Genomic DNA, 72,089 nt, shown 5'->3' with positions numbered 1-72,089 from the left:
AAAAAAACTAGCTAAGCCGAAAGAAAAAATTTAAAACCATGAACGCCAAAGAAATGGTAGTCCACATTTGGTTTAAAATAAAACTATGCTTTTAAGTCTGTTGTTAAACACTTGCATACCTGTCTACATTAGAAGCATAGGTGTACTCCAAATTAACACTGTGTACTGAACCTTTCACATACTTGTTCGCTCTCTTTTCCTTCTCCTCTTCTGATCTTTGAACTAAATTGAAGCATCTTTGGTCAAACAGTAATTTTTCACAAAACTTTTGTACCTCAGAACTTATTATACAAGTACAGTCAAACGTCTACTTATGAGTACAGTCAAACCTCTATTTATGAGTGCAGTCAAACCTTTTCTTACAAGTCTTTCAAAATTTACAAGGCTGTACAAGGCTGTTACAATTTGAGCAAGTATTTGCTTTGACAAAAAAGTAACTTTCAGCATGTGATGCCTGAGTTTTCTCAAAGCATCGCAAATCGGCAAGTACAAAATAACAAATGTATAAATAAAATGTGACATTATTAAAAAAACAAGTAGAAAATTTCAGCTATATCTACTGTAAGTTAAAGTAAGTTATGGTAAGTTGCGCTAAATCTTTATATCACTTGCTTTACTTGAAAACTGTTTCTACACTTTAGTTCGCTTCTAAACCAATATTTATTTTTGAACAATGTATTAAGATATAGTATATTTTAATAAATATATCACAATATAATTTTTTGTTCATATGCTGCATTTAAGTACCTGGAGTAATGTATCTATTGAAGCTTTTTCAAATCTGGAATGAATTAAAACAACCAAAACACACTCTTATAATACTACATGTGTGTTCCAATATCTTTGGTTCAAGATAGGACGACTCAAATAACTGAAGCAAATATCTGAACTGTTTAACTTAATAACTATATTATTAAAGCTCAGCTGGAGTTAGAAAGAACTCACTTTCTATGGCCTGTGGCTCGACCTTTGGCGGTGGGTTAACCTCGGGCAATGCAACAGCCATGGCTTGAGAGGCTGACCTTCAAGTAGAGACAACAGGGGTTATAATGTTGCTATGTATCTGCTACTCACTGCTTTATTATATGTCATCTTACTATAGCAACTTACAGAACAGATGTTCTTTTGTATTTCACCAGAATGGCAACTAGAACAATGTTGATGATTAGGAGAGCACCGACAACTGCAATGAAAACTGCTGTTGTTGTCTTTATAGAGGTTGCTGATACTGTTGAATCTAATGAAACAAGGGGAGATGACTCAGAAGGAACAACTATTGTGCTCATTAGCTCTGCAGTGTCTGGTTGTGGAATCACTACAACAGAGACGCATATAGCTTACAAGTATTGCTTAGATAAATAGCTTAAAAATAAGCTAGACTGATAAATAAAACCTTATATATTAGAAGTAAATGAAGATTATTAGCTATAAATAAAATTAGTACACACGCTAAGTTGAATTAACACTCTCTAGGCTACAGTAAACTCTTAGAAGATTATTGTACACTTTCTCTGAGCAATTGTACACTCCATTTGAGCTTCTGTACACCCTATCTGAGCTATTGTACACTCCCATCTGAGCTATTGTACAGTTCATATGGGCTATTTCATAGGCCTCATCTTAACTTGTACCCTCCATCTTAACTATTGTACACTCTTTCCAACACATGTTGCTCTGAAGTCTTCATCATACCATCGATAGCCCGTACTGTCTGCCTCAAAGGTAAAAACTCTACACAGTACTGTACATAATAATGTCTTTTCATATTACAGATCATAAGCACTAGAAAAACCTTTGTTAATTTTTAAGTGTAGGTAGATAATTAAAATCACAAACACGTTTTTTCCTTATACCATCCTATTTTAGGTAGTTTTTTAAAGTATGGGATCAGATTAACTTGTATTTAGTCATTTTGTAAAATAAATGTTGCATTGAGATTCAAAAACATTAAAATACAAGCTCAGTCCTAAAACACATTAAACTCATTTGTCAAACTATATTTGCATTTGCCACTTGTTAAGGTTAGTTTCTCCAAGAAGGTCATAATGTCAATAAGTACTCGGAATTTTTTCAACCCTTTTATATTTCCTAAAGGCATCACACCTACTAGTAAGAAACATGCACTCGGTTTATGTTTGGTAGAGATCTGGTCACTCTCTCTCTCCATCTTTTCATCTCTCCATCTTTCCATCTCTCCCTCCCTTTCCTTCCCTTTCCCTCTCTTTCCCTCTCTTTCCCTCTCTTTCTCTCTCTTTCCCTCACTCTCCCTCCCTTACCCTCCCTTTCCCTCTCTTTATTTTTCTTTCCCTCTATTTCCCTCTCTTTCCCTTTTATTCCCTCTTATTCCCTCTTTTTCCTCTCTCTTTCCCTCTCTTTCCCACTCTCTTTTTCTCTCTTTCCTTCTCTTTCCCACTCTTTTTTCCCTCTCTCCCTCTCTTTTCCTCTCTTTCACTCTCCCTTTCCCTACCCCTCCCTCTCCCCTCTTTCTCTTTTTGCATTCAGTTTTTCTTACATGAATATTCCATGACGAATCCATAGTAGTTGTCTTTGTAATCGGTAATAAAGGTAAAGGTCAGACTCCGGTCTATCGGGTTGAGGTAGAGCATCGATTGAGGAGCCTCAGAACCACAGATCTGTATTGTGTTTCTATCATATCCGCTCACTCCTGTGATGTTGACATAGTCAAGGCACCTGTCCTCTAAGGCTATGTTAGTTTGAGCAGTAAAATCTAGTCTGATTTGAGACTTTGCAGGGATATCAGTCATGGTCACAGAGGCATTGATGCCATCACTGTAAGCGTCTGGGTAGTCTTTGTGAGTTGCGATGTAGCGGAAACCTTGAGATGAGACTCTACGGTTGAAGTTCTTATCCAAATATATGGGGAGCACCGCTGGAAAATTAAAAATAGCTGAAGATTGAAGAACAGCGGTTAGCAAGCGGCACGTCTGTGGTTCAACAACTGTTATCGGAAGTCATGAAAGGCATCAAACAACTCCGCAGTTATGACTCAATATATTATGTACAAAATAATAAAAAATATCAATAACCTTAATTTGTCAGAGGAATGTGGATTAACTTCAGGTTAATTATAAAACCAACAGAAGAAGTTGATAACAACCTTTAAAAGAGAAAGTCATGCAAGCAATAAACATATCTGAATTGAATCCATTTTAGATGTGAAGTTTATCTTGAGCAGTCGCTTTAGCAAATCCTTTACAGGCATTTAAGTGTGAACACTTGATTATTTTGATGATTTAGAGTTTCTTGCTTTTCAAAATCGCTGCTGAAAATTTGAGTTAATCCGTTGAATTTGTAATCTTACAGCTGGTGCGTTTTTAATGAAAAACATTTTCAGATGGCTTCGACAATAAAATAATTACAAATGTAATGATAAAGATGAAAACCAAAGATTTTTAAAGCCTTATATATGCCCACTTAGTGCCTAGGATGCAATTATGCTTGTAAGTCTCATCATTCACAGAACTTTTCTAACACTGTGATACTCTTTTAATTCATTTTGACTTTTTGCTATATATTCTGTCTGCTAGGCACTAATAGAACTCAACTATTACACTTCTAATTTCAAATAGGCATTGTTTAAAAGTTGGTCATAAAAGCTAAACAACTACTAAAAAACAATTTACTTCTATTACAAATCTTTTGACTTTTTGCCCTAAAAGTGTTGAAAAAAGTCTTAAACAAGGTTTTTTTACTTTTGTTTAAGATAGAAAAATATTTGTCATGAAAACACACCTATACTCATTTACACACACCTGCACATATGCTTGAAGCTTGGTTAAAAATGTGTAAACGGTTTGCATTCATGCCACATAGCAGGCACACACATGCACATACAGGCATGCACACTCATGCACACACACATGCCTGCACACACAGTAGATGTGTGCACCATGCACAGGACTCATATGCATGCACAACACACGCAAGCAGGCACACATCAACTGCGCGCAGCACACACATATGTCATATGCAGACACCACACATACACAGGCACATTCTGACACGTCAAATGTGCATGACAATCACACATAGACACACATACCATATATGCACGAAACACACACACCCACATCATATCTGTGCACTACACGTGCACTACACATGCACACACTCTAACTCACATGCACAGACTAACAGACAGATGCAATGGAAAAGTCAGATTTATTAATATAGAGATTTTCATTGGTTAGATTATGTTTAGAATATATATGTTTTGAAAAAAACATGTATGCGAAACAATAAAAACTTTTTTAATAATAAATAGAGAAGTGCACAACACACTTTGCGTTACTTTCACTGCGAACTTTTTCTTTTTTGTGTCACACACCTCAAAAATCTTTACACATGTGCATTAGTAATTATTATGGGTGCCTTGTGGCAGTATTTCATACCTGAGTAAACAAGCAAAACTCCTTGATAGGTTCGTTCTTGGTTTGTAATAAACTGGAAAGACACACTGTCTGTACTTGGAGTTACGTAGTATGTCAAATCTTCCGTAGGTACTCCACAGATTCCAAACTTTCCATTACTGATGACAAATGGCACGGCGAAGTAGGCGCTGCAGTTGCTGCCCAACTCAATGCCTAACCTCGCTGTCAAGTCAATTCTGTAAAGAGGGTAGGCTGATACATCATTCAGTGTGAGGGAACAATTGATGTTGCTGCTATAAGGTAGTGTTGGGTAGCCTTTGTGGGTAACAATGTGCATGAGGTGTCTCGATGGAGCTGTACTTTGGCAGTTGGTACCTCGTTGTATGGGAATCACCTCTGCATAACAAAACTCATTTATTATTTTCACACTGCATTTCAGGGTTACAGTTAACATGCGTATTGTTAACACATATATTATTCGCATATATGTAGTTAACATATATATTTTTAACATACATAGTGTTAACATATGTATTGTTGACATGTGTGACTATTACATGTATCTTGGTAACATATGTATTGTTAACACATACAATTAACATATATGTTGTCAACATTAATTTCGTCAATATTGTCGCCAGATAATTTTTGTTTCTCCAAAGCATATTAAATAGAATAAAGAAATTTTTGTTCCCCTTTTATTGCACCTGCTGTCATCATGTGACCAGAATCGTTACTAGCAAATGACTTGCCACAATGTAGCAAGAAAACGTGCACTTTTAAACTGCAAGTTACTTCTGCCAATGATCCCATGTCATTTTCTTTTTGATAACATAAAGCACTAGTAGGTAGTTGTCAAAATTTAAAAAGATGGCACTATACTAAAAATTAAGATGTACCATCCCACATTACAACAATAGCTCAATATAACCTTTCTGACAAGGTTGAAATTTCGGGACTATCATCATAATGAACTTTGTAACTAGCTGTTCTGACAATTACCAACTACAGTAGATGCTGACTCTAAAAAGTGTAGCATTCCTTTAAACATCAGCGTTTAGGTTCTCTTCGCTTTAGTTTAGAGACCTCATTCTTTACAAAGTTCAATTTATTTGTGCATAATTCAAAGGCATAAGGCTATATTCAAAAGGTAAAAAAGCACATACCAATCTCAGCAGTGGGATCGTACCCATCACTTGGTATCCCTTCAACTTCTGAAATCAAGGAAAAATTTAAAATGGCAAAAATAACCCACATGACATGTTGAAGCACCTTTCTTATGAGCAATAATTCAATAGTTTCAAGTTAATACATATTGAATCATGGCTATTAATATTTAGTAAATCAATGTTATTAATTTGTAGTAAACCAATAATATTAATATATAGTAGATGAATATCATCGATACATAGTAAATCAATATTATTTATTTACAGCAGAAAAACATTATAAATACGTGGTAAATAAAAATTATTAATATGTAGTAATTATTATTAGTATATAGTAAATATTATTAATAAATAGTAAATCAATAATATTAATACATAGTATATCAATATTTATTATTATTTTGAACTTCAGATTTGATACAAATAATTGCCAAGTTAGTTGAACTCAGAAACTTACCGGAATATTCCATGACGAACCCTGCATAACCTTCACTGTAGTCTGTGGCAAGTATGAATGTTAGATTTTCTCTTATTGGCTGAAGGTACATGTAGGGCGTTGGTTGGGAAGCCTCAGTACCACATATCTTTACTGTGTTTCTTTCATATCCACTCACTCCAGTGATGTTCAAATAATCATGACAGTTGTTCTCTAAGGCAATACCATTTCTTGCAGCAAATTTCAATCTGATGAGGCTGTCTTGAGAAATGTTAGTCAAGGTAAGTGCTGAGTTCAGGTTGTCACTGTACTTTTGTGGATAGTTTTTATGGGTTGAGATGTACAAAGGAGTACCTAAAGTTCTTCTATCATAGATCCCACCGACGTCTATGGGGAGAACCGCTGTAGAAAGATATATGTATTAGTGTATATTAGTATGAGTATTTCAATGGTTTATATAGGTAGTTATCAACCGGTCAATCACCGGTACTGCTACCAGTCAGTTTTGGTCTAAACAAAACAGAGGATGATAAAAAATTTTTAACCATAAGTTACTAAAATAAAATGGTAGGTATTGGGAAAAAAACTCTCCTTGCATAATGTTGTTTTATAATGTAAATTGGCAAGGCGTCAATGTTTAATGTGAGATGTAGTAGATTTTCTTGGTAAGTAGAAATGTAATGAATCGTCAAATATACTAGGGATACAAACTGAGTATTGTAAACAAGAAATATCTAACAACATGGATAGCTCATCAGAATTAAGGATTAGTATGTATGTATGCAGGAATGAAATGTATTTAGAATGTATGTATGCAGGTATGAAATGTAATTATAATGCACAGAGGTCATGGCTAAAAATCTGAAAATTACATTCCTTTAGTTCGGTATTTTCTCTGAACTCATTGAATTTTAGGTTGCTAAATATAGCGTCAAAATGTAATGACCATTTATAAATTGTTATAAACCATTTAAAAGGCAGTTTTAATTTATGACACCTAGAAGTCTCCTTATTATCCTTATCTCCAGAGATCAGTGTAACAAAATATCATGAGCCTTAAACTCTGAGAATCTATATACAAACTTCAGTGCTAGTTTTGTACACCCAATGTCCAGTTTTATACACCCAATGTCCAGTTTTATCAGTTTTATGTCCAGTTTTAAAATCTAGCAAGGAAAAATTTGCATCACAAAGAATTTGACCTCCGATCCTCCTTCACAAGATGGCAAGCTAACCAAGTAAACTACCAGACATGCGATGAATTTGCTAAGCAGATTTTCATTATGTGTTAAAATACGCATAGAACTCTGCGTTTCACAACATCACTAAAGCTTGCTCTCACAATTCTTATTAGTAAATTTGTCAATACATTTACTAGGTTATTCAAATTAGCAACAAAAATATCTGTCACTGTTCGTAAGCTGTTTTTAATACGCATGCAATGCAGGGCCCTCGACTAGTAGTTAATTAATATGTACAGGTTATCAAGCTTTAACACTCTCACTAATTGTATACATACAAATGTGTCTACATTAAACATGTACATACACCTATACACAGACCTACATGCACATCAATGCATATATGTTATATATTTTGTGTATATAAATAATACAATATTTATTATCCCTAAAACCATTAATTTTATACAGAATAATAACAAATGAGCACTCAATACTCTAAGTGTAGAGTAAATTATACTATATCCTGAAACGTGAAGAGAAATTTTCTCATAGTCTACTGCTGCAAATATATTTAAAATAAATATAGATCTGTCTAATCAAATAATAAATATAACATAATACTGTCCCAAATTATAAATAATATATTTTTATGTATTTATATATGCTGATGTAAAAGATAGTAATCTGAAAGATAAATTACTGGATTAAAAGTAATACAGTGTACAGTAAAAGCTCCTACAATGTGTATTTCCTATAACCTAAATTTCAGATGACAATAAAAATTATGCAGCTTTTGCTTCAACTTACATGTACGTAAAAATTCCATATACAGTGCATCCTCAGGATAGGATTACCCTTGTATACAAGTTTTTTACCTCATGAATTTGAAAATGCTGCGATTTATACCTCATCATACAAATTTTACTCAACCATACAAATTCAAGAAGATATTCACCCGAGTACAAATTTGGTGGTCGGTCTGCTTATTACCTACATCAAAATAACAAAACTCAAAAATGCAGTTTTCTGAAAACATTTTCACAATGTTTAGGAGAAACATGATGACCAACTTTTCTCAGGTCAGCATTCCATGTGGGAAAATTTGTCAAAAGAACATAAGCAAGAGTGAATATTCATTTTAGAGTTATACTATCTATCATTGAAAACTTTTGTTCAAAATACATGTACAACTATGAATGTCTATATTTGATTAATTAGCTATAAAAACTGAGACCTATACATACGTTACAAAACGAAGAAAAATGATTTCACGACAACAAAGTGGAGGTCGTAAATAACTACGAAAAAGGCGCCCGTATTGTTAATATTGTCAAGGAATATGGTCGCAACCAATCAACAAATGCAATTATTATTAAAAACAAGAAATCCATTGAAGCAAGCACAAGAAGGAGCTTATGACTAACAAGTTTAAAAAGTTGGACGCTATGCACAAGATCAGCATTCAAGGGAACCACCATTTAGAAAAAACCTACATCAGCAAAAAGATTTTAAGTGTTTAATTTACTGATGTTGAGCGGTACATAAAAACGATACTGTACAATGAATGTACGATGTATATCATTTTTCATCTTCTTTGTGTGGCATGTTTTTCAAGCTTTATTACTTTCATTTTATGTTTTTATCATTTTATTTTGATTTTATGTTTCATTTTCTTGTTTAATGGAGTTTTTGCAGGTGGGCCTGTTTTCTACTATGTAAATAAGAATCATTGTATGTAAGTAACTCATATATAACTATCTACTCAAGATAGTTCACGCATCCACATTACTTTCTAGAACTTGCTAAAGCCTTCTAGGGTATAAATACGTAAAAACTTCTTTATGTATAGTTACATTGATACTTGTGCACATTTCAAACAAGACAAACTACTGTACAACTTTCTCTGGATCATTTTCCAAGCGTTAGCTAGCTAACATTTTTTGCATTGCGCCAGCATTTACAGAGCACCAGCAAGCATCATGCTCAATAAGTGATCAAGTAGACTATATTCTACATTGCACAAAGTTTGCTCGTTTTCTTAAAGCACCCTTTGCACCAGCAGAAAAGATGTGTCTCCTTGGCCATTTCTGATTTTCTGGATCCAAAAGTGGTAAAAAAAGTTCAAAATTAGTCAAAAAATTGGAGAGGATTAGACAACTTCTATTAGCGTGCTAAAAAATTTTTATTTCATCATGTATGAAATTTATTTTCAAGTTTACATTAGCATAATTAGCATTAATACGTCTTTGCCTCTTTTCTGCCCTACTAGCTAGATGTACCAGCACAAGGCATGTTCCTCCAAAGGTATGTAAGTCTTGTATAGTAAATAAAATTTCATTTTTTTGGATAAAAAATAAATGGTCAAGTTTTCGCGAGGCCGTTTACGAAAATGGCATTGCTCAGCGTTTCCTGTAGATTAAAGGTAAAAAGGTTTTAACCTGACACGCTAAATGGTATGGAAAACGTGGAGACAGAAACTAATAAAAATGCGTAATAAAAAGTTGAAAATCAGTAAAATAGTTAAAACTACATACTAAAACTTAGTTTTAAGTATGTTTGGTTAGCTAAACATATTTGAAGTGAATTCAAAGTTTATATTATATGTACGCGCTTAAGGTAAGAACTCCTTATCGTGCGTACTGCACTCGGCACACACATTATAAGGTTGCATTTTATTGCAGAGCATAACCATTGAAATGCACTAAATACAATACAGTGATTGTAAGTAACTATAGTTAGTCATGTTAACCTACTATTTTGTTACTAATTTTCAATACAAACACAATTTTATAAAATTTTGACAGATTTTATCAGAGCATGTTTGCATTGTATAATTACAATGGTCTCTATACCCCTACATACAAATTTTTACCATGCAATGGATCAACATCAAATCCTGAGGGTACACTGTAATGAAAAAGGTCAATTAGGAGCAACTTCTTAAATTTGATTTGAATGGTAATATATGAGAAGAACTTGTAAGAAGAAAATGAGTACATATAACTTTATATCTATATATATAAATCTCAAATATTGTGTGCATACTTTGGTTGAATCAGCTATAGCTGTTAAAAAATCGGAATGACAAATCCATTTACCAGAAGAGTTAATTCCGGCACAATCCATTTGCCAAGCAAACTACTAATTAAGCTACGCAATATTGATGTGTTCAATAGGTAATATATGTTGCTCTTTGGGTGAAATACACATATCGCTTTGTGCGGCGGCATGATTTTGTGCTTGCTCTTGCAGCTCATCTTGTTAAGTACTCAAAGTACCATCTTACTTAAATTAGTCATTAGCAGTATTCCAGACTAATGGCGAGTGGCAGGCAACTACATTAACTGTCACTGTTTATAATCTGATTTCTGATTCATGTGTAACGCAGGCAATTCGCTGGTCAATTATACTTACAGCTAGATATATTACAACCATTATATATTGCATAATATAACTATATATATACATGTACCTATTATATATACAACTAGATCACCAGAGGTGTCGAAAAAACAGAAAATAAGTAGCAGTGCAAATATTATTTAACACTTGAAAGCGATTGATTGGTGCAGGTGTTACATCGTCGGTCTACTAATCTGGATGTCTCGAGTTTGGAGTATAGCCGAAAGTTATCTTTTATCTTAACCTAGACCTCTGAATACAGATAGACGACAAACGGGTCGACACTACTTCTTATAGCAAAGTATATTTGTGTTTTACTTTATTGTAGATTTATGAAATATCAGCAATTAGTTTTACTTTGCGAAGTAAACTTTGCCGTCTAGAAAGCATAAACAAATCGCTGTAAATGGACATTGAATATGTGCGTTCTTTATCAACTTATTCACCACAAATATAGTCTATAAAATTATTGATATTGATCAGAAAAAGGAGGAAATTTGTCAATGCAAACTAATTACATTATAGTTACTAGTTATAGTTTTAGTTATAGTTATAACTGTAAATCAAATATACACTAGCTATCTGAAACAAGTCAGGAGTTGTATTAGTACATTCATTTATATTGTACCCTTCGGAGAAAAAAATGGTAATTTATACAATGGATTGTCGAAAATAAGCTTTCAATGTTGTACAATTTAAATCAATATATTTCATACAATTGTTTATATCCTAAAATCTTAGGTTGTTTTTGTTTTCTTTTATTGCCTCAACTGATAAAGTAATCAGTAACTTCTTTCGAAAGGATAGGTTAGACCTTTTGAGTTTTTTCTTGAACATTTTCTTCATGGCTTTAGAGGAAGTAGTGTTCAGTGTTAGTACCTATACAATAGCATGTTATCTTTCCAATGTTAGATCCAACTAAAATTAACAAATTTACAAGATGTTTGTATAATCTGATACTTTGATGTATCATCTAATTTTTATTTTTCATGTATCAATTCATACAAACAAATGCTAAATCCTTACCTTTCTATATGTTATGATGCTAATGATTTAATCAATCCTAATATTGTAGATAAATTGAAGGAGTCCGCTGCCCTCTCATAGACTCTCTCAGACTGAATTGATGTTAGTACAACTTTGCCGACGAGAAATAAAGTGATAAAAAACAAACTAAAAAATATGTGTATAGACATATTTTTGACAGATCGAATGACTTCATGACCATCAAGGTTGTTAGCTTTATTGCTTAGTGAATGTCTTGGAGTTATAGGATTGATATTTATTGTAGCACTGTCAGATTTATCTTCTGTATGTAATGGTATAGATGATTCCATTGTGGACATCTTCAATGATGACTGATGCTTAAATATAATTTTTTATGTCGCTTTTGTATTTTATAGTTAAAAACAAGCACTTTAGTAAGCAATATTACTGCAGATAGTTAAGGATACAGTTGATGGATCAGCTAATGAGTAAGAAGTTAACGAAGAGTTCATATGCTTAGATATCGGCCATTTAATATTTATTTTGTAAACCATAAAAAAGCATTAGTGTATTGAATAGATATGACAACCATGAAAACTTTGTATTTAAAGATGATAAAACAGTGTCTATACAAAATTGGTTTAGCCTAGTAACTGATGCTATTACATCTACCTGACACATCCTATTAGTATGCAAATTATAGAAATAGATTGAGATAAAAAGATTGTTTACCGGTATACGACTGAACTTAAAGAGAATTCCTGTACAAATAACATGCAAACTTATCGAAATTGCCTGTACAACATCCTGGTAACCTTATCAAAAATGCCTGTACAACATCCTGGTAAACTTATCAAAAAAGCCTGTACAACCTCCTGGTAAACATATCAAAAATGCCTGTACAACCTCCTAGTAAACTTATCAAAAATGCCTGTACAACCTCCTGGTAAACATATCAAAAATGCCTGTACAACATTCTGGTAAACTTATCGAAAAGTGGCTTACTATACTACTTGCTTTTAACTTATCTTATTTATGAACATGTGGAACACGGGTGCTTTCTTTTTAATAAGTGGTCAAAACAAAATTTTTAAAGTTGTTTTTATTGCTTCAGCAAACTTTTTCTTTGTTATAACTAATTAATGTTTATAGAATCTCTAAATTAGACCTAAGTTTAAATGTAGAATGCATCTGAAGATTTTGACAAGCTGCAATGAATGATTTATGTCTAAAGAATTGTCAAAGGAGAAAGACTTTGCTAAAAACAAATTCAATTTATGTACCCAGCAGTATCACTTTCTTGATGAAACTTTTGGATGGTAAAATGTGAGCTGTTCTTAATGGAAAGTTGTTTCTAAATTTATTTTGAATTTATTTTGATGTCAACAACTTCTCAAAATGATAAATTTTTTCATTTTTTTTCAATATGACAAAATATGCAATGTCTAGATAATATATAACATATTCCTGTTGAGATTTTCAGTTTATGCTATTATTTGTGATATTTTTCTTCTTTATGCCTTGATTTATATCTATGCAAAAAGTCTTTGTTTAGTTTTTTTAAAGTAAGAAGTGATTTTTCCTAGTGGTTTGTATAAATGCCTTTTTATTGTTAGACTTTGATTCGAGATGATTCAGTAGGACACGAATTAACACGAGTATGTGATATGATACAATATGATATGATATAATATGATATGATACAATATGATATGATACAATATGATATGATACAATATGATATGATACAATATGATATGATACAATATGATATGGTACAATATGATATGTTACAATATGATATGATACAATATGATATGATACAATGTGATATGATACAATATGATATGATACAATATGATATGATAAAATATGATATGATACAATATGACATGATACAATACGATATGACGAGGTATGACAAGATAAAACAAGATATGATGCAAAATGTAACTACTAACAGAGTTCCCAGCGTTGCTCCGGTATTAAAAAAAGCTTTTGAGCAGGGGCAGTAATGCAATTCCCAACCACTTGCAATTAGACAAGCTCACTGTCAATGGCTAACTTGAGCATGCTAGTTTTTCAATTACTAAACTCACTACCAGGAGCAAGCTTTAGTGATGTTGCGCTGTAATGTAATGCAGAGTCGCTATGCTACATTAACCTAGATAACCAATTATGTCACCCAATAAATCTAATGCATCTCATGTAGCTCGATTGGATAGTATATTGCCTGGTGAAAGGGAGGTTTCGCAATCAATCTTCTGCAATATGGATTCTTGGTCCCAACAAATTAATAGCTCTAACTAGATAAACTGAATCACAGGTTGAAATACAGACCAATATACACTGATAGATACACATGAATACACAGAATAGATACACAGATATATACAATATGAAATGATACCTTAACGGTTGCATCTTCAGTTTGCGTAGCATTTCTATCCCTCATAACTTTGATAGTTTAGGCTTGTAGAAAAAAGTTCAATGCATACTCACTATGAAGTTTGATGAGACTTCCTTGGCATGTTTTGAATCTATCAGATATGAATCTGAAGGTTATGCTGTCATTAACTGGATGAAGATACAGGATTGCTCGATCACTCACAGAGGCATAAATTTTCAATGCGCGGCTTTGAAACTCTTTGGCGCCACTTATTTTCAGGAAGTCCGCGCTACGCTCAAGCTCAATATCACGCCTGATGACCATATCTAGTCTGAGAAGGGAGTCTGGGGATAGGCCAGTGAGCGTTAGAGAAGAATTAATGTTATTTCTGTATGTATTAGTTGGGTAGCCTGAGTGGGTTGTGATGTACAGTGGGGTATCTGATCGTATCTCTCTATCATTGTTATAGCCCTCATCTATTGGAATTGGATCTGAAATAAATATATGAACATCACACCAGAGATATTCTATTGTGCAGTAGTTTATATTATATTTATTATTTATTTTATATTTTATTTATTTATTTATATTTATATTATATTATAATATATTAAAAACTGAAAATTTTAAAACTTTTTACTACTTAAAGTTTTATGGTTGTTACCATTCATCAGGTAAAATTAAAATGATCTTTTTAATTTTACCTGGTGAATGGTAACAACCATGAAACTTTAAGTAGTAAACAGTTTTAAAAGTTTTCAGTTCCTAATGTATTTTATATAAATGTTCTATTTTAATATTGAGCACTGTTTTCTAGTGAGCTGCATCCTTCTTCCTCAATAGTATATATATATATATATATATATATATATATATATATATAAAATTGGGTGAAAATGAAAGTTTAAAGTTAAGTTTAAAACAACTTTATTACTAATAGTTTCATATTGCCATGCAATAATCATCAGATAAAATTGTTAGCACTGAAAACGACTTATATATAGATGGAAATAAAAGCGTAGGTCTTAAAATACATAAATACACCACTGATACGTAGGATTAAAATTAGCAAGCAACAAGATTTAAAGCCTCAACAAAGCAGAAGATTAAAAGTTAAGTCTTAAAATTGCTTAAAAGGAATTTACCAGCATGTCTACATGTTGAAACTAGCTCACAGCGTTTGTTTAAGGTAGCAATGCCAGGATTGTATATAATATAAAATTTCTCATACAGACATAGGTTGCATCTGCCTGTGGTCTTGTTGTATGATGTAGCTCTTTTGACTATGCTCCACTTGATGTTATATTCTATGCCTTGGTCTTTTAAGGTCCATATGTGCTTACTGAGCTCGGTACTTGATCTTTTCTCTACATTTCTAAAGGTTGTCATATGATTGTAATAGCGTTGTTTGAATGTGGTGTCAGTCAATCCTATGTAATGTTCGTCCGCAGATTGATCATTGGTGGTGACTGTCGCCTTATATATAATTGATTTGTTCAGGCACTTTCCTTGTAGTGGGCAGCCATTCTTATGTCGGCAGTTGCATTCTCTTGGTTCTGTAGTTATAGGGGTCTCATTGCGATGCTGCAGCAATCTGGTATTATGAGCGCTAATGATACTGCTCACATTGTTCATACAGCTGTAGCTTAATTTCACAAAGTTTCTATTGAAGATCTTACGAAGAGCGTGTGATTTAGGGAACTCTGTGTCCAGGATATTAAAGAAAATCTTACCGATGTTATTAGCTACATTCTTGCTGAATGGCGGGTTGTACCATAGTATCGGTCTTCGTCTGGTATTCTTGTCTCTGTTTTGCGCATTGTTTGTCGGGGCAGGCTGAAACACAAGCTTGTGTTTGTGTCCGCTTAGATTGAGTGCCTGCTGGTACATGTCAGTTTCGGTGGTAAATGTGGAGTTGTCTGATGACAAGTTGCTCAGTCTCCTATTTATACCTAGTGGTATATTGTTTATCACTCCAAGTGGATGATTGGACTTGGCGTGTACATATTGTGGATGTGTATTAGGCTTGTGGTAAATTTTGTGAACACCGGTCGTCAGGTTCAGGTTTACATCTAAGAAGTTGGCCACCTTTTTGTTCGCCGATATAGTTATGCGTAGTCCGTTCTTGTGGAAGATAGAGCAGAGTTTTTTCTTGATCTTCTCAGCTTCTCTTGGGGTCTTGGTGGTTATTCCTAGGCCGTCATCTCGATATAAACCGAAAGTGTTGCCTATCTCATCTTGGATCTGCTTGAGTATATAGGCTCCAACCAGCTCACAGCATTCCGCCCCATCATAGCTTCCCATGGTAATGTCAAATAACTCATTGCAGGTTTTCTTTTGCCATGGTGTATTTTGGCTGAACAGCAATGACTATGATGGGGCGGAATGCTGTGAGCTGGTTGAAGCCTATATACTCAAGCAGATCCAAGATGAGATAGGCAACACTTTCGGTTTATATCGAGATGACGGCCTAGGAATAACCAACAAGACCCCAAGAGAAGCTGAGAAGATCAAGAAAAAACTCTGCTCTATCTTCCACAAGAACGGACTACGCATAACTATATCGGCGAACAAAAAGGTGGCCAACTTCTTAGATGTAAACCTGAACCTGACGACCGGTGTTCACAAAATTTACCACAAGCCTAATACACATCCACAATATGTACACGCCAAGTCCAATCATCCACTTGGAGTGATAAACAATATACCACTAGGTATAAATAGGAGACTGAGCAACTTGTCATCAGACAACTCCACATTTACCACCGAAACTGACATGTACCAGCAGGCACTCAATCTAAGCGGACACAAACACAAGCTTGTGTTTCAGCCTGCCCCGACAAACAATGCGCAAAACAGAGACAAGAATACCAGACGAAGACCGATACTATGGTACAACCCGCCATTCAGCAAGAATGTAGCTAATAACATCGGTAAGATTTTCTTTAATATCCTGGACACAGAGTTCCCTAAATCACACGCTCTTCGTAAGATCTTCAATAGAAACTTTGTGAAATTAAGCTACAGCTGTATGAACAATGTGAGCAGTATCATTAGCGCTCATAATACCAGATTGCTGCAGCATCGCAATGAGACCCCTATAACTACAGAACCAAGAGAATGCAACTGCCGACATAAGAATGGCTGCCCACTACAAGGAAAGTGCCTGAACAAATCAATTATATATAAGGCGACAGTCACCACCAATGATCAATCTGCGGACGAACATTACATAGGATTGACTGACACCACATTCAAACAACGCTATTACAATCATATGACAACCTTTAGAAATGTAGAGAAAAGATCAAGTACCGAGCTCAGTAAGCACATATGGACCTTAAAAAACCAAGGCATAGAATATAACATCAAGTGGAGCATAGTCAAAAGAGCTACATCATACAACAAGACCACAGGCAGATGCAACCTATGTCTGTATGAGAAATTTTATATTATATACAATCCTGGCATTGCTACCTTAAACAAACGCTGTGAGCTAGTTTCAACATGTAGACATGCTGGTAAATTCCTTTTAAGCAATTTTAAGACTTAACTTTTAATCTTCTGCTTTGTTGAGGCTTTAAATCTTGTTGCTTGCTAATTTTAATCCTACGTATCAGTGGTGTATTTAGGTATTTTAAGACCTACGCTTTTATTTCCATCTATATATAAGTCGTTTTCAGTGCTAACAATTTTATCTGATGATTATTGCATGGCAATATGAAACTATTAGTAATAAAGTTGTTTTAAACTTAACTTTAAACTTTCATTTTCACCCAATTTTACATCGCTCTATTTTAATATTGAGCACTTTCATGCAAGAGACTGTGCATACTGCATCTACTGTATATATATATATATATATATATATATATATATATATACTCATGCTACAGACAGTACTGTTTCGGCTATTGAAGCCTCATCAGTGCAGCTCAGAGCTTTGGCAAGGGACACAAATCCCATTACCAATGAGAGTTGACTTCCTGCCATGAAACAACTAGGTTGCCTCACAGACTTTAAGAAAGTCAATGTGCTGGCACCAGAGTGCTCAAATCACAAAAGTGATGAGCTTTGCACAAAGGCAAATAGTGCCGCACCTCTCACAGAGTGCTCAACCACACCGAAGTGAGGGAGCATATACTCATGCTACAGACAGTACTGTTTCGGCTATTGAAGCCTCATCAGTGCAGCTCAGAGCTTTGGCAAGGGACACAAATCCCATTACCAATTACCAATGCTATATATATATATATATATATATATATATATATATATATATATATATATATATATATGTATATTGATTTGTTTACATATAAAACTCAATGATGCCACAATAAACTACTGCACAATAGAATATCTCTGATGTGATGTTCATATATTTATTTCAGATCCAATTCCAATAGATGAGGGCTATAACAATGATAGAGAGATACGATCAGATACCCCACTACATCACAACCCACTCAGGCTACCCAACTAATACATACAGAAATAACATTAATTCTTCTCTAACGCTCACTGGCCTATCCCCAGACTCCCTTCTCAAACTAGATATGGTCATCAGGCGTGATATTGAGCTTGAGCGTAGCGCGGACTTCCTGGAAATAATTGGCGCCAAAGAGTTTCAAAGTCGCGCAATGAAAATTTATGCCTCTGTGAGTGATCGAGCAATCCTGTATCTTCATCCAGTTAATGACAGCATAACCTTCAGATTTATATCTGATAGAAGCAAAACATGCCAAGGAAGTCTCATCAAACTTCATAGTGAGTATGCATTGAACTTTTTTCCACAAGCCTAAACTATCAAAGTTATGACGGATAGAAATGCTACACAAACTGAGGATGCAACCGTTAATGTATCATTTCATGTTGTATCTATCTGTGTACCTATTCTGTGTATTCATTCTGTGTATTCATGTGTATCTATCAGTGTATATTGGTCTGTATCTCAACCTGTGATTCAGTTTATCTAGTTAGAGCTATTAAATTGTTGGGACCAAGAATCCATATCGCAGAAGATTGATCGCGAAACCTCCCTTTCACCAGGCAATATACTATCCAATCGAGCTACATGAGAAGTATTAGATTTATTGGGTGACATAAATGGTTATCTAGGTTAATGTAGCACAGCGACTCTGCATTACATTACAGCGCAACATCACTAAAGCTTGCTCCTGGTAGTGAGTTTAGTAATTGAAAAACTAGCATGCTCAAGTTAGCCATTGACAGCTTATCTAATTGCAAGGGGTTGGCAATTGCATTACTGCCCCTGCTTAAAAGCTTTTTTTAATACCGGAGCAACGCTGGGAACTCTGTTAGTAGTTTCATTACGCATCATATCTTGTTTTATCTTGTCATACCTCGTCATATCATATCGTATCATATCATATTGTATCATATCATATTGTATCGTATCATATTGTATCATATCATATTTTATCATATCATATTGTATCGTATCATATTGTATCATATCATATTGTATCGTATCATATTGTATCATATCATATTTTATCATATCATATTTTATCATATCATATTGTATCGTATCATATTGTATCATATCATATCGTATCATATCATATTTTATCATATCATATTGTATCATATCATATTGTATCATATCATATTTTATCATATCATATTGTATCATATCATATTGTATCATATCATATTTTATCATATCATGTTGTATTGTATCATATTGTATCATATCATATTTTATCATATCATATTTTATCATATCATATTGTATCATATCATATCATATCATATTGTATCATATCATATTTTATCATATCATATTGTATCATATCATATTTTATCATATCATATTGTATCATATCATATTTTATCATATCATATTGTATCATATCATATCATATTGTATCATATCATATTTTATCATATCATATTGTATCATATCATACTTTATCATATCATATTGTATCATATCATATCATATCATATCATATTGTATCATATCATATTGTATCATATCATATTGTATCATATCATATTGTATCATATCATATTGTATCATATCATATTGTATCATATCATATTGTATCATATCATATTGTATCATATCATATTGTATCATATCATATTTTATCATATCATATTGTATCATATCATATCATATTGTATCATATCATATTTTATCATATCATATTGTATCATATCATATTTTATCATATCATATTGTATCATATCATATCATATCATATTGTATCATATCATATTGTATCATATCATATTGTATCATATCATATTGTATCATATCATATTGTATCATATCATATTGTATCATATCATATTGTATCATATCATATTGTATCATATCATATTGTATCATATCATATTGTATCATATCATATTTTATCATATCATATTGTATCATATCATATCATATTGTATCATATCATATTTTATCATATCATATTGTATCATATCATATTTTATCATATCATATTGTATCATATCATATCATATCATATTGTATCATATCATATTGTATCATATCATATTGTATCATATCATATTGTATCATATCATATTGTATCATATCATGTTGTATCATATCATATTGTATCATATCCCATACTCGTGTTGATTCGTGTCCTACTGAATCATCTCGAATCAAAGTCTAACAATAAAAAGGCATTTATACAAACCTCTAGGAAAAATCACTTCTTACTTTAAAAAAACTAAACTAAGACTTTTTGCATAGATATAAATCAAGGCATAAGGAAGAAAAATATCACAAATAATAGCATAAACTGAAAATCTCAACAGGAATATGTTATACATGCATATTATCTAGACATTGCATATTTGGTCATCTTGAAAAAAAAAGATAAAATTTATCATTTAGAGAAGTTGGTGACATCAAAGTAAATTCAAAATAGACTTAGAAACAACTTTCCATTAAAAACAGCTCACATTTTACCATCCAAAAGTTTCATCAGGAAAAGCGATACTGCTGGGTACATAAATTGAATTTGCTTTTAGCAAAGTCCTTCTCCTTTGACAATTCTTTAAACATAAATCCTTCATTGCAGTTTTTCAAAATCTTCAGATGCATTCTACATTTAAACTGAGGTCTAATTTAGAGCTTCTATAAAAATTAATTAGTCATAACAAAAAAAAAGTTTGCTGAAGCAATAAAAACAACTTTAAAAATCTGGTTTTGACCACTTATTAAATAGAATGCACCCGTGTTCCACATGTTCATAAAAAGATAAGTTAAAAGCAAGTAGTATAGTAAGCCACTTTTCAATAAGTTTACTAGGGAATTTGTACAGGCATTTTTGATATGTTTACCAGGATGTTGTACAGACATTTTCGATATGTTTACCAGGAGGTTGTACAGACATTTTTGATATGTTTACCAGGAGGTTGTACAGGCATTTTTGATAAGTTTACCAGGATGTTGTACAGGCATCTTCGATAAGTTTACCAGCATGTTGTACAGGCAATTTCGATAAGTTTGCATGGTACTTGTACAGGAATCCTCTTTAAGTTTAGTCGTATACAGGTAAACAATCTTTTTATCTCAATGTATTTCTATAATTTGCATACTAATAAGATGTGTCAGGTAGATGTAATAGCATCAGTTACTAGGCTAAACCAATTTTGTATAGACACTGTTTTATCATCTTTAAATAGGAAGTTTTCATGGTTGTCATACTTATTCGATACACTAATGATTTTTTTATGGTTTACAAAATAAATATTAAATGGCCAATATCTAAGCATATGAACTCTTCGTTAACTTCTTACTCATTAGCTGATCCATCAACTGTATCCTTAACTATCTGCGTTAATATTGCTTACTAAAGTGCTTGTTTTTAACTATAAAATACAAAAGCGACATAAAAAATTATATTTAAGCATCAGTCATCATTGAAGATGTCCACAATAGAATCATCTATACCATTACATACAGAAGATAAATCTGACAGTGCTACAATAAATATCAATTCTATAACTCCAAGACATTCACTAAGCAATCAAGCTAACGACCTTGAGGGGTCATGAAGTCATTCGATCTGCCAAAAATATGTCTATACACATATTTTGTGGTTTGTTTTTTATCGCTTTATTTCTCGTCAGCAAAGTTGTACAAACAACAATTCAGCCTGAGAGAGTCTATGAGAGGGCAGCGGACTCCTTCAATTTATCTACAATATTAGGATTGATTAAATCATTAGCATCATAACATATAGAAAGGTAAGGATTTAGCATTTGTTTGTATGAATTGATACATGAAAAATAAAAATTAGATGATACATCAAAGTATCGGATTATACTAACATCTTGTAAATTTGTTAATTTCAGTTGGATCTAACATTGGAAAGATAACATGCTATTGTATAGGTACTAACACTGAACACTACTTCCTCTAAAGCCATGAAGAAAATGTTCAAGAAAAAACTCAAAAGATCTAACCTATCCTTTCGAAAGAAGTTACTGATTACTTTATCAATTGAGGCAATAAAAGAAAACAAAAACAACCTAAGATTTTAGGATATAAACAATTGTATGAAATATATTGATTTAAATTGCACAGCATTGAAAGCTTATTTTCGACAATCCATTGTATAAATTACCATTTTTTTCTCCGAAGTGTGCAATATAAATGAATGTACTAATACAACTCCTGACTTGTTTCAGATAGCTAGTGTATATTTGATTTACAGTTATAACTATAACTAAAACTATAACTAGTAACTATAATGTAATTAGTTTGCATTGACAAATTTCCTCCTTTTTCTGATCAATATCAATAATTTTATAGACTATATTTGCGGTGAATAAGTTGATAAAGAACGCACATATTCAATGTCCATTTACAGTGATTTGTTTATGCTTTCTAGACAGCAAAGTTTACTCCGCAAAGTAAAACTAATTGCTGATATTTCATAAATCTACAATAAAGTAAAATACAAATATACTTTGCTATAAGAAGTAGTGTCGACCCGTTTGTCGTCTATCTGTATTCAAAGGTCTAGGTTAAGATAAAAGATAACTTTCAGCTATACTCCAAACTCGAGACATCCAGATTAGTAGACCGACGATGTAACACCTGCACCATTCAATCGCTTTCAAGTGTTAAATAATATTTGCACTGCTACTTATTTTCTGTTTTTTCGGCACTTCTGATAATGTAGTTGTATATATAATAGGTACATGTATATATAGTTATATTATGCAATATATAATGGTTGTAATATATCTAGCTGTAAGTATAATTGACCAGCGAATTGCCTGCGTTTCACATGAATCAGAAATCAGATTATAAACAGTGACAGTTAATGTAGTTGCCTGCCACTCGCCATTAGTCTGGAATACTGCTAATGACTAATTTAAGTAAGATGGTACTTTGAGTAATCAACAAGAAGAGCTGCGAGAGCAAGCAAAAAATCATGCCGCCGCATAAAGCGATATGTGTATTTCACCCAAAGAGCAACATATATTACCTATTGAACACATTTATATTGCGTAGCTTAATTAGTAGTTTGCTTGGCAAATGGATTGTGCCGGAATTAACTCTTCTGGTAAATGGATTTGTCATTCCGATTTTTTAACAGCTATAGCTGATTCAACCAAAGTATGCACACAATATTTGAGGTTTATATATTTAGATATAAAGTTATATGTACTCATTTTCTTCTTACAAGTTCTTCTCATATATTACCATTCAAATAAAATTTAAGAAGTTGCTCCTAATTGACCTTTTTCATTACAGTGTACCCTCAGGATTTGATGTTGATCCATTGCATGGTAAAAATTTGTATGTAGGGGTATAGAGACCATTGTAATTATACAATGCAAACATGCCCTGATAAAATCTGTCAAAATTTTATAAAATTGTGTTTGTATTGAAAATTAGTAACAAAATAGTAGGTTAACATGACTAACTATAGTTACTTACAATCACTGTATTGTATTTAGTGCATTTCAATGGTTATACTCTGCAATAAAATGCAACCTTATAATGCGTGTACCGAGTGCAGTATACACGATAGGGAGTTCTTACCTTAAGCGCGTACATATAATATAAACTTTGAATTCACTTCAAATATGTTTAGCTGACCAAACATACTTAAAACTAAGTTTTAGTATGTATTTTTAACTATTTTACTGATTTTCAACTTTTTATTACGCATTTTTATTAGTTTCTGTCTCCACATTTTCCATACCATTTAGCGTGTCAGGTTAAAACCTTTTTACCTTTAATCTACAGGAAACGCTGAGCAATGCCATTTTGGTAAACTGCCTCTCGAAAACTTGACCATCTATTTTCTATCAAAAAAAAATGAAATTTTATTTAATATACAAGACTTACATACCTTTGGAGGAACATGCCTTGTGCTGGTACATCTAGCTAGTAGGGCAGAAAAGAGGCAAAGACGTATTAATGCTAATTATGTTAATGTAAACTTGAAAATAAATTTCATACATAATGAAATAAAAAATTTTTAGCACGCTAATAGAAGTTGTCTAATCCTCTCCAATTTTTTGACTAATTTTGAACTTTTTTTACCACTTTTGGATCCAGAAAAGCAGAAATGGCTAAGGAGACACATTTTTTTTGCTGGTGCAAAGGCTGCTTTAAGAAAACGAGCAAACTTTGTGCAATGTAGAAAATAGTCTACTTGATCACTTATTGAGCATGATGCTTGCTGGTGCTCTGTAAATGATGGCGCAATGCAAAAAAATGTTAGCTAGCTAACGCTTGGAAAATGATCCAGAGAAAGTTGTACAGTATTTTGTCTTGTTTGAAATGTGCACAAGTATCAATGTAACTATACATAAAGAAGTTTTTACGTATTTATACCATAGAAGGCTTTAGCAACTTCTAGAAAGTAATGTGGATGCGTGAACTATCTTGAGTAGATAGTTATATATGAGTTACTTACATACAATGATTCTTATTTACATAGTAAAAAACAGGCCCACCTGCTAAAACTCCATTAAACAAGAAAATGAAACATAAAATCAAAATAAAATGATAAAAACATAAAATGAAAGGAATAAAGCTTGAAAAACATGCCACACAAAGAAGATGAAAAATGATATACATTGTACATTCATTGTACAGTATCGTTTTTATGTACCACTCAACATCAGTAAATTAAACACTTGAAATCTTTTCGCCGATGTAGGTTTTTTTAAATGGTTGGTTCCCTTGAATGCTGATCTTGTGCATAGCGTCCAACTTTTTAAACTTGTTAGTCATAAGCTCCTTCTTGTGCTTGCTTCAATGGATTTCTTGTTTTTAATAATAAATGAATTTGTTGATTGGTTGCGACCATATTCCTTGACAATATTAACAATATGGGCACCTTTTTCGTAGTTATTTACGACCTCCACTTTGTTGTCGTGAAATCATTTGTCTTCGTTTTGTAACGTATGTATAGGTCTCAGTTTTTATAGCTAATTAATCAAATATAGACATTCATAGTTGTACATGTATTTTGAACAAAATTTTTCAATGATAGATAGTATAACTCTAAAATGAATATTCACTCTTGCTTATGTTCTTTTGACAAATTTTCCCACTTGAAATGCTGACCTGAGAAAAGTTGGTCATCATGTTTCTCCTAAACATTGTGAAAATGTTTTCAGAAAACTGCATTTTTGAGTTTTGTTATTTTGATGTAGGTAATAAGCAGACCGACAACGAAATTTGTACTCGGGTGAATATCTTCTTGAATTTGTATGGTGGAGTAAAATTTGTATGATGAGGTATAAATCGCAGCATTTTCAAATTCATAAGGTAAAAAAATTGTATACAAGGGTAATCCTATCCTGAGGATGCACTGTATATGGAATTTTTATGTACATGTAAGTTGAAGCAAAAGCTGCATAATTTTTCTTGTCATCTGAAATTTAGGTTATAGGAAATACACATTGTAGGAGATTTTACTGTACACTGTATTACTTTTAATCTAGTAATTTATCTTTCAGATTACTATCTTTTACATCAGCATATATAAATACATAAAAATTTATTATTTATAATTTGGAACAGTATTATGTTATATTTATTATTTGATTAGACAGATCTATATTTATTTTAAATAAATTTGCAGCAGTAGACTATGAGAAAATTTCTCTTCACATTTCAGGATATAGTATAATTTACTCTACACTTAGAGTATTGAGTGCTCATTTGTTATTATTCTGTATAAAATTAATGGTTCTAGGGATAATAAATATTGTATTATTTATATACATAAAATATATAACATATATGCATTGATGTGCATGTAGGTCTGTGTATAGGTGTATGTACATGTTTAATGTAGACACATTTGTATGTATACAATTAGTGAGAGTGTTAAAGCTTGATAACCTGTACATATTAATTAACTACTAGTCGAGGGCCCTGCATTGCATGCGTATTAAAAACAGCTTACGAACAGTGACAGATATTTTTGTTGCTAATTTGAATAACCTAGTAAATGTATTGACAAACTTACTAATAAGAATTGTGAGAGCAAGCTTTAGTGATGTTGTGAAACGCAGAGTTCTATGCGTATTTTAACACATAATGAAAATCTGCTTAGCAAATTCATTGCATGTCTGGTAGTTTACTTGGTTAGCTTGCCATCTTGTGAAGGAGGATCGAATATCAAGTTCTTTGTGATGCAAATTTTTCATTGCTAGATTTTAAAACTGGACATTGGGTGTACAAAACTAGCACTGAAGTTTATATATAGATTATCAGAGTTTAAGGCTCATGATATTTTGTTACACTGATCTCTGGAGATAAGGATAATAAGGAGACTTCTAGGTGTCATAAATTAAAACTGCCTTTTAAATGGTTTATTACAATTTATAAATGGTCATCACATTTTGACGCTCTATTTAGCAACCTAAAATTCAATGAGTTCAGAGAAAATACCGAATCAAAGGAATGTAATTTTCAGATTTTTAGCCATGACCTCTGTGCATTCTAATTACATTTCATACCTGCATACATACATTTTAAATACATTTCATTCCTGCATACATACATACTAATCCTTAATTCTGATGAGCTATCCATGTTGTTAGATATTTCTTGTTTACAATACTCAGTTTGTATCCCTAGTATATTTGACGATTCATTACATTTCTACTTACCAAGAAAATCTACTACATCTCACATTAAACATTGACGCCTTGCCAATTTACATTATAAAACAACATTATGCAAGGAGAGTTTTTTCCAATACCTACCATTTTATTTTAGTAACTTATGGTTAAAAAATTTTTATTATCCTCTGTTTTGTTTAGACCGAAACTGACTGGTAGCAGTACCGGTGATTGACCGGTTGATAACTACCTATATAAACCATTGAAATATTCGTACTAATATACACTAATACATATATCTTTCTACAGCGGTTCTCCCCGTAGACGTCGGTGGGATCTATGATAGAAGAACTTTAGGTACTCCTTTGTACATCTCAACCCATGAAAACTATCCACAAAAGTACAGTGACAACCTGAACTCAGCACTTACCTTGACTAACATTTCTCAAGACAGCCTCATCAGATTGAGATTTGCTGCAAGAAGTGGTATTGCCTTAGAGAACAACTGTCATGATTATTTGAACATCACTGGAGTGAGTGGATATGAAAGAAACACAGTAAAGATATGTGGTACTGAGGCTTCCCAACCAGCGCTCTACATTCAGCCAATAAGAGAAAATCTAACATTCATACTTGCCACAGACTACAGTGAAGGTTATGCAGGGTTCGTCATGGAATATTCCGGTGAGTTTCTGAGTTCAACTAACTTAGGAATTATTTGTATCAAATCTGAAGTTCAAAATAATAATAAATATTGATATACTATGTATTAATATTATTGATTTACTATATATTAATAATATTTAGTACATATTAATAATTTTTATTTATCACGTATTAATAATGTTTTTCTGCTGTAAATAAATAATTTTGATTTACTATGTATTGATAATATTCATCTACTATATATTAATATTATTGGTTTACTACAAATTAATAACATTGATTTACTAAATATAAATAGCCATGATTCAATATGTATTAACTTGAAACTATTGAATTATTGCTCATAAGAAATGTGCTTCAACATGTCATGTGGGTTATTTATGCCATTTTAAATTTTTCCTTGATTTCAGAAGTTGAAGGAATACCAAGTGATGGGTACGATCCCACTGCTGAGATTGGTATGTGCTTTTTTACCTTTTGAATATAGCCTTATGCCTTTGAATTATGCACAAATAAATTGAACATTGTAAAGAATGAGGTCTCTAAACTAAAGCGAAGAGAACCTAAACGCTGATGTTTAAAGGAATGCTACGCTTTTTAGAGTCAGCATCTACTGTAGTTGGTAATTGTCAGAACAGCTAGTTACAAAATTCATTATGATGATAGTCCCGAAATTTCAACCTTGTCAGAAAGGTTATATTGAGCTATTGTTGTAATGTGGGATGGTACATCTTAATTTTTAGTATAGTGCCATCTTTTTAAATTTTGACAACTACCTACTAGTGCTTTATGTTATCAAAAAGAAAATGACATGGGATCATTGGCAGAAGTAACTTGCAGTTTAAAAGTGCAAGTTTTCTTGCTACATTGTAGCAAGTCATTTGCTAGTAACAATTCTGGTCACATGATGACAGCAGGTGCAATAAAAGGGGAACAAAAATTTCTTTATTCTATTTAATATGCTTTGGAGAAACAAAAATTATCTGGCGACAATATTGAGGACATTAATGTTGACAACATATATGTTAATTGTATGTGTTAACAATACATATGTTACCAAAATACATGTAATAGTCACACATGTTAACAATACATATGTTAACACTATGTATGTTAAAAATATATATGTTAACTACATATATGTGAATAATATATGTGTTAACAATACGCATGTTAACTGTAACCCTGAAATGCAGTGTGAAAATAATAAATGAGTTTTGTTATGCAGAGGTGATTCCCATACAACGAGGTACCAACTGCCAAAGTACAGCTCCATCGAGACACCTCATGCACATTGTTACCCACAAAGGCTACCCAACACTACCTTATAGCAGCAACATCAATTGTTCCCTCACACTGACTGGTGTATCAGCCTACCCTCTTTACAGAATTGACTTGACAGCGAGGTCAGGCATTGAGTTGGGCAGCAACTGCAGCGCCTATTTTGTCGTGCCATTTGTCATCAGTAATAGAATGTTTGGAATCTGTGGAGTACCTACGGAAGATTTGACATACTACGTAACTCCAAGTACAGACAGTGTGTCTTTCCAGTTTATTACAAACCAAGAACGAACCTATAAAGGAGTTTTGCTTGTTTACTCAGGTATGAAATACTGTCACAGGGCACCCATAATAATTACTAATGCACATGCGTAAAGATTTTTGAGATGGTGTGTGACACGAAAAAGAAAAAGTCCGCAGTGAAAGTAACACAAAGTGTGTTGTGCACTTCTATATTTATTATTATAAAAGTTTTTATTGTTTAGAATATATGTTTTTTTCAAAACATATATATTCTAAACATAATCTAACCAATTAAAATTTCTATATTAATAAATCTGACATTGCCATTGCATCTGTCTGTTAGTCTGTGCATGTGAGTTTGAGTGTGTGTGTGTAGTGCGCGTGTAGTGCACAGGTATGATTTGGGTGTGTGTGTTTCGTGCATATATGATATGTGTGTCTATGTGTGACTGTCATGCACATTTGACATGTCTGTGTGTGCCTGTGTGTGTGTGGTGTCTGCACATGGCATATGTGTATGTGATGCGCGCAGTTGATGTGTGTGTGTGTTGTGCATGCATATGAGTACCGTGCGTGGTGCACACATTTACTGTGTGTGTAGGCATGTGTGTGCGCGTGAGTGTGCATGCCCGTATGTGCATGTGTGTGCATGCTATGTGGCATGAATGCGAACCGTTAACACATTTTTAACCAAACTTCAAGCATATGTGCAGGTGTGTAAATTATTATAGGTGTGTTTTCATGACAAATATTTTTCTACCCTAAACAAAAGTAAAAAAAGCCTTGTTTAAGACTTTTTTTCAACACTTTTAGGTCACAAAGTCAAAAGATTTGTAATACAAGTAAATTGTATTACAAATCTTTCTGACTTGCAGCGGATCTGATATTACTGCATTTGGGCAAGTTTTCTTGGTAGTTGTTTAGCTTTTATGACCAACTTTTAAACGATGCCTATTTGAAATTAGAAGTGTAATAGTCGAGTTCTATTATTGCCTAGCAGACAGAATATATAGCAAAAAGTCAAAATGAATTAAAAGAGTATCACAGTGTTAGAAAAGTTCTGTGAAATGATGAGGCCTACAAGCATAATTGCATCATAGGCCCTAAGTTGGCATATACTGTATAAGGCTTTAAAAATTTTTGGTTTTCGTCTTTATCATTACATTTATAATTATTTTATTGTCAAGGCCATCTGAAAATGTCTTCCATTCAAAACGCACCAGTAGTAAGAATACGAATTCAACGGGTTAACTCACATTTTCAGCAGCGTTTTTGAAAAGCAAGAAACTCTAAATTCTCAAAATAATTAAGTGTTCATACTAAAATGCCTGTAAAGGATTTTCTAAAGTGACTGCTCAAGATAAACTTCTCATCTAAAAAGGATTCAACTCAGATATGTTTTTTGTTTGCATGACTTTCTCTTTTAAAGGTTGTTATCAACCTCTTCTGTTGGTTTTATAATAAACTTGAAGTTAATCCACAGTTCTCTGACAAATAAAGGTTATTGATATATTTGTTTGTACATATTATATTGAATCATTACTGCTGAGGTGTTGGATGCCTTTCATGACTTCTGGTAACAGTTGTTGAACCACAGGCATGCCACTTGCTAACCGTTGTTCTTCAATCTTCAGCTATTTTTAATTTTCCAGCGGTGCTCCCCATATATTTGGATAAGAACTTCAACCGTAGAGTCTCATCACAAGGTTTCCTTTACATCGCAACTCACAAAGACTACCCAGACGCTTACAGTGAGGGCATCAATGCCTCTGTGACCATGACTGATATCCCTGCAAAGTCTCAAATCAGACTAGATTTTACAGCTCAAACTGACATAGCCTTAGAGGACAGGTGCCTTGACTATGTCAGCATCACTGGAGTGAGCGGATATGATAGAAACACAATACAGATCTGTGGTACTGAGGCTCCTCAATCGACGCTCTACCTCAACCCGATAGACCAGAGTCTGACCTTCACCTTTATTACCGATTACAAAGACAACTACTATGGGTTCGTCATGGAATATTCATGTAAGAAAAAATGAATGCAAAAAGAAGAGAAGGGTGGGAGAGGAAGGGATAGGGAAAGGGAGAAAGAGAAAAGGAGAGGGAAAGAGAGGGAGAGAGGGAAAGAGAAGAAAAGAGAGAGGGAAAGAGAGAGGGAGAGAGAAGGAAAGAGAGAGGAAAAGAAAGAGGAAATGGAGGGAAAGTGAGGGAATAAGAGGGAAAGAGAGGGAAAGAGAGAGAAAGGGAGGCAAAAGGAGGGAGAAAGAGGGAAAAAGAGAGAAAGAGAGAGAAAGAGAGAGAAAGAGAGGGGAAAGGAGGGTAAGGGAGGGAGAGAGAGGGAAAGAGAGGGAAAGAGAGGGGAAAAGAGGGTAAGGGAAGGAAAGGGAGGGAGAGATGGAGAAATGGAGAGATGGAGAGATGGAGAAATGGAAAGATGGAGAGAGAGTGACCAGATCTCTACCAGACATAAACAGAGTGCATGTTTCTTACTAGTAGGTGTGATGCCTTTAGGAAATATAAAAGGGTTGAAAAAGTTGTGAGTACTTATTGACATTATGACCTTGTTGGAGAACCTAACCTTAACAAGTGGCAAATGCAAATGTAGTTTGACATATGAGTTTAATGTGTTTTAGGACTGAGCTTGTATGTTAATGTTTTTGTATCTCAGTGCATCATTTATTTTATAAAATAACTAAATACTAGTTAATCTGATCTCATACTTTGAAAAACTCCTTAAACTAGGATAGTACAGTAGCAGGAAAAAACGTGTTTTTGATTCTAATTCTCTACCTAAACTTAAAAATTAACAAAGATTTTTCTAGTGCTTATTATCTGCAATAAAATAAGACATTATTATGTACAGTACTGTGTAGAGTTTTTACCTTCGAAGCAGACAGTACGGGCTATCGATGGTATGATGAAGACTTCAGAGCAACATGTGTTGGAAAGAGTGTACAATAGTTAAGATGGAGGGTACAATAGCATATATGAACTGTACAATAGCTCAGATGGAGTGTACAATAGCTCAGATAGAGTGTAAAATAGCTCAGATAGAGTGTACAATAGCTCAGATGGAGTGTACAATAGTCTAGCTTGAGTGTACAATAGTTCAGACGAAGAGTACAATAGCTCAGATAGAGTATGCCATAGTTCAGATGGAGTGCAAAATAGCTCAGATAGAGTGTACAATAGTTAAGATGGAGGGTACAATAACACATATGAACTGTACAATAGCTCAGATGGGAGTGTTAAATAGCTCAGATAGAGTGTACAGTAGCTCAAATGAAGTGTACAATTGCTCAGAGAAAGTGTACAATAATCGTTTAAGAGTGTACTGTAGCCTAGAGAGAGTGTTAATTCAACTAAGCATGTGTACTAATTTTATTTATAGCTAATAATCTTCATTAACTTCAATAGATATGGTTTTATTTATCAGTCTAGCTTATTTTTTAAACTATCTATCTAAGCTATACATGTAAGCTATATGCGTTTTTGTTGTAGTGATTGTACAACCAGACACTGCAGAGCTAATGAGCACAACATTTGTAACTTCTGAGTCATATCCCCTTGTCTCATTAAATTCAACAGTGTCAGCAACTTCTATAAAGACAACAACAGCAGTTTTCATTGCAGTTGTCGGTGCGCTCCTAATAGTCAACATTGTTTTGGTTGCCATTCTGGTGAAATACAAAAGAACACCTGTTCTGTAAGTAGCTATAGTAAAATGACATATAATAAAGCAGTGAGAAGCAGATACATAGCAACATTATAACTCCTGTTGTCTCTAATTGAAGGTCAGCCTCTCAAGCCATGGCTGTCGCATTGCCTGAGGTTAACCTATCACCAAAGGTCGAGCCACAGGCCATAGAAAGTGAGTTCTTTCTAACTCCAGCTGAGCTTTAACAACATAGATATTAAGTTAATCTGTCCAGGTATTTGCTTCAGTTGTTAGAGTCGTCATATCTTGAACCAAAGATATTGGAACACACATGTAGTATTATAAGAGTGTACTCTGGCTTTTTTAAGTCATTCCAAATTTGAAAAAGCTTCAATAGATACATTACTTCAAATAGTTACATGCAGCATATAAACAAAAAATTATATTGTGATATATTTATTATAATATACTATATTTTATAATATTATTCAAAAATACATCAAAGTTTAGAAGCGAACTAAAGTGTAGAAGCAGTTTTCAAGTAAAACAAGCAAAGCTAAGCAAGTAAAGCAAGTAATACAAAGATTTAGCGCAACTTACCATAACTTACTTTAACTGGCAACAGATATAGCTAAAGTTACCTACTTGCTTTTTTATTGTTGTTGCATTTTCTTTATACATTTGGTGAGTTACTTTATACTTGCCGAACTGCGATGCTTTGAGAAAACTCAGCCATCACATGCTGAAAATTGCTTTTTAAGTCAAAGCAAATATTTGCTCAAATTTAACAGCCTTGTACAGCCTTGTAAATTTTGAAAGACTTGTAAGAAAATGTTTGACTGTACTCATAAATAGAGGTTTGACTGTACTCATAAGTAGAGGTTCGACTGTACTCATAAATAGAGATTTGACTGTACTCATAAGTAGATGTTTGACTGTACTCATAAGTAGAGGTTTGACTGTACTCATAAGTAGATGTTTGACTGTACTCATAAGTAGAGGTTTGACTGTACTCATAAGTAGATGTTTGACTGTACTCATAAGTAGAGGTTTGACTGTACTCATAAGTAGAGGTTTGACTGTACTCATAAGTAGAGGTCTGACTGTACTCATAAGTAGAGGTTTGACTGTACTCATAAGTAGATGTTTGACTGTACTCATAAGTAGAGGTTTGGCTGTACTCATAAATAGAGGTTTGCCTGTACTCATAAGTAGAGGTTTGACTGTACTCATAAGTAGAGGTTTGACTGTACTCATAAATAGAGATTTGACTGTACTCATAAGTAGATGTTTGACTGTACTCATAAGTAGAGGTTTGACTGTACTCATAAGTAGAGGTTCGACTGTACTCATAAATAGAGATTTGACAGTACTCATAAGTAGATGTTTGACTGTACTCATAAGTAGAGGTTTGACTGTACTCATAAGTAGATGTTTGACTGTACTCATAAGTAGAGGTTTGACTGTACTCATAAGTAGAGGTTTGACTGTACTCATAAGTAGAGGTCTGACTGTACTCATAAGTAGAGGTTTGACTGTACTCATAAGTAGATGTTTGACTGTACTCATAAGTAGAGGTTTGGCTGTACTCATAAATAGAGGTTTGCCTGTACTCATAAGTAGAGGTTTGACTGTACTCATAAGTAGAGGTTTGACTGTACTCATAAGTAGAGGTTTGACTGTACTCATAAGTAGAGGTTTGACTGTACTCATAAGTAGAGGTCTGACTGTACTCATAAGTAGAGGTTTGACTGTACTCATAAGTAGAGGTTTGACTGTACTCATAAGTAGAGGTTTGACTGTACTCATAAGTAGAGGTTTGACTGTACTCATAAGTAGATGTTTGACTGTACTCATAAGTAGAGGTTTGACTGTACTCATAAGTAGATGTTTGACTGTACTCATAAGTAGAGGTTTGACTGTACTCATAAGTAGAGGTTTGACTGTACTCATAAGTAGAGGTCTGACTGTACTCATAAGTAGAGGTTTGACTGTACTCATAAGTAGATGTTTGACTGTACTCATAAGTAGAGGTTTGGCTGTACTCATAAATAGAGGTTTGCCTGTACTCATAAGTAGAGGTTTGACTGTACTCATAAGTAGAGGTTTGACTGTACTCATAAATAGAGATTTGACTGTACTCATAAGTAGATGTTTGACTGTACTCATAAGTAGAGGTTTGACTGTACTCATAAGTAGAGGTTCGACTGTACTCATAAATAGAGATTTGACAGTACTCATAAGTAGATGTTTGACTGTACTCATAAGTAGAGGTTTGACTGTACTCATAAGTAGATGTTTGACTGTACTCATAAGTAGAGGTTTGACTGTACTCATAAGTAGAGGTTTGACTGTACTCATAAGTAGAGGTCTGACTGTACTCATAAGTAGAGGTTTGACTGTACTCATAAGTAGATGTTTGACTGTACTCATAAGTAGAGGTTTGGCTGTACTCATAAATAGAGGTTTGCCTGTACTCATAAGTAGAGGTTTGACTGTACTCATAAGTAGAGGTTTGACTGTACTCATAAGTAGAGGTTTGACTGTACTCATAAGTAGAGGTTTGACTGTACTCATAAGTAGAGGTCTGACTGTACTCATAAGTAGAGGTTTGACTGTACTCATAAGTAGAGGTTTGACTGTACTCATAAGTAGAGGTTTGACTGTACTCATAAGTAGAGGTTTGACTGTACTTGTATAATAATTTCTGAGGTACAAAAGTTTTGTAAATCATTACTGTTAGACCAAATATGCTTCAATTTAGTTCAAAGATCAGAAGAGGAGAAGGAAAGGAAAGCGAACAAGTATGTGAAAGATTCAGCGCACAGCATCAATTTGGCGTACACTTATGCTTCTAATGTAGACAGGTATGCAAGTGTTTAACAGCAGACTTAAAAGCATAGTTTTATTTTAAAATTAACGTGAATAATACTTCTATGGCGTTCAAGGTTGTATATTTTTTCTCCCGGCTTAGCTAGTTTTTTTTGTTTGGGCTCTTACAATCAGCCTTTCGCTTTAAGAGAAGCCTTATCTAAGGACGTTTGCCTTGGTCGTCCTTTGTACATGTTGCGAAAAGGCCGAACACTGCTGTTGTCACAAAGGGCTTAAGCATGGCCGCTGGCCAACTTGTCCGAATATCTTGTTTTATAGTCTTGAGGTACATGCATAGCACTGGCTTTTTTACATACATAGTATCGTTTCAGTTACGCTCTCACCAGCCAAATGCTTGTCTTTTATCCAAAGTATGAGCAATCCCTCCATATTGCCGTGAAGAGTGTTACACTGTTAGGAAACTTTAATTAGTCTTTTAGCAGTCCTAATGCCCTTAGTACTACTTTTGTGGTTGATAACTGTGCATACTGTGGATGTATTTCTGTCAAATTTTCAAGCCAGCTCAACCTTTGTCATATTTTTCAATAATTTCACGTTTAATATCAATCATTAACAATCGCCTTTTCTTGGCATTATCTTTAATTGTATTGGTCAGATTTCGGTCTACACCCAGTACTTTTGATTCCCTTAATTCCGAACTGATAAATGAGCACAAAAAACACGTTGCAGAAGTATAACCTGAACCGTTGGAAAACAGTAGATTGATGCTGTTCTCAAAAGTCATTTCTGACATACTTGGCCACTGACTCGCGTATTCATATCTCAAAATGGCGCGTATGTTAGTGCTCAAACTTTCTTAAAAGCTGGCTCATAGCTGAAGTTTCTTGTATATTGGACAACTCGTAAAAGGAAGTATGACTGTATATAAGCTGAATGTAGATGCAGGTAAAGGTAATATAAACTATTGCTTTTTAGGGTCAATGACAAGGATGACTCAGACTCCTATGAAGATATCTGACTAGAGATTTTTGTAATCCAATCTTTAAGTATCGTAACATCCTAAAGATTATGTCATGAGACTGTCAGCCACCAATCATTACTGTTTTTTGTCTATTCTATTCTTTTCGAATAGAACTAGACAGAGATTGGCGCCTTTGTAGAGATAATATTCCCATTTTGTTTTCAACATCAACCAGGGAAAGGCAACTTGGCACTTACATATTTGCTTTTAAGCTTTACCATTGTCATAATGTTATCTGTTAGTTTGTTGCATAGAAATAAATTGACTAATATGCATTCAACTGCATCTACTGGCCATAGGAATTATTGTCAATGTATTTATATGTCTATGCTTTGATTTAATAAAAATTTATAAAATTTTTACAATTTCTGTTCATTTACAATTAAATAAATTGAATACATTTTTGTTTACTACAATCATCGACAAAATCTGACAAAATCATGAATTCTGACAGAGTTGATAAAAACATTCCTACACCTGTATGTTGGTTTGTGATGTCGCATCCGTATATACATTAACATCCGTATATGTATATCTGGATGCAAATATATGCAGTTGTTGAGCTGTACAGAAAATTTGCCGACTTTTTGTTTTGTTTGGGGAGGTGAGACAAAAGAATCTGTTTGTAAAACATTAAATTAATAAGCAATAACGCAAATGTAACAAATACAGCAAATTTGTGAACAACCGACTCTATAGATATATTGGGCATACACGTGAGTAAAGTCTGTTCGGCATAATATCGCCGTATCTCGACGTTGATTCCCAATGTTTTAGCTATCATTGATTATAACAATATCTACTCTATTTCAAACCCATCGGTGTTTACATCAGCAACACTGTATGAATTATTGTTATAATATTTTTAGTTAATTTTTTGTGAAGAAACCTTTTTGTTATTGCGCGCTCGAATCAAATACTGGGCCGGCTGCAACTATCATTAATATTGCTAAAAAGCTTACATTATACAGGCTTTTGTTGATGCTTGCCAAAATATCAGGAAGTTTTGACAGTTGCAAACTTTTCCTATGTACCTGTGTAGCTTTGTTAACGCAACTGGCTGCCTGCTTTCATAGTCGGTGAATAACGCTGAAATAAAAACGCCAACACACTGTGATATAGTGTGAACCAGCCTCAAAGAACCTTTTGACATCACGCTTGACAGGTGTCCGTTAGTTTGTATAATTAGTTTTTAGCATGTGAAAACAAGCTATGAATTTTGTTGTTAAGTTGGTTGAAACAATTAGTATATAACATGGGAACACAGGCTGTAAACACAGTTGTGTTTATAAACCCAACTGTGTTTATAAACACAACCAGTCTGCTATGCATCAGACAACTAGAAGGAAGTAAGAATGTTTAATGTTGTATAAACAGCAGATCACAAGCAAAGTCTGTTCCACACAATATCACCGTATCTCGACGTTGATTCCCAATGATTTGGCTATCATTGATTATAAAAATGTTCCCACTATGGCAAACCCATCGGTGTTTACATTGGCAATACTGTATGACTTATTGTTATAATTTTCTTGTCAATTTTTTGTCAAGACATCTTTTTGTTTTTAAATGATCAAATCAAATACTGGGCTCGCAGCAACTATTATTAGTATTGCTAAACATTTTTACAATATACAGGTTTTTATTGATGATCGACAAATTATCAGAAGGTTTTGACAGTTGCAAATTTTTCCTACATACCTGCGTTACTTTGTTGATGCAATGGCCCGTTGGCTTACATAATCGATGAAGAACGCCGAAAGAAAAATGCCAACACACTGCAATATAGTGTGAACCAGCATCAACAGTCCTTGTGACATTAGCTTGACATGTGTCAGTTAGTTTGTATAATCAGTTTATAGCATATGGAAACAAGCTATAAACTATGGTGTTAAGTTTATTTGAGTTTTCAGCATACAATATGGAAATCGAAGCTATAAACACAACTGTGTTTATAAACACAGTTGTGTTTATAAACACAGTTGTGTTTATAAACACAACTGTGTTTATAAACACAACAAGTGACTATCCATCAGACAACTTGAAGAATGTGTGTATTCTTAATGTTGTATATAAGTATAGGTTCTGTTGTATAAACAACAGAACTTATACAAGTTTGTTGGCATGATTAAATTGGTTGCCAAAAGTTGTCAGAAAGATTGAGCAAGACTCAAGCTATGTTGATGTTATGAATCTGTGGGTTCTTATTTAAGCCTTCAGACATTCGCTCTCTTATCTCTCTATCCAGTAATTATTCATTAGTGTAATCATTGTGTTTGCTAAGTTATAAGAAGACAAGGTCTAGAGTTTTGAATGTTTTAGATAATTATGTTAAAGAAACAGACGGATATCACCTGTTTGTTTTAGTCATATGGATAAACTGAATTCAAACCAGCTAACCTAACAATATCAACCCTGTTCAGTTTAATATTGTAACTATCTGGTGACTCATTTATCTGTAGTACTTTCTGTTGTGGTCAACTGAAACAACATTTTACAAAATGAAAACTTTCTATTCCTCTGATACGATAATCTAAACAATAAAGTTTACCGATCTGATGATTTATGTAGATTATTAAAACTAGCTATCTTAATAGTCAAATAAGATATATAGGAAAGAGAAAATACCAAATACATAGAAGGGATTACATTTAAAACTACTCCAGTATTTTTAGTAAAATAATCACTTGATCATATCAATCAACAACTATAGTAGTTATTAACTTTGTAAGTGTCTCTTTGTAAGGAAATATGACTTTATATTTAATTAGAAATAGAGAAATCTGTGAATCCAAGTGTATCATACAAATATACATTTGTATATATCGTATAAATTGGAGGATATACAAAAGAAGAAGGATAACATACACTTGTTTTAACAAAGATGTTTTTAGCTACTCTACATGCTGGTACAGCATGAAAGAACCTCTGTATCTCAGGGTGCCAGAGCAATTTATGGCCAGATGCTTTTCCTGAAATTCAGCAGTCAGTATTACACCAGATACCTACAGCAACTGTTGTGTACTGGTTAAAGATGTGGTTGCGTCAAATTTGAGTTGATTTTAAAAGAAAGTTTTTTTTTGTCTATCAGTTGATATGTTGTTTGTCATATTAGGCAATCTCATTGTCATGATATTTGAAGATTAAAATGGAAAAATTTTGATCGTGGTAAAAGCGCTCAAGCCAAAAAAACATGCCCAGACTCGCACAAATTGATGTAACGAGTGATACAACCTGTCTCAATCTTTCGTGTTTCCATTGGCTATTGTGGTAAAAGTCTAGTCCTATGTGGCTCTATTGGCATATATTTTATCTTGTATTTGCTCGTGTTAGCTAGAATGAAATTTTGGATCCAGCTACAGATACACTATTATCAATGTCTTAAACGCTTCAAACAAGGAAAATTTAAAACTTGTCATATTAGCTTCTTCAAAATGCTGTGTAAACATCTTAGTACCGACTACCAATTCTACCGGTCTACTGTAATTATGTTTGAGCAAACATGTAGAATAAGGTCTTTGTATCGGCACTGTTCCGTCACTACCGACACTAATGATATACAGCCCCCCCCCAATAGCCCCGGCCACATGATGGCCGTCATATATCCTTGGGGGAAGGGCTGTATATCATCTCCCCTACTGAAAACTAGATTCTTGCTAAGTAAAATAAGCAAGCCGCGTTTTTGAAAAGAATATGTGGCAAAACCAACTACATCCCTAAAGGTAACGTACAATGTATAGTCGACTGTCGACCTTATCGAGTCATTATCGGTATCAATGTGTAGAAAAAAATGCACTGGTCTTATTTGATTAGTTGAATCAGGTACTACACAAATGGTTGGACTATGCCAATGTGTCTGTTCATGCAGCTATGATTGCACTTCATAAATCCATCTATCAGACAAGTTTTCAGCAAGGTGTCAACGGGGCTATGACGTATTCAATGTTCTGCAAATCATGTTTTGCATTATTTTCAACTATATTATTTTATTATATAAATTTACAAACAAAAAACTTTCATCTCGGCATAAAACTTTTATTAAAAATATCCATCAAATTCGTTGCCACTCATATAGTTTCAGCTCATATAACAAAAACAAATTTATCTACTGCAGCAAACTTAAGCAAAACATCATGGTTTATGCAGCACACATTCATGTCTCTCTCTCCCATTTATTGCAGTTTCCACACTGACGAAGCTACTTCTGCTGCCGGGACCACATAAACATCCTGTAATCAATAAAACAAATGCAATAAATATATGCCATTCATAGATATGTCATTCTAACGCGTATCTACTGAAAGCTTTCAAATTGGGAGTTAGATAGATTGCAAGTGTAATTTTAAAAATGAATAAATGTCAGTAAGTCACTACTAATTCAAAAGTCTCCGCTTCGTCATGGCTACCCCTAATCAAGTCAAACAATTCATTAGACTTCTTCTTTGACCAGGCCGTGTCGTTGTAAAATACAAGCAAAAAACCCTTAATAACGCCATTACACCACAAAGAGAAGACAACGAAAAAAGTTGCAACTGCAGACAAACGAACAACTGCTCTTTGGAAAAAAAATGCAGAGCAAAAAATGTGATATATCAAGCAACAGTGAACCACCATACAAACAACCACATAGCGACCTACATAGGACATTGCTCAACCAAATTTAGGACTAGATACAGCAACCATAAAGCCTCGTTTAACCACCAAAACAAACAACACCACACAGAATTGAGCAAGCACATTAGGAAGTTGAAAAACAGCAACTCAACATACAACATAATATAGAAAATATTAGCTCAATCACAACCATATACGAACAAAATAAAACGACGCAAACTATGTTTACTAGAAAAATACTTCATAATATGCAAACCACACTTAGGCACATTAAATGAAAGAAATGAATTGACTTCTAATTGCAGCCATGCTAGGAGTTATCTTCTCGGTTACATTTGGCACAAAATTACTTGATTAACACAGCGAGCACATTTCTGACATTTCGGCACATTTGGTAAAACTTTTCATTTTAGTACAATGGCGTCTGATGAGTGCTTTGCACGAAACAAATTTGTAGCTCAAATAGTAAAATTTTACTTTCGCCGTAATAATTTTTCAAATATTTCATATTCCAATAATTATCTTTTAGGTTTTTAGTGTAGAGTTCACTTTTTATATGCTTTTGCACGTGCCTTTAGTTAATATATATATATATATATAAATTGTTTCCTCACACCGGATACCCGGTATGGGTGGTAAATTCTGCTCTAACTCGGGTCTCCTACCAGAGACCTGGGAGTTTGAGCACTCGCCTCAAGATCTTAGCTGTTCCCAATAGTGCACTTTTCCGCAACTCACCTGAGTTGATTGTTGTTGGTATTTGGGCAAGCCACATTTTATGCGTCGGTGTTATTGCGCCCAATGCCCCAATGACTACAGGGATTACAGTTGTTCTTACATTCCAGCATTTTTCAATTTCTTCTCCAAGAGGGAGATATTTCTCTACCTTTTCTTTTTCTTTGCTGGCTATATTGTAGTCATTGGGTACTGCTATATCTATTATAGTAGCCCTCTTGTTCTCCTTGTCTACCACCACTATATCTGGTTGGTTTGCTAGGTAATGCTTGTCAGTTTGGATGTAGAAGTCCCAGAGGATCTTAGCGCGGTCATTTTCATTCACCTTACCAGGAGCTTCCCACCAGTGTTGTGGTTTATTAAGGCCATACTCATCGCATAGACTTCTATACACAATACCTGCGACATGATTATGCCGCTCAGTGTATGCGTTCTCTGCTAGCTGCCTGCATCCACTGATGATGTGTTGGATGGTCTCAGGTGCATCTTTGCACAGTCTGCATCTAGGATCGTCTCTAGTGTGATAGATTTTCGTTTGGAGTTGCCTTGTCGGGAGCACTTGCTCATGGGCTGCCCTGAATAGCGACTCTGTATTGGCCATTAGGTTTCCTTTGTTCAGCCACCTATATGTCTGGTAAAGATTGCCAACTTTAGATATTTAATGGTGGTAAGCACCATGAAGAGGTTTCGTGTGCCAGTCAATTTCCTCATCATCAGGGCGTAGGTCCGTTGTAAGAGCAGCCGATTGAAACTCAGCTAGCAACTTATCTGAGATGGCCATGGAGGCTGCATATGCTTTGATGTTTTGCTCCTTTTTTTCACTGTCTGCAGTACACTTTTGAGTCCCCTACCACCATCTTTCCTAACAAGATACAATCTAGTAGTATCAGATTTAGGGTGAAGTGCTCCATGCATGGTCAGCAGTTTACGAGTTGCTATATCTGTTTCTTTGATGGCTTCCTCAGTCCACTTTATTATGCCTGCTGGATATCTTATTACTGGCAGTGCGTAGGTATTTATTGCCATGATTTGGTTCTCGGCATTGAGCTGGCTCCGTAAGACCTGCCGAAGGCGTTTCTTGTATTCGGTAATGGCTTTGTGACGTACCTCAGCTTTGCGGTTGATGTTGCTTTGCATAATCCCCAAGTACTTGTACCCTTCTTCTATATCTTTGATGGTACTATTCGGCATTCTTAGGCCATCTGTGAGCATAGAATGGCCTTTCTTAAGAATTAGCCTTCCACATTTCTCAATACCGAAGGTCTTTCCGATGTCCTTGCTGTATACCTGAGTGAGGTGTATTAGCAAATCAATGTCCCTTTCTTTGTTAGCGTACAGCTTGATGTCATCCATGTAGAAGAGGGGGTTTATCTTGGTGCCACTCTTAAACTGGTACCCACATTGAGTCTCATCCAGCATATTGCTTAGAGGGTTTAGGCATATGCAGAAGAGCAGCGGTGATAAGGAGTCACCTTGATAGATGCCTCGCTTAATTTGTACACTCGCCAGCTTTTTGCCATTAGCCTCCAGTTCCGTCTTCCATTTGGTCATTGACATTTTGATGAATGCCACAAGAGCAGGGTGAACATTGTACATAATGAGGCACTCAAGTATCCAACTATAGGGAATTGAGTCATAGGCCTTTTTGTAGTCAATTTAAGCCATGGCAAGATTGGTTTGCCTTCTCCTGCTGTCTTGACTGACCGTCCGATCCACCAGTAACTAATGTTTAGCTCCTCGGGTGTTGCGCCCAATTCCTTTCTGAGCACTGGCCATATATATATATATATATATATATATATATATATATATTGGTTTGGCTTCGGTTTGGTTGAGCACTCTGTGAGAGGTGCGGCACTATTAGCCTTTGTGCAAAGCTCATCACTTTTGTGATTTGAGCACTCTGGTGCCAGCACATTGACTTTCTTAAAGTCTGCGAGGCAACTTAGTTGTTCCGTGGCAGGAAGTCAACTCTCATTGGTAATGGGATTTGTGTCCCTTGCCTAAGCTCTGAGCTGCACTGATGAGGCTTCAATAGCCGAAACAGTACTGTCTGTAGCATGAGTATATATATATATATATATATATATATATATATATATATATATATATATATATATATATATATATATACATATATATATATACATATATATATATACATATATATATACATATATATATATATATATATATATAGCAGACAGATAGCGCAGTTGGTAAAGTATCGGGACCGTGATCATTAGGTCCTCGGTTCAAACCCCAACAACTGCAATTTTCTGGAGGTCCTTGGACAAGACCCTTGCATGTATAACGTCTACAACCTCTATGACGAGTGCAATAACTAAAGCCATGCCAGCTCGGACGTCGCCCGGTCAAACATGGTCCGCGCCGCCTGTAGCTGAACCAGGACAAGGCAGTGAAAAATGGGCTACTGGTTCAAAACGGATGAAATGGACTCGGACTGATAACACGGACCTCATGCAGTGCTACTTTATGAGTGAACCTCAAAAGTGGGGCTATATGGGAAGAATGCGGCAACTGTGGATAAACATGCGCCCTGAATTGCCACTAACCGCTAAGCAACTTGTAGCTCAGAGCAGTAACATAATCAAGCGGCACCTCATATTGGAACTTGAGGTAGATGAAATTGGGGAGCAGTTCACTAAAGTAACCTCAACCAATGAGGAGTGCATATCAACACACACTGTCACGCATACACGATCATGTGTTGACTCACGGGTTGAAGAAGACATGCACTTGGACCTTGACCCAAGGGTGAGAGAGCTTGCAGCAAATATCATCAACAAGATGTCAGCTGCTAATGATTATGGAAGCAGGGTACCACTACGAAGAGTTAGCAAGGCAATACCTAAGAAGCTGCTAGAAGACATTAACCTGGCACTGGAGTCGATCTCAACTGGATCAATCAGTGAGACTAATGCCTTAATCTACAGTACAGCAACCGTCATTTTCTGGAGGAGATGGATATTAAGCCAATGCCAACAAGGCTTCAAGCCATTCCATCCTGGCAGCTAAGGCTACAAACTAAGATCAAGGACTTGCGCAAAAAGGTTAGTAGGCTCAGTGAGAGATCTAACCACAGTTTGAAGCGTCTAAAAAGGGAAGCCACAATAGAAGCTTTAGAATCTGCTAAACAGCAGCTAGTAGCACTCTCGGCCCGACTGAAGCGATACACCAAAGAGCGGGATAACAAGAGAATGAACAAAATGTTCATCAATAATCCATCTAGAGTGTATTCCCAGTTCAAAGGTGAACTGCAGAGGCCAATGTCTGAGCCTCCCCGATCTAGCACTTCAAAGTTCTGGAAGGACATCTGGGAGAAAGAGACTACTCATAACACCACTGCAAATTGGCTGAAGAGGCTTAAAGAGAACCATCAACACACTGTGGCTCAGCAAGGACTCACCATCAGCAAAGAGGAAATCAAGTGCAGAGTGCAGCGTATGAAGAACTGGGCAGCACCTGGCCATGACATGATTCAAGCCTTCTGGTTAAAGAAATTGACATCACTTCACACTAGAATGGCTAAGCAGATGGATTGCCTAATAGAACAAGGTGACCATCCAGAATGGCTGACCAAAGAACGAACTGTACATCTGATAAAAGATCCAAAGCAGGGGCCGATTCCCAAAAACTATCGACCAATAACGTGCTTGCCCACCACTTGGAAACTGCTCTCAGGAATAGTTGAAGACAAACTGGAAGAGCACATGAGTCACTATATGACCAGTGATCAGAAAGGAATTGGGCGCAACACCCGAGGAGCTAAACATCAGTTACTGGTGGATCGGACGGTCTGTCAAGACAGCAGGAGAAGGCAAACCAATCTTGCCATGGCTTAAATTGACTACAAAAAGGCCTATGACTCAATTCCCCATAGTTGGATACTTGAGTGCCTCAGTATGTACAGTTTTCACCCTGCTCTTGTGGCATTCATCAAGATGTCAATGAACAAATGGAAGACGGAACTGGAGGCTAATGGCAAAAAGCTGGCGAGTGTACAAATTAAGCGAGGCATCTATCAAGGTGACTCCTTATCACCGCTGATCTTCTGCATATGCCTAAACCCTCTAAGCAATATGCTGTAGGAGGCTCATTATGGGTACCAGTTTAAGAGTGGCACTGAGATAAACCACCTCTTCTACATGGATGACATCAAGCTGTACGCTAACAAAGAAAGGGACATTGATTCGCTAATACACCTCACTCAGGTATACAGCAAGGACATCGGAATGACCTTCGGTATTGAGAAATGTGGAAGGCTAATTCTTAAGAAAGGCCATTCTATGCTCACAGATGGCCTAAGAATGCCGAATAGTACCATCAAAGATATAGAAGAAGGGTACAAGCACTTGGGGATTATGCAAAGCAACATGAACCACGAAGCCGAGGTACGTCACAAAGCCATTACCGAATACAAGAAACGCCTTCAGCAGGTCTTACGAAGCCAGCTCAATGCCAAGAACCAAATCATGGCAATAAACACCTACGCACTGCCAGTAATAAGATATCCAGCAGGCATAATAAAGTGGACTGAGGAAGCCATCAAAGAAACAGATATAGCAACTCGTAAACTGCTGACCATGCATGGAGCACTCTACCCAAAATCTGATACTACTAGATTGTATCTTGATAGGAAAGATGGCGGTAGGGGACTCAAAAGTGTACAGCAGACAGTGAAAGAGGAGGAGCAAAGCATCAAAGCATATGCAGCCTCCATGGCCATCTCAGATAAGTTGCTAGCTGAATTTCAATCGGCTGCTCTTACAACGGACCTACGCCCTGATGATGAGGAAATTGACTGGCACACGAAACCTCTTCATGGTGCTTACCACCAACAAATATCTAAGGTTGGCGATCTTCACCAGACATATATGTGGCTGAACAAAGGAAACCTAACGGCCAATACAGAGTCGCTAATCATGGCAGCCCATGAGCAAGTGCTCCCGACAAGGCAACTCCAAACGAAAATCTATCACACTAGAGACGATCCTAGATGCAGACTGTGCAAAGATGCAACTGAGACCATCCAACACATCATCAGTGGATGCAGGCAGCTAGCAGGGAACGCATACACTGAGCGGCATATAATATATGTCGCAGGTATTGTGTATAGAAGTCTATGCGATGAGTATGGCCTTAATAAACCACAACACTGGTGGGAAGCTCCTGGTAAGGTGAATGAAAATGACCGCGCTAAGATCCTCTGGGACTTCTACATCCAAACTGACAAGCATGTCCTAGCGAACCAACCAGATATAGTGGTGGTAGACAAGGAGAACAAGAGGGCTACTATAATAGATATAGCAGTACCCAATGACTACAATATAGCCAGCAAAGAAAAAGAAAAGGTAGAGAAATATCTCCCTCTTGGAGAAGAAATTGAAAAATGCTGGAATGAAAGAACAACTGTAATCCCAGTAGTCATTAGGGCACTGGGCGCAATAACACCGGCGCATAAAATGTGGCTTGCCCAAATACCAACAACAATCAACTCAGGTGAGTTGCGGAAAAGTGCGCTATTGGGAACAGCTAAGATCTTGAGGCGAGTGCTCAAACTCCCAGGTCTCTGGTAGGAGACCCGAGTTAGAGCAGAATTTACCACCCATACGGGGTATCCGGGGTGAGGAAACAATTTTTTATGTATATATATTATAGATAAGTGGTCTTGCCTACTCCTAACAGGACTCTACGCTCTAAAAAGTGTGAAGTGTTATAACTAACTAGAGTGTTGGAATAGGTTAATGTTACTTATCTTCCAGATTAATGTTGTACTCTGTGGTCACGACAGGTCTCTTTCATGCTGGTGCACTCTTCAGGTGACTTGTGTTGAATGGCGGTTGGAATTGCCTCTCCTGGTGTTGTTGGTGGTGTTTGTAGCTCTGCCTCTGCCTGGATCATATTGGCTGAGTAGATATTTCTTGGAGTGTCGGCATGTATTGTCTATTTCATTTCTTTTGTTTAAGGTAGCTGTTTCTGGCCTGCAAATGATGTAATACTTTTCACTAAGGCACAGATGACATTTCTTTGTTTGATTTGAATAAGGTCTAGCTTTCTGCATAATTTTCCATTTAATCCTGTAGCTTGTATTGTCATTTCTAAGTTTCCAGATGTGTTTACTTAGTTCTGTGCTGTTTTGTTTGTCACTGTGTATGAAAGAGGCCGTTTGGTTTCTATATATGAATTTGAAGTCAGTTGTGCATAGTCCTATGCAGGTGCTTTCATTGCCCGTATCTTCTTTAGTCACTATGGCCTGGTATATTATGTTCGTAGTTAGGCATTTTCCATCTAGTGGGCAATTGTTCCTTACTCTACAATTGCAGGCCCTATTTTCAGTTGTGCTCTGCTGGCTGCTCAACAGGCGTCTGTTATGTGAATCTATGTGCTGTTTCATGTTCGGCATGCAAGAGTAGCTGAGTTTTAGTGTGTGTCTGTTAAATACTTTGTGCAGTAGATGAGTAGGCGGGAAGCATGCATCTATAATGTTTATAAATTTTTTGCCTATGTTAGTCGGTACGTCGGCGTTAAAAGGTGGGTTGTACCATGTTACATGTCGCTTACGTTGTCTCTTGTTAGTCGCTGGCTAGGTCGGGATGTGTCTGTATTTTAGTGTGTGGTTATAACCACTGTCATTGAGTGCTTTTTTGTAAGGGTGTGCTGCTTTGCTAAATTCATGTTCATTACTGGATAGTGTAGTTAGTCGCAAGTTGATGGTGTGTGGTAGATTTTTCATTACAGTAGGTGGGTGGTTACTGTTTTTGTGAACACATAGTGTTCTGTTGCTAGGTTCGGCATATGGTGAGTAGGTGTTTGCATTGAAGTTAAAGGTTACATCAAAGAAATTTACAGACTTTTTATTAGCTTCGATGGTTAATTTCAGTTTGTGCTGATTAAATATTTTGCATATCAATTTCTTGAGTCGTTCAATTTTTTGTGGGCAGGCTGTGCTGATGGCTAGTCTATCGTCTTTGTATAGTCCGATGTTTTCTCAAAGCTGGCTGGGTAGCAGCGACAACATGTATGTGCCAACTAATTTGCAAGTTTCCGCTCCCTCAAAGCTACCCATTGTTACGTCAAAGGTCTTGTTGCTAAAAGAGTTTTTATCCAAGTTTGGTCATTGTGTACTAGTATAGAGTTTTTGGCGTGAAGGATTATTTGCTTGTCTTGGTCAGTAATGTTGAAATAGTTGCCAGCAAAGTCTAGTGCTTGTTCGAGTAATTCTTGCGTTATAGATGGGTAAAAGTCTACTACGTCGAAAGTCAGGAATGAGCAAGAATGTTTATCTTTAATACCTTTAAACCAATCGATTACGTCTGCTGTTTTCCGCCATAGATTAATATTAGTTTTTACGGTCAGGGTTTTGTTGATCTTCTCAAGAATTCTTTTACTGATTTTGCCTATTTCTGATTTAGTTGGATTTATCAGTCTGCATGTGGGTTTGTTTTGGAAGTTAAGTTTGTTGTCTTTTAGTGTAATGAAAGCTGTTTTCTCTGCTAATTTCTCAATTCTACTATCTAAGTCTAGTGATGTAGCAATGTTTTTGTCTATATTAGTAATCTTGTCAGTGTGGCTATCTGGTGCGAATTTGTAGGATTTAGTCACACTACTGTGTGTTAGCGAGGTGTACTGGTCTGGCTCCAGTTTGTAGTAGTTTGTAGTCTTGTCAGCTTTGACTAGTAAGTTAGTACAGGTTTTAGTTTGTTTAATGTCAGTTTTCAATTTAGTCTGGAAGCTGTTGCTGTAAGGTATGAAATTTATGTTATGTATCATGTCTATAATTTTCCTTTTGAAGTCAGTTAGCTCATGTATGTGTGGTGCTGGTTTAGTTGACCTAAAGTCAAAGGTTTCAGTAGTATTATTCTTAGCTGCAGGATTATGATGAAAGAAAGCGCGCCACCGCATTCTCTTTATGAGTTGCTCAGTCATTTCAATCAGCCTAAGTCGGTATTGGCTGTGGCTAGCTACAGGTATGTTTTAGTCGAGTAACCAAAGTTAATATGTTCCATATATATATATATATATATATATATATATATATATATATATATATATATATATATATATATATATATATATATTGATTTGCTTTCGAGAAATAGAGCAAAACAAAAGCGAGCAATTATTACTTTTGATGCTTGTGAATTTTACCCTTCAATAACGGAAACACTATTAAAATAAGCATTACACTTTGCAAGCAACATAACAAAAATCACAGAAGACAAAAAGACAACCATACTACATGCAAAATAGTGGCTTGTAGTTCACAACGACATGGGCTGGTCAAAGAAGGAATCAAATAAATTATTTGACATGAGCTATGACAGAACGGAAACTTGTGAATTAGTAGGGATGTACTTACTGAGTCAACTACCAAAAAACTTGCGGTATTGAACTATACAAAGACAAGGGATTTGCGGTTTGCAAGGGTCAGTGACTCTACCTTTTTCTCCAAGCTATAAAAAGAGGTAGATATACTGATGCAAATACATGTCGTTGTCGAGCTCCACCACAGAGTTGCAGCTATTTTGTAAAGCTTTGGATACATGAGACAAATACAAGTTCGTTGGTAAATCAACAAACCCATCAAGAATAACACAAATGTAGTAAGTATAACAAAGTGGTAAACAAACAACTGCAACCCTTTCATTGCCATCTGCGAGTTTTTGCAAATTCTATGATCGCTACGATGATATGTTGTTTTTTGGAAGATGTGCTGTCGTTACGTTGTAACAGAATATCAATGATTCATGGCTACATAAACAATGATCATTAGTATTTCTAAGGCGTTACAAATGTTGTCTGCATAATTCTTTAAAAATTTAACTTCTATACACAAAGCAAATTATAACTTTTGATTATAAGCTCTAATTCAAAAACCATTACTTTTTTTTCTGACGATTGAAATTTTTAGCAGTAATGTAACTTCTGCAAGCACCTTCGGTGTTAGAAACAGAAAATATTTTCTTAATGATATTATAGCTGATTCAGATTCAGGATTAATACTCAGACAATGAAAGTGATAGTATTGAGTCTGATGGTGGTGAGAGTAAAAGTTTATTAAAAGTAAGGAATATTGTAAATATCGTTTATGCTTCATAGCAATCGTAGTTTCCCAGATCTTTTGCAATGCACATAATATAAATACATTAAGTTTTTGCATAGCTCTGTTTTTTAATAGGTTGGCATACTAAATTACATAACAAAATTTTCTAGATAAGGTTTGAAATTGAAAAAAAATGTAGAGAGAACAATGCAGCCAAAACGGCAATTTACATTAAAACGTCTGGCAGTAGGCTAAAGCTAATTTTCATAAATTTATGGCAGTGAAAGGTTAAGGAAATATTGAACTCTACTTGACTATTGGTTCTTGTGACATTACGCTTGACAGGTGTCAGTTAGTTTGAATAAACAGTTCATAGAATGTGAATACCAGCTATAAACTATGGTGTCAGCTGACTTGAATAATTAGTATATAACATAGAAGCACATGCTATAAAAACAACTGGACCGCACAGGCTGAATCAACCTATTTTATTGACAAACAAAAATATTTTGACCATACACCAAGTTTCAAAAAATGTCTCAGAGTTTTCTGAGCATCAGGTGGCTGCAAATTGAAGCAGAAACCCAATGGTTAGAGCCGATGTCAGCAGAGTTATACTGCAGAGAAAGATTGGAGAAAAGAAATAATTATATCTTTATCTTTGAGTCTCCTATATATTTACTAAACTAAATAATTACTAAACTAATAATTACTAAACTAATAACTTTGCTAGTCAAGAGTACATATACTAATTAACAAAATCATCACTTTCTTTGCTATCACCAATCGTGGTTTAATAACATTTTTAGTTATTTTGCCACGCTATGAGATTTGTTTCAAGTTTTCTTTGTCAGCTTTAGCAATCTTCAGATCTTTAGCAATGCACATAGTACGTATAATAGATACATTGATTTGTTTGTATATCTCTGTTTTTTAATATGTTGGCGTACTAAAATACATAACATATATGTTCTAGATATGGTTTGAAATTGGATTAGTTGTATTGAGAACAATGCAGCCAAAACTGGCAATTTTCATTAAAACGTCTGGCGGCAGGCTAATGGTAAAGTTTATAAATTTATGGCAGTGAAAGGTTAAGGAAATATTGGACTCCACTTGACTATCGGACCTTGTGACATTACGCTTGACAGGTGTCAGTTAGTTTGAATAAATAGTTTATAGCATGAGAACACAAGCTATAAACTATAGGGTCTGTTGACTTGAATAATTAGTATATAACATAGAAGCACAGGCTATAAACACAACTGTTTCTAACAGTCTGGCATATAGTGTGCTATGCAGCAAACCACTTAAAGGAAGCAGGAGTTTCTTTGTGACATGCTTGACAGATATCCTTTGGTTTGAAAAAATAGTTGAGAGCATAGTTTAAACTATTTATACAATGTAGCTTGTTTATAGCTTGTGAATACCAGCTATAAACGATGGGGTCTGTTGACTTGAATAATTAGTATATAACATAGATGACCAGGCTATAAACACAACTGTTTCTAACAGTTTGGCACATAGTGTGTTATGCATCAAACAAATTGAAGAATGTGTAAGTTAATCACCATGAGCTGTGGCAGATTTTTGTGCATAATTATACCAGTTGCCAACAGTTGTCAGCATGATTGAGCAAGACAAACTATGTTGATGTGATGAATCAGTGCATTCTTTTTAAGCCTCCGGACATTGGCTTAATTACCCCTTAATCCCTATTCTTAGTCAATTTGTAATCAGTGTGTTTGGTAAACTATAAGCGGACATAGTTTTGAGTTTAGAATGATTTTAATTCTTTTGGTTAAAAATAGGCAAGCACCTTCTCTGTTTCTGTAGATACACTTTGTACAAATAGAGACAGATATAAATTGCTTGTTAGAGTCATATACTTGAGCTGAATTCAAACTGAGTAAATTAACAGTATAACACATGTTTACTTCTGCTATTGTAACTGTCTGGTAATACATTTATCTCTGGTACTTTTCAATATGATAAATTGAAACAATATTTTACAAATAAGCAGCAAATTTCTTTAATCCACTAATACAATTATATAAACACTAAAATTAACAGCTCTTATGATATTGACAAAGGAAACTGACTGCTTTAAAGATTTAACCGCATTGTTGAAGTCATTTAAATGATATTACGACCAATATAAAGCTAAAACATCAGCTAAAATGTTGTGTCATTGTTGTCTTTGTAGACTAGCCCTTTCCGAAAATAAACACTTGAATGAGATCTTTTTTGGAATGCTCAGATTCAAGTAGGTGGTTTTATCCTTATAGTCAGCGTATATAAAAAGAGTCTGCGAGCAACAAAAACATGACCTCAGTTTCAGCACAAAATTTTAAATAGGTCATAGCAAATGTTATTGCGAGCAAACCCATTAAATGTTATCTCAAAAACTATTGTCACTAAGAAATTTACTGAATTACTGGTTTACTGATTTACTGGACCACACAAGCTGAATCAAAACATTTTATTGACGAACCAAAAGCATCTTGACACTGTGTCACATTTCAGAAAAGTGTTTCCGTTTTTTCTGAGCATCTGGTGGTTACAGATTGAAGTAGATACCCTATGGTTAGAGCTGACAGGCATTAGCAGCGTTATATTGCAGAGAAAGATTGGAGAAAAGAGATAAAACCATCTTTAACTTTGAGTGTCCTATATATATACTAAACTAAATAATTACTAAACTAATAATTTTGCTAATCATGAATACATTTACTAATTACCAAAATTATAACTTTTTTGCTATCACCAATCATCGTTTAATAACTTTTATATTATTTCACCGTCCTATAATATTTGTTTCAAGTTCTTTTGGCAGTTTCGGCTAGTAAATTAAATTTTCAAGTATAATTCGTGTTCAGTTTTCCCTCGTAGAAAGTCAGGAAAATGAATTGATCAATGGTATTACTTAAATCCCAGAAACAAAACTTTGAATCATTGACTTTGCATTCTTATGCTTTTGTTAAACATTTGTTCATTTAGTAGTTTTACACTCTCAATCTATCTAACTTTCAAATTGAAAGCTTACAGTTGATACATGTTAGCACAACATAGCTATGAATACATACGTATATTTATTACATTTGTTTTATTGATTACAGAATGTTTATGCGTAGCGCCAGTAGAGCAGTGGTGCCAGTGTGAAAACTGCCATCCAAGGGAAAAAGAGACATGAATGTGTGCTGCACAAACCATGAAATGTGGCATTCCGTTCATCCAACTGGCCTCAACCGTGTTTCAGAAATGCAGCAGATTACATACCTTATTAAACCAGGTCAATTGAGTATGACCTAGTATGACTAGCGACTCCACCATGGTACGTTTGGTAGCTAAGTGGATTTTTGTTGTTGTTAATTTTATTATATGTCATATCACTTTCAAGTGGCATTCAATAAGTTATCCAAAGATAATAAAAGTTTAATATTTTGTTAGTCCCTGAGTATCTAGATGTAGAGTGTCTAACACCATTTGAAAGGTGGTGATCACAACCGACCTGTACATGCAACATTGTGAGAGCCACATATCCTAGGACCAACAATGGACAAGAACAATCAGATACAATAAATACAGAGCTAGTGTTTACTGCAGTACAGTAATTTTTGTTTCTATATAAGCTGAGTCTATGCGAGTGGCCATGACTTGGATGCATGTTTCAACAAATTTTTTTTTGCTGAGATGAAAGTTTTATGGAAATTTAAATTTTATGTAATAAAATAACTTCAGAGACTGCAAATGAGATTTGCAGAACATATTTAATACATCATAGACCCATTGCTACCTGTACCAGAATCTTGTCTGATAGATGGGTTTATGCAGTTGGGTATGGGTTTATGAAGTGTAATCAAAGCTGTATTAGCAGGTTCTTTTGTGTAGCTTGACTCAATTCAAACGAACTAAATATAAAATGCTCGAAAAACTCTATGCTCCACACTACTAAGTGAAAACAGATTAGCCCGCACAAAAAACCGCCAACCATGTGTAGCAATTTCTTTATTAAATCTGCCAGAGTTGATGATTTCGTCTGATTTTGTCAATGGTCGTAGTATACAAAAATATATCCAACTTATTTAATTGCATATAAACAGAAACTGTGAAATTTTAGAGCATTTTTCATTAAATAAAACATAGACATACAAATAGATTGACAATAGCTCTTACGGCCAACAGATACAATTAAATGCATGTTAGCCAATTTATTTCTAATCAAGAAACTATAACAAACCTGAGAATGGTAAAGCTTCAATTCAAATATTTAAACGCCATGTTGTCTTTGCCGGTCTGCTGTTGAGAAACACTAGCAAAATATTGTTTCCACAAATGTGTCGATCTGTATCTAGTTTTATTAGAAAAGAATATAATAGATAAAAGTACAGTAAAATATGGAGCAAGAAAGCAGAATTAATCTCAAGTAATGATTGGTGGCTGACAAAGTCTCATTACAGAATCTCTAGCATATTAGAATACTTAAACATTTGATGACATTGATCTTCAGTCAGATATCTTCATTGGAGTCTGAGTCATCATAGTTATTGACCCTAAAACAATAATTTATATTACTTTTACCTGCATCTACATTCAGTTTATATACAGTCATACTTCCCATTACAAGTGCCCCAATATACAATATACTTCAGGTATGAACCAGCTTTTAAGCAAGTTTTAGCACTAACATACAAGCCATTTTGAGATATGAGCACACGAGCCAGTAGCCAATTATGTTGGAGGTGTCTAATGAGAAAAGTAAATGTGCTGTTTTAAAACTGCTCAGGCAATACCTTTGCAACATAAATTTTGCGTCTATCAGCTCAGAATTAAGTGAATAAAAAGTGTTAAGCTTAGACCGAAAGCCAACCGGTACAATGATGAATAATGCAAAGAAAAGTCATTGATAATAATCGATACTAAATGTGAATTTATGGAAAGATATGAGAAAAGTGTAGGCTTGAACTGGCTTGCTAATATGAAAAAAATACATCCACAATATGCACAAATTGTCAAACATAAATGTAATATTAAAGCATCGAGCATTTCCTAACAGTATAGCAATCTTCAAAACAAAATGGAGGGACTGCTCATGTTTTAGATAAAAGACAAAAATTTGGCCATTTAATAAGGCCAACGCTATACATATATCTTAACACTATAAAAAAAACATTCGGACAAGTTGGCCAGTGGTTATGCATTAACCCTTTGTGACAACAACTTTGTTCGTCATTTTTACAACATGTTGAAAGGGCGACAAAGGCAAACAAACTTAAATAAGGCATCACTAAAAACGAAAGGCTGGCTATAAAAGCAAAACAAAAGAAAAATTAGCAAGGTTGCGGAGAAAAAGATTCAATCCGTGAACTTCAAAGAAATTCTAATCACGTTAAGTTTAAAATAAAAGTTTGCTATTAAGACTGCTCTTCAACATTTGCATAATTCTCTACATACGAAGCAACAGTGTATTCCTGATCCATGTTGTACACTGAACGTCTTACATACTTTTGCTCCTCTTCTGAATTTTGAACTAAATTGAAACATCTTTGGTCAAAGAGTAATTTTGTACGAAACTTCTGAACCTCAGAAATTACTGTTCATGACAAAATTGACTGAAAATTGGATATTGTTTGTAGTTTACCTCTATTTTCAGATAAGGTTTGTCACGACTCCTTCTATTAAACCATTAATATAGCCACTTGTTCATGCTTGTCATTTTACTAGGAACTAACACTAACAATATCATGCAGTTTTTTTATCTTCAAATACCTACCTCTTCCTTTACTGTATGAATAAGAGAGTAACTCCAAGTATTCCTTGTCTGCTGTAATCAAGTGAAGGAAATTTCCGGCAAGTGGGAAATTATTTATTAGTTTATTCTAGATAAAACTTTGGATAGAAAATACTATTAATGGAAATGTTTACTTAGTGTCTTTTCTGAAAGACAAATAATGCAGACCAACTAAAAATTCTGGGAACTGCACATATTTATCCGCTGTTATAAAATAGTTTAATAAAATGAATTAAAATCCTACTACAATGTTATGTTACATTTCATCCTATTTAGCAGTGATTATAACTTATTGATAAAAAAGCTAAAAATTTAAATTTTACCAAAAAATAGGCGTACTTGAACTTTCTGTATCATGATGTCTTCGACATACATTTGAGTAAATAGTTGTCATATCGATTGAAGTAGATGTAATGTACAACATCTGGAGTCTCTTGATACAGTTTTACAATCTAATATAACTTACAATTAGAATAGTATATAACTATTACAATTTTAAAAATTATAATAAAATTATCATTATTTGAACTTATAAAAGTATATTTTTAAGTTCAAATAATGAGAATGTTTCTCATATGTCAACACAAAAGTTTTTGTGTTGACATATGAGAAAAAGTGGAAATATGAGCATAAAACTGGTTTTTGATGAGCAATAAATGACCGTGTATGCGAGAGGCTGTTTAAAAAAAACATCACTCAGTTTGAGATCAAATCAGTTTTAAAAAGCTTTACAAAGGTCAAGTAAAAATTATAGTGAAAGCGAGGCAAAAAGTGTCAAACCGAAACAGATAATAGAAGCTGCAATGAAGATAGAATTAATGTTAAGTCTAGTAATGGATTAAAACTTATCTTTAGTTGTGTGTTTCGCTAAATTTATTAAAGTTAACTTAAACATTACCGTTATGTTATGCAGCGTCTCATACCATCGTTAGCCACTACGTCTGTTTGAAGGTAAGAGCTCTGTGCAGTATTGTACATTGTCATGTTATAATTTATTGCAGATCATAATCACCAAATATATATTTGCTACTCAAGAGCACTAAATTACAACAATTAAAAACGGTATCCTTACGCAATAGCATAATATATTGCTTCAAATGGTTCTTTCATAGTTCTTTCATAGTTCTTTCATAGTATTAAAACGCATTAACTTGTATTTAATTAATTTATTCAGAAAATTATGTATTGAGATAGAAAAGCATTAACATATAAGGTCAGTCCTAGAACACATTAAACTCATATGTCAAAAGTACATGTATAACTGTATATGCTACCTGTTAAGTTTAGTACCTCAAACAAGGTCATCAGGTCAATAAGGGCTCTGCGCTCTTTAGAACCTTTTATATTGAGTGAAGGCATCACACCTAATAGTAGGAAACACGCACTCTGTTATTCTCTTTTCCCCTCTCTCTCTCTTCACACTCAGTTTCTCTCACCGAAATATTTCATGATGAATCCAGCGTAGCCGATGCTGTGATCGGTAATAAAAGTGAAGGTCAGGCTCTGGTCTATTGGGTGGAGGTAGAGCATCAATTGAGGAGCCTCAGTACCACAAATCTGTACTGTTTTGCTATCATATTCACTCACTCCAGTAATGTTTACGTATTCAAGGCACTCGGAATCTAAGGCGATGTTAGTTTGAGCTGTAAAATCTAGTCTTATTTGAGACTTTTGTTGAATATCTGTCACGGTCAAAGCGAAGTTGATGTCATTAATCTATCGGCTTGGGTAGTTTTTGTGAGTCGTGATGTAGATGAGACCTTGCGATGAGGCTCTACGGTGAAAGTTCTTATCCAAATATATGGGGAGCACCGCTAGAAAAGTAAAAACAGCTGAAGAATAAAAAGGTGGGCGTAGTAAGCAGCGGCTTTGTGGTTTAACAGCTACTTGAAGTCATGAAAGGCATTGAACTCATCAATCAGTAGCAATGATCCAATATAATATACAAAATAAAAGTCTAAAATAAAGACTAACATAAAATTAGAAAGAATCGATAATAATAAAATGTCAAGGCCCCATAACTCCACATTTTGGATTGACCAGATAAAATAAATTTGTATCTATTACTACCTGAACTACCGCTTGCACATCAGCAAATATATGTTTGAGACGTGTAGTCTGATGTAAATACACCGCAGGTTTAGTACCGTTTACTTTCTAGTGGTGATACTGGCAAAGTTAACAGCAGAACAAACATATGCGCTTTTTGTGTACAAAACAACCATTGATTTTTTGAAGCCATGATTTTTAAAGTGGACAGATTCATATATTCAAAAGCATTATAGAATTTTAAACAAGTTGAACTGACACTTGTGGCCTGCATTTTCACACTACTTCAAAAGTTAAATAAAGTTTAATGATAATAGATCAGTTATAAATCTGGTACATCTGTGTTTTGTTAGTTCCAAATGCTGAACCAAACAAGAACCATGCTATAATAACTTTTCAAAAGCCATTCCTTGAACATTGACTTAAATGACATGTTGTAGTGATTCATTTTGGTTTTCCTGGATGAGAAAAGTTAAAATTTTCAAAGGATACACAACTCTGTTATGAAAAATCTAGATTTAAAGAAAAAATAAAACTAAAAAAGTAGCAATGAGCTTTTAGTTACAGCGGCGTATGGTCTATGCAAGGTACAACAACTCATCTCACCTGAGTGCCTCCTAACATGCAAAATATTGTCAGAGTGTCATAATTCTAATATACTTGAGTGCAGGAAATACGGACAACTTAGCACCTCTGACACGAGGTAAGTATTTAAAAGAGAGTATTTACGGGTTTCAAAAAAGAAGCTGACTTGAAACCCAAATAACTGCATTTTAATGAAAACTTGGCCGGTGTAAAAAGTCAAACTCCTGAACAGATAAAATATTTTTGATTATTTTAAACTTTTTATTACGTTGGCCATCATGAATGTTATAGTCAACGAAAAAAATAGATATGGCCTTCAAAAACAAGGCGATGCCTGGGAATCTGTCGATGACGAAGATACTTTGCGAGTTTTTGGTTTAGTTTTGCTCTTGGGTATTGTCAAAAAGCCTACTGTGATGTCTTACTGGTCTACCAATTCTCTGTTATCTACGCCAATGTTTGGAAAAATGATTTCAAGAAACATGTTTTTAATGGTTTTGAAGAGTACATTTTACTGACAATTCTGAGATCTCGCAATTAATTGTTCAAGTTAGGCAGTGTTTTACCCAAGATATGTGAGTGGCTATCTTCTTTTTTACTGCCTGGTAAATTAATATCTATACATGAAAACGGTCTGGCTTGAAAAGGACGGCTCAGCTTCAGACAGTATATTCCATCTAAAAGATCTAGATTCGAAATAAAGTTATTTGCTCTCTGCTATGCTGTCTCTGGCTATGTGCACAAGTTGTCTGTGTACATTGGTGATAAGCGAGAGCAAGTTGAAAAAGTTAGCAGAGGACTCACCCACAACATAGTAATGAAATTAATGAATGGTTTGCTGAATACGGGTTGTTTTTTATTTATGGATAATTATTATAATTCGCCAGAGTTAGCTGCTGAACTTATAAAAGATAACGCTCATGTTTGCGGAACTCTGTGTCCAAACAGAAAAAGTGCTCCTAAACATTTAAAAATGTGTGATGGAAAAACTATTAAAAAAGGTGAGACAACAAGCTTTTCTAAAGGTGAAAGTATGTTGGCTGTTGGGGAGATAAAAAATTTATTTCTGTAATTACTTCTATGCATAAAAACTTTGAAGTTGTAGATACAAGCAAAGTAAATTAAAAAGGAGATAAAGTTTGCAAATCAGCTGCTATTTTGGATTACAACATACACATGTGGGAATTGACAAATCTGATCAAAACTAGAATTATTATAATGCTACGCATAAAATCATGAGATGGTACAGAAAACTATGTTTTCATTTATTAGATATTTGTGTGTACAATGCAGCCATAGTTTATAGAATTCATACCAACTGTAAAATAACCGTCCTAAAGTTTCGACAGAAATTAATTGATCAGATAAGTGAATATACTGGGTCTTGCCACAAAACTGCTATTCCCCGCTCTTCAACTTCTTCCACTCATCAAATAGTGCTATATAGTCCTGAAAAGAATGAACAAACGAAATGTAGAATTTGTAAGCACTGCCCAAAGCAAATTGATGACGGCCCCCTAAGCAAAGCAAAACTAGATTTAAATACCTAGCATGCGAAGTATCTTTGTGCAAGTCATGTTTTAATCCTTACCATGCTAAATAATTTTATTCACAAATTGTATTATATTTAGCTTCTGCAACTGCTTCATCGCTTGGTATTGCTAACTTTTGTACATACATTTGCTGAAATGTTATCTAGTCTATTGTATGTGTTGTGCATTGTATTGATATATTGTATTTATTGCCCACCGCCCTTTTCAGGGCAACCACCTAATCAAAGAGTTCAATTCACATACTCTGAAATTTAGCAAAATAATTTCTCCATGATTTGCTGTTTCCGCTCATTATAAATGTTGCTTCCTGTATTTTGCTGCTACACCAAATGTGTAAATACAGGCTCACCAAACGAATCTGTGCAAGAATTGATATGCGAAATTGATACATAAATCTATAGTTTCAAAAAATACATAATAATCTGACAGCAAAAAAATAATAACTGCCAATATACAGATCTCAAGTTGCAAAGTCCTCGCAAGCTGCCTGGAAGAAAATTATCTCAGCTTTCAGATGCATATTCATTTGCAGCTTTATGCCAATTTACACAAAACTTATAACAGGGTTTGAGCAGCCATGTCGGGTAACTGTTGCACTGCTTATCGACGTTGCGTCATGAGCATTTCGAAGGTCTGCACCTGCAATGCACAGGAGCTCTTAACTCTATTTTTGATGCACTTGGACAACCAATTTTTTAGCAATTTCTTGCAAACATATGACACTGTGTAGATGCTTATTATAAACCATTTTTGTAGAATTGTTGCTGCTAATAAATAATTTGTCATTGATATGTTATGATAGAAAGATGATAACTTCGACGAGTCAGATATTCCCACGAACAAACGAGCGGAAGCGAAGTATGAGAGCTTTTGTGATAAATGCATGTGCACACAACCTAGGAAAATTATTCATCAACAAAGAGATGAACCCTTGTCTCAAAATTTCATCAACAAATTTAAACATCGTTTTGTAGATTAGTTAAAGTATAATTACGATAAAAAACACATATAAGCCTATTTAAATATGTTACCAAGTATTTGTAAATTATCGAAATTCTCTTAAAACTTACCCATCTGATCGGATTATACACAAATAGACAGATTTATTAGGACGAAAATCATCACAAAACGCTTGAAAAGCTTGGTTTAATAAAAGCTAAGACCGGAAGTTGAAACGCTGAGCGACAAAGAATAGAATGATTAAGTTGTGAGCATTTCGTGGAAAAATAACGTGCACATTTCACCAGTCTATGGCATTGTCGATGGTTTCTGTAATTAACGTAAGAGTACTGAAATTGTTTCATTTTTGCCGATTTAAAACTGACATTTTAGACACTTGAATACTTTGGTATTCTAACTGATGTCCAACGCAGTGTAAGTAAAGGAAATGACGATGTTTTTTCTAACGATTCTTATGAGATTATTACGATATTTAATTATAAGTTTGAATGACTACAGAACAATGACTACGTAGTACAGATTTTCTAAAAATCTATATAAATATCACAACTTCGTGATATCGCTAACTATGGCGTTTTTAAATGTAAACAAAATTGTGCATTGTTTTTATATTATTACTATATTAATAATATTGAATATTCTAATAATATCAGTGCATTTTACTTGTAATATTGGCCAATATCGCATTTCTCCTATTGCAAGGGGAGAGATATAAACATATAATCTTTTCCTTTCATTATTGCTGTTTGTTGTAAATAATGACACCTACACCCAGTACATTACAGCTACCATTGCAAGTATTCTATTGCACTGCAGTGCCATTTGACTGCTAATATTGCATTTCTCAACCAGCAGTACCCTTTCTTTTTTCCAGTATCACTTTGGTCGTGGGCTGTATGACAGGGGAATTTCTAGTTGATTAAAATATTCACAGATAATTTGCAGGGAATAAATGGCTGCCTGTTGAAAATTTCTAAACTTTCCAATGCATAATCATTTATAGCTCCATGCCATTTTACATGTAAGTTATAGTGTAGTTTAGGCCGCCATGTCAGGCTTCCATTTTTCGCTGTTCTTTTGGGTCATGCACTGAGAATTTTGGGTGGCGCGCCAGTGATGCATCTGAGCTCATAATCACTTTCAATGCTTTTCAATGACCAATTTTTTTGCATGTTGTTGTGAACCTATGCATCTTTGCAAGTAGTATTTATACAACATTGTCAATTACCCTTATCAATTAGAAAAATGCAATAGAAAATGGTGCATGAAAATAAAAAACCATGGCTTCAAAAATGAGACTTTTGCTGGAAATTATTTGCAAGCTATCTGCATAGAAAAATATAAGCCTGTGGAGAGATTTCTCAGCTTTCTTAGGCATGTTAATTTATGTCACTACCACAATTGTGATGTAAGTTACTAAAGTTTTTGATGCAGTTGTATGGAAGAGCCAAATCGCCCTGGTAATTGCCTCCGTACGCTCATACTTTTCCAGCCGTAAGCGTGCCGTAGCCAAAGGGTTAAGAAAGTCAATGTATATACTATAAATATACACATATATATATATATATATATATATATATATATATATATATATATATATATATATATATATATATATTTGTGAGACTCAAACAGCCTCAGAATGATCCAAATATAAGTTTCTGCACACTAAAATAGCTTTGGTTTTATGTTCAAATCTTTATTGCAGATCCAATTCCAATAGATGAGGGCTATAACAATAATAGAGTGATACTTCCAGATACTCCTTTGTACATCACAACCCACTCAGGCTACCCAACTGATAAATACAGAAATAACATTAATTCTTCTCTAACGCTCACTGGTCTATCCCCAGACTCCCTTCTTAGGCTAAATATGGTCACCAGGCGTACGATTGTTATTGTACAATTGTTATTGTATCATTTCATGTTGTGTCTATATACATAAATTCCAGTGTCTGTCTGTGATTCAGTCTGTCTGGCTATAGCTATCAGATCTCGGAATGAAGAGTCCACATCACAGAAGATTAATTTCAGAAATTTCCTTTCACCAGACAATAAGCTAACCAGTTGAGCTACGCAAGATGTATTAGATTTATTGAGTGATACGAATGGTTATCTAAGTTAAAATAGCATAGCGACTCTGCATTACATTTCAGCGGAACATCATTAAAGCTTACTCTCACGCCGTTTTTTAGTAAGTTTAGTAATACGATTAATAGCTTGCTCAAATTAGTTATTGGCAATGTGCCAGGCTAATAGCAAGTGGTGGGCAACAACATTACCTGCCACTTTTTATGAGCCTTTGTTAATACACATGCCACGATGGGCATTCCACTGGTAGTTTCATATTAAATCATATCATTTTGTATCATATCACATTTTATCATATCATATTGTATCATATCCTATTGTATCATATCATATTGTACCATATCATATTGTATCATATCATATTGTAGCATATCATATTGTATCATATTGCATCATATCATATGGTATCATATCATATTGTATCATATCATATTGATCATATCATAATAAACTGTGCTGTTATGGTCAATGGCTATAATAAAATTGGCTATAGTCAACAGTGGCTATAACATACCTTGTTATAATGACTTATATAATTGTCTTTGTAATTAATCAAATAACTCATATCAATACTATTATTATTAAGATATTTATAATAATATTTTGAACAATATGCAAATAAAATAAATTATAGTAGAGCCTGAGTGGTTATTTACTAACCAGTGACGCTCTCTGTCATTCTGTCAAAACTACCATATGGTATTACGCGATAATCTACAATGACAAAGTTTAACAGTTTTATAGGATGAAGTAACCCACTAGCGTGACATTGAGGTCTATTGTCTTTTGCATGATCCAATGAACTATTTATTGCTGGTTGTTTCACATAATTGAGATAGGCAGAATTACAGAGTCAATGAAATAATCCCAACAATCACAGGACAGTTGCTCTACACAAAACTTAAAATCTTTGTTAGAGGGCTTATAGTTGGGAATGCAAGCCTGGCCACTAAAGAACTCCCTGAAGATGCTTCAGTTACTTCTAGTTAGTTGTCTGTGCTTTAGTGTCATCTTGGCATCATTTCCAGGTGAGTGATTTATACACAAAGAACAACACTGTTGCTTTATCAGTTGACTAACAGCGTGTGTAGATGTACATGATGTTGTATCAATAGTAAAACATTATAAAATGTTTGTAATTGAAGTATATCTATATATTATGTTTATACATGTATATCAATATATAGAGATAATTGATAGACATAACATATATAGATATATATTATGTCTATATATTAGTATATAGATATAATATTGATCTATGTACATATATATATATATATATATATATATATATATATATATATATATATATATATAGAACTATATTTCCCAACTAGGAGGCTTCTATCAATATATAATCCATGTTAGGAGGCTCTGAAAAATTAGGAGGCGTCCAGGGAGCCTCCTAATTCTAGCAGTGTTTATAGTGCTTAACAACCCTATAGAAGTATTTTAAACATGATTCCCATAATCGCCTTATATATCTATATTCATATATATGGAAAAGAGGAGACAACTCCAACAAAAATGTGTAATTTTCTATCAATAAATTATAAACCCTAGGAGGCTCTTATATATGGAACTAGGAGGCATATATCAATTTTAAAACATTCTTACTTTTAACTGTTTTGGTATCGTTTCAGTTAACAGCACAATCTATTTAAAAACATATTGCAATAAGTTTATGACTAAGCATCAGCAAATACAAAGAATTAGCAGCTATGTCGGATACAGTCAGTTTTGCTAATATTCATGATAGCTTTATTAGATTTTAGAAATAAAGTTGTATATTAACAAACTACAATACATTACAATTTATTTGCTGACCCTCTTTATAGTTTTCAAGACTGCCATTTAAGCACTCCCTTTTTTTGCACGGTTTCTCATTGATCTGCTCTTTTTTGTGAAAATTCACAATAATTGCACATTATGGTTTCAACTGATGTTTAAGCATGGCTGTAGTAAAAGTTTAAATAAGTCTATAATCAGTACAATTCATATTTTCGATGCCGTTGCATCCAGCCACAAAATAAATATTTTTTTGAAACTTTGCATCCAAACGCAATACCTGAGAGATGGTTTTTTAGTCGAAGAATTGATTTTTTAAATTTATTGAAGTAATGTGGCAAAAGTATAACCACAATATATAACAGCTAGAGAGATGTGGCTGTTATAATGTTGCTGTGGCTGTTAGGACTATTAGTTCTTCACCCATGTAGTCTACTAAAGCTTGGTAGCAGCAGAATGACTACATGTAAGGGAGCAAGTCACATTCGGTAAGTTGTTCATGTTATTTTAGTCAATTCACAGTTTATTTACTTGAAACATACAGTTGTAGAAAAGCAGTATAAATTTTATTTAATATTGAAATAGGACTAGCGTGAAAAAAGTATGTTTCAATTATTATAATTTTTAAGGAATGTAGCACAGAACACGTTTGATATATTTTTTACATCCGTTTATGTCATCCAACTGCTGATATTGTTCTGCATAGAAAAGTCAAGAAAGGTCAGCATTATATTACCAAAAAGGAAAAAATCAAAACTTTTTGTAAAGTCCTAATTTTTGACTTTATTATTGTTACACGAATGTTCAGTTTTGTAACATCAACACAGACACGCCAGCTGACAATTAATAGTTATTTTAGTGAATCAGTTAATTCTCCAACTTTAATCTATTTTCAGTTATTATTATTATAATTTTTGCTGTTTTTTATAATGATAAGTAACGTTATTAATGTGGTTCTACCAACAGTCAAAACTGTTATTAGAATAACATGATCATAAAGTAATTGTATTATTGTTATCATGAATAGTGAGAGTTTGCGTATTTCAGTTATGATTTTGTAAGTAATAGTAGTACATGCATAGGCATAAGCAAGTAAGTGGGTATATGCAGCCTTTGCATTTCGAAACTTTTAGTATTTAGTTTGAATCTTGTGTAGTAATTGTGTAGTAATTAAGAGCTTAGCTGTTTTATAGAGCTTCAGTAGTAGGAGGCAGACATTCAAGTTTGCCAAAAAAAACCTAACCAGTGAACTAAAATGTGTATTTTGCATTCATTTTGGTTTGTATATCTGTTTATACTACTTGAATTATCTTTTCATTTTTGTAGAAACTTGGTAAGCATAGTTGCCAAGATGGCATATTTATCAGATGGCAGAGAGTATTAGACAAAGTTGGATGTTCTTTTCTAGAAAAGGTATGTTGCTAATTACACGTTGGTTTGCATAAAAAATATGTCAAAATAATCAAGGTTTCATCTACCGAAATTTATAATATTTTTTAACATATACATAATTATAGATTACAAACTATAAAACATTATATCAGTAAGGTTGTATTTTGAAATGTAGTAAAGTTTGACGTTTTGGCAAAGTCACTATGATAAGCAAAACTTTAAATTCACCAACACAAAATATACTGTACAAAGTTTTACTGTAACTAGCAAATGTATACCTGGCGTAAGAATGTAACAGCATGCCCAAAAGTAGTTTTTCTTTGTATAGTTGCAAATAATCAATGACGCTTTAGTTATAGATAACTGCTGGATGAGAAGCATTGATGGCCCACACCAAAGACTGATTTGCAGACATCAAATTAAAGGTATGCGATATTGCAATAAGTTGCTGTAAAATAGCACATTATACATGCGAGCCAAAAATTAGTGTAATAATTTGATATAGCCATAGCTTCAGTAAGAAAAGTTGTTAATTTTTACAGGCATTGTATTATTTAAACGCTTACATAAACCATTATGCCACTTTTGTGTTCTATTCATCTATTATTGGCAGATTACATAATATAAATAGCGCAAACCAATCAAAGGAATGTAGCAAAGAGATTTAGTATTGCTCTTCTTAGTCTTTATGAGTCATGGTTGCAATTGCTGAAAAATTGCATAATTATATAAAATGAATAGTTTTCCATGGTTACTCATTACCACTTTTAGTTACTCAATCAACACTGAGAGTAATTATCAGATTTGAGATATCATGTTTAGAGGCAGGAGATTGACAAATATTTTGTTGGTTTTTACTCTTACCCTACCGTATGCGAATTTATGCTAAATCTATCAGCAACTGCCGTATGCACATTTTTGCGAATTTTCCAACAATTGCGTGGTCACCTAATTTTATTATCCATTAAAAACATAACGGATGATTTTAAAACTTTGATGTTATTGTCAGTGTGGTTCGAATATTTCTCTAATAGATTAGTCTAAGATAACCAAGCAGTTTCAAATTTTTTTTTGAGAATTTCCAAAATAAAAATGGACATTTTTTGTGTAAGTTTTGTTAAGTATCGCGCAAGTCAGAAAACATATAATTACTTACATGTATGTTGATGACACTATAGTCAATTCAAATTCAGATTTTTGTGATTACACAGAGATTTAAATTAGCAACAGTGACTCTGATGATAGTGAAAATAATAGTTTTTTAAGTGTAAGGGACATTGTAGAGCATCGTTTTAGCTTTGTAGCGATTGTAGCTTCACATAGCTTTAGCAATGCACAAAGTGAAGGTACATTGATTTTTGCATAGCACTATATGTTAACATTTTAGCAAAATAAAATATATTACAAAAAGTTTATAGATAAACTTTGAAGTTGAAACAAAATAGTATACATGCTTCATGTACATATCATGGAGCTAAATTGGCAATTTTCGGTGAAATGGCTGGCGGTAGGCCGGTAGCTTAGTTTGTACATGGGTGGCAGTAAAAGGGTAAAGCTATAAAAGAATTAGAGATACAAGTGTATGTATTTCCTTTTGAATGATTTAGTGAACTTTGATGATTCAAGACAATGAGTTTGGCGAATGATATATATATATAAGATGCTGCTGAAGTTGCGCAATTCAACTCATGGCTTTTAATTATTACCTCAAAATGTTGAAAACACGCGATAGGAAGGGCCAGAACACTACTAAAACTCATAGTTAGTCAAACCTGAAACACAGTAGGTTTTATACAAATTGCCGTACAATAACAAAACTGCAAAACTATTGGTTAAAATATAAATAGCAATATATATTATTATTTTTGGCCTTCGGTATCGGGCAGCATGTATGCAGTTTGTTTGCTGATGTTAACAAAAGTTTTACTAATAAGCTACATAATTTGCTCAATTATTTGTGTCAACTTCAAAATTTAAAACAAATATAGTGTTAGCACTTTTAGAATATACTACAAACAACGCAGAGGAACTTTTTGTGGCATATGACTTGAATTTAAAAGTTCTCTGAAAATGCAACTTGTATTTGCCCATTTTAATACTTTAAAATGTCAAAGGGAGCTCATAATGAAAGCGACGTTAATATAATTTCAAGATGCTCAAAGCGGTACGGATGTTATGTTGACAAACATTAAAAGGTCACTCTGTACTATGGCTAGTAAGTATTTACATGTATTTAGATTTTGCATTGATGTTTTCAATTAGGTAGTGTAGGAAATCTATTTACATTAGCTAAATTACCAGCATGTGCATTACCCAGCTTTGTTTCCTATCCATCCCAAACATTTTGCCAATGCTTATAATAATTCATTGCTCTTTTCAAATCTCATTTCTGAACCAAAGGTAGTTTTAGCAGTATAAGAACATATACTTCTCTTCCTATGGGTCTACTCACTTTTCTGTAGCAGCAAACGCCATTGTTTTTAAAAGGTCTGTAAGAATTGTATTACTTATTTTGACTTCCATTGGCGCTCGTAGCAAATATAATTTCAGTACAATTTGCATCAATAAAGTTATTATTACTTGTTTGTAAAGTATTTGGAGCAAAACAATATTTTATGTGCACAGCAAAAATTTTTGCTGCAAGCTTACCAAAACAAAATAAAACGTTTATTTTTATGTTACATTTTAATTAAACATCATGTTCTATTCAGTTATTGCTGTCAGTACTATGCAGTTATTGCTGTCAATGTTCTTTGTGCATTCTTGGCACACTTTTATGTTAAACTTCCAATGCATTAAACACTTTAGAAATAAAGTGTCCAAACAAGGATGCATAACATGAGATTTGTCACTGGCTTGTTTTGACCTATATCTAGCACTCTTTAGCCAAAGGTGTCTAGCTTTACTAAAATATTTGGTAGTGAAATTGTACATAAATTCATTGCCTGCATACACATCAATCATGATGCCTATGCTCTTATTATGTGTGTTCTACTATTGCTTGCTTAGCTAATTCACTTTCTACTTCTCAATAGCCTCAGCCTCCGAATGAAAGCTATTGTTGTTATTCCTATTCTTTGTAACTTTATAATGAAGGAGGTTGTGGTTGGGCAGCTCATTTGCTTTTCACTCTATTAGAAATATTGCAGCACAAGTATAACTGCAGTAATAAAATCTTCACAGAATTGCATAATGTGGTCTTATTCTCCAAGGTCTTCTCACTAGCAGAAATGACCTATGTACTTATGCAATTGTGGTTTGTGCTTAAAGTGACTCATTCTCCTAATGTGTCATGGCTTGCTATCTTCTTGCAAGCTAGTCAATCGATTAAATAGATTGTAAGAAACAAGCCAACGTCTCATTCCTACACAACCTAAAGACTTATCACATAAGTTCAACCTTCTAGCGAGATTGTAGCCGCTAAACATTTTGCTTTTTTCACGAGTCTAGCCATTTAGGGTTTTGCAGCAGCAGAAGAACAGACTAATCATGTCACAATTGGTATATTTGTTTGTCACAATTGTTTTATATTACTTTTGCCAATTTTGTCATTGAATTAATTGTACCATATTATGGTGAAAAGGCATCATGAAAAAGTATTTTACTTCGCCTCAATACCAATGCAAAAGGTTAGACCGGTAGTGGCCATTTTTGACCTTTAGGGCGAGCCACTTTAAATACTATATCTAAGCAACTTACTCATGTCATCAAATTGCGACGGCAAACAACAATGCATAGGTTTTCGCAGCTAATTTGGATTTGGATTTTACTGCCTTAATTGCAAGATCGTAAAATTGTCAAGTTAAAAAGGTCAAGAAACCCCAACTTTATAATGCTAAAAGAATGAAATTATTACTAATTTTCATAAAATGATAACTTTGTAATTATACACGAGGGTAGCTTTGTGAGATTAACCGACACACATTAAAATAGTTATGGTAACATATAGCACAGTAGCCAGCAATTGATGAATATCTGTGACTCTGTCGATGCTCCTAACTTTTGTAACTTTTTAAAAAGCATTAAAATAATTATGGATGCTTTTTATTCTGATTAGTAGTGTTAGCTGATTGATAGCACCAAACAGGCAGAATTATTAGTAGCTTATACTATACTGCCCTGAGCAAGCAAAACGCTGTATCTTGATATTTGTAAATTGTTCAGCACAAGCACAAACGCATTTTGGTCAAGCCTGGCATCAGTATTAGCAGTATTTTAGTTGTTTTTTTTTATTTATTATGGTGAGATATCCAACAATCTTTACTGAATTTTCTTTTCGTGAAACTTTAAAATCAAAGGAGTTATTTCACTTAGGGCATTTTGTTTGCTTAAATTGACAATTTACTAAGCTGGCACTAGGCAATCAAAACGCCCTATCACTGCAGATAGGGCCTTTTGATTGCTTAATTGGACTGGTTTCTCATTGTTAGTTTGCCACAAGACCATTTGCCATGACTGGATTATCAAAGGATTACAAGTTTAAATTCTGATATTAACCCGCAATTAGTCAACAAAATGATATATGTTGCAATTCCTATTACTCATCCAGTCAACACATGGATTAAAACCCTGTAATAGCCATATTTAGCTCAAAAGTTAAGAGATGATCAAAGATCTAGGTATCCTTCAAACCAGATGTCATGAAATGAAAGGAATAAGTAAAATAGTAGTTTAAAAAAGATCAAACGCTTTTATTA

Source organism: Watersipora subatra, chromosome 6 (assembly GCF_963576615.1).
Source record: "Watersipora subatra chromosome 6, tzWatSuba1.1, whole genome shotgun sequence".
NCBI classification, from domain to species: Eukaryota; Metazoa; Bryozoa; class Gymnolaemata; order Cheilostomatida; family Watersiporidae; genus Watersipora; species Watersipora subatra.
This window is presented reverse-complemented; position numbering follows the sequence as displayed.